Below are 72,089 nucleotides of genomic sequence, written 5' to 3'. Positions count from 1 at the left end.
GTATCTCCTGGGACTAGTGTTTGGCCCATACTTATATCCTGGTAAATGCTTGGAGTTAATAAATTTATCCAATGAGTTAATTCAAACACTCTGCTTTTGTAACCACTTCAAGGGCCTTTTATCCCTCACCTTCAGAAGCAAGGGGTAGAGAGGTAACACTTTCAACTTTTCTTTGTCTCTGTCTTCCATAGCAGTGCTTCTCAAAAATGGTTGTACACTAGAATCATCCGGTGGAGCTTTTAGAAAATCTTGATACTTAGGCTGCTCCCTACACTGATTAAAGCAAAATCTCTAGGGAAAAGACCCAGAACTAGATTTTTAAGACCGTAGTCACTTGGCAGATGAGGCTTATATAATATAAGCAATGCAATACTGATGCCTGGATCACACTCCCATAAATGCTGAAGTAATTGACCTTGGGTGTGACTGGAAGGCAGGGGTTTTAAAAGCTCCCCAGATAATTCTAATATGGAGCCAAGTTTGAGACCCACAGTCCTAGCAGTGTCCTTATTCTCTGGTTCATAGAACAGTTCTTTACGAACTGAAAATGCATGGCAGTAATGGAAAGTTACACCTTCAGTGTTGCATGGGAAGCAGGTGGGGAAATCTAAAATTTAGATCATATGGCCTCATTCTGCAGGCCAGGGAACTTGGTACTAATTTCATGTGTCTGACGCAGGAATATCACTTACACACCTGCCCCAAGTTTTTCCCTCTCACAAACTGAATCATAACCCTGGTTATAGTTCACAAGGATCCATAGCTTGGTAAATACAAAGTAGGCCACAGATGCTGAAGGGTGGTGACTTGGAAGCTGCTGACCGAAGCAGCCCATATCCTTCATTGCACTGTCCTCGGTGCTGACTTTGGTAAGGAAAGCAGTGCCTCTACGTCTTGTTGATTTCTCTGTTTTGACTTTAGGAATTAATGGTGTTTCTTTGCTTAACTTAGAAATTAATGATGTTTACACTGGTGAGGGAAAGTTAATGCTATTGCATTGTTATGAAACAGAGTAAGGATAAGAAATGTTTAGGTTAGTAATCAAGAACATATCTTCTGATGAGTTTGACTTGCCCCCTTTTAGCTAGTTTTATGCATGACTGCTTCCTAAGACTGCCCAGTGGGTTACAGATGACAGAAAGGAACCAAAAATTATGATCACTTTACTGAGGCATGGCAAAGCTGCACACGGCTGGAATGGAAGAGTGAAACAAACCCACGGTGGGATTTCTTTGTTCTCAGCATTCATTCTGGGCCCCCCTTTGTAATTTGCCTTTTGAGCACCTTAGAATCAGTTCTTTTTGTACCTAAATTTTTTCTTGTTACTCAGCTACTATGGTTTTACTGTTTGATGTCTCCCTAATTGTCATCCTTTCTGGACTCAAGCCTGATCTCTCTCAGGTACTTGATTTTGCAAAACCCAAAGCCTTCATCCTTGTTGCTGTTGGGCAAACACTTACAAAGCAGTATCATAACATAATCCCGTAATAACACAGTACTCTGTTTCAGATAATTAGAATATACATTTCTTGCCTAGTCCTTTACTCCTTCTAACCAGCCCGCTGTAATGACAGTCTTTATCATAGTGGAGTTCTGTTAGTCACGTCTCAGTGGTTTAACCAGCCAAATGTTTACTTCATACTCATGGACTATGTTGATTGTTGGTTGACTAGGTTCGGTTCCGATTTGTCTACTCCCAAACTCAAGGTATTAGAGCAGCCACTGTCAACAATATTGTCAGTATCTGTGCCAGAGGGGAAAATAATGTAGAAAGTTATAGACTAGCTCTGTCATCACTGGTCACATTTCACTGGCTAAAGCACGTTTTAAGATCATGCCTATTTCAAGGAGACAGAGAGGGACCTTCAAGGTGGCAGAGGAGTAAGACGTTGAGATCACCTTCCTCTCCACAAATACATCAGAAATACATCTACATGTGGAACAACTCCAACAGAACAACTACTGAATGCTGGCAGAAGACCTCAGACTTCCCCAGACAAGAAACTCCCCATGTACCTGGGTAGGGCAAAAGGAAAAATAGAGACAAAAGAATAGGGATGGGACCTGCACCAGTGGCAGGGAGCTGTGAAGGAGGAAATGTTTCCACACACTAGAAGCCCCTTCACTGGCGGACACGGGGGTGATGGGAGGGGGGAGCTTCGGAGCCGTGGAGGAGAGCGCAGCAACAGGGGTGCGGAGGGCAAAGCGGTGAGATTCCCACACAGAGGATCGGGGCCGACCGGCACTCACCAGCCCGAGAGGCTTGTCTGCTCACCCTCTGGGGCGGGTGGGGGCTGGGAGCTGAGGCTTGGGCTTTGGAGGTCAGATCCCAGGGAAAGGACTGGGGTCGGCTGTGTGAACACAGCCTGAAGGGGGCTAGTGCACCACAGCTAGCCGGGAGAGAGTCCAGGAAAAAGTCTGGAACTGCCTAAGAGGAAAGGGACCATTGTTTCGGGATGCGTGAGGAGAAGGGATTCAGAGCACCGCCTACACGAGCTCCAGAGATAGGCACGAGCTCCAGAGATAGGCACAAGCCACAGCTATCAGCGCAGACACTAGAGACGGGCATAAAATGCTAAGGCTGCTGCTGCAGCCACCAAGAAGCCTGTGTGCAAGCACAGGTCACTATCCACACCTCCCCTCCCGGGAGCCTGTGCAGCCTGCCACTGCCAGGGTCCTACGATCCAGGAGCAACTTCCCTGGGAGAACGCACGGCGCGCCTCAGGCTGGTGCAACGTCACGCCGGCCTCTGCCGCCGCAGGCTTGCCCTGCACTCCGTACCTCTCCCTCCCCCAGGCCTGAGTGAGCCAGAGCCCCCGAAGCAGCTGCTCCTTTAACCCCGTCCTGTCTGAGCGAAGAACAGACGCCCTCAGGCGACCTACACGCAGAGGCGGGGCCAAATACAAAACTGAACACCAGGAGCTGTGCGAACAAAGAAGAGAAAGGGAAATCTCTCCCAGCAGCCTCAGGAGCAGCGGATTAAATCTCCACAATCAACTTGATGTGCCCTGCATCTGTGGAATACCTGAGTAGACAACGAATAATCCCAATATTGAGACAGTGCACTTTGGGAGCAACTGTAGACTTGGGGTTTGCTTTCTGCATCTAATTTGTTTCTGGTTTTATGTTTATTTTAGTTTAGTACTTAGACATTATTATCATTGGTAGATTTGTTTATTGATTTGGTTGCTCTCCTCTGTTTTTTCTAATATATATATATATATATATATATATGTTTTCCTTTTTCTCTTTTGTGAGTGTGTATTTGTATGCTTCTTTGTGTGATTTTGTCAGTATAGCTTTGCTTTTACCATTTGACCTAGGGTTCTCTCTGTACCTTTTTTGTTTTTTTTTATTATAGCTTTTAGCGCTTGTTACCATTGGTGGATTTGTTTTTTGGTTTGGTTGCTCCCCTCTTTCTTTTCTTTTTAATACTTTATAATTTTTTTATTTTTAATACTTTTTATCTTTTATTTTAATTATTTTATTTTAGTTTAGTTTCTTTCTTCCTTCCTTCCTTCCTTCCTATCCCTACTCTTCTGAGCCGAGTGGTTGACAGGGTCTTGGTGCTCCAACCGGGTGTCAGGCCTAAGCCTCTGAGGTGCAAGAACTGAGTTCAGGACATTGGTCCACCGGAGACCTCCCGGCCCCATGTAATACCAAACAGCGAAAGCCCTCTCAGAGATCTCCATTTCCACACTAAGACCCAGCTCCACTCAATGACCAGCAAGCTACAGCGCTGGACACCCCATGCCAAACAACTAGCAAGACAGGACACAACCCCACCCATTAGCAGAGAGGCTGCCTAAAATCATAATAAGTTCACAGGCACCCAAAAACACACCACCGGATGCAGTCCTGCACACCAGAAAGGCAAGATCCAGCCTCATCCACCAGAACACAGGCACCAGTCATCTGCACCAGGAAGCCTGCACAACCCACTGAACCCACCTTACCCACTGGAGGCAGACACCAAAAACAATGGAAACTACACACCTGCAGCCTGTGAAAAGATCCCATAGTAAGTTAAGCAAAATGAGAAGACAGAGAAATACACAGCAGATGAAGGAGCAAAGTTAAAAACCCACCAGACTAAACAAATGAAGAGGAAATAGGCTGCCTATCTGAAAAAGCATTCAGAGTAATGATAGGAAAGATGATCCAAAATCTTGGAAATAGAATGGCGAAAATGCAAGAAACGTTTAACAAGGACCTAGAAGAACTAAAGAGCAAACAAATAATGATGAACAACATAATAAATGAAATTAAAAATTCTCTAGAAGGAATCAATAACAGAGGCAGAAGAACGGATAAGTGACTTGGAAGATAAAATAGTGGAAATAACTACCACAGAGCAGAATAAAGAAAAAAGAATGAAAAGAATTGAGGACAGCCTCAGAGACCTCTGGTACAGCATTAAATGCACCAACATTCGAATTATGGGGGTCCCAGAAGAAAAAGAGAAAAAAAAAGGGACTGAGAAAATATTTGAAAAGATTATAGTTGCAAACTTCCCTAATATGGGAAAGGAAATAGTCAATCAAGTCCAGTAAGCACAGAGAGTCCCATACAGGATAAATACAAGGAGAAACACGCCAAGACACATATTAATCAAACTATCAAAAATTAAATACAAAGAAAAAATATTAAAAGCAGCAAGGGAAAAGAAACAAATAACATACAAGGGAATCCCCGTAATGTTAATGGCTGATCTTTCAGCAGACACTCTGTAAGCCAGAAGGGAGTGGCAGAACATATTTAAAGTGATGAAAGGGAAAAACTACAACCAAGATTACTCTACACAGCAAGAAGCTCATTCAGATTTGACAGAGATATTAAAACCGTTACAGACAAGCAAAAGCTAAGAGAATTCAGCACCACCAAACCAGCTTTACAACAAATGCTAAAGGAACTTCTCTAGGCAGGAAACACAAGAGAAGGAAAAGACCTACAATAAAAACCCCAAACAGTTAAGAAATTGATAACAGGGACATACACATCAATAACTACCTTAAAGGTAAATGGATTAAATGCTCCAACATTTAATCCATAGACTGGCTAAATGGATACAAAAACAAGACCCATATATATGCTGTCTAAAAGGGACCCATTTCAGACCTAGGGACACATACAGACTGAAAGTGAGGGGATGGATAAAGATATTCCATGCAAATGGAAATCAAAAGAAAGCTGGAGTAGCAATTCACATTACAGACAAAATAGACTTTAAAATAAAGACTATTTCAAGAGACATAGAAGGACACTGCATAATGATCAAGAGATCAATCCAAGAAGAAGATACAACAATTGTAAGTATTTATGCACCCAACATAGGAGCACCTCAATAGATAATACAAATACTAACAACCATAAAAAGGGAAATCGACAGTAACACAATCATAGCAGGGGACTTTAACACCCCATTTCACCAATGGACAGATCATCAAAAATGAAAATAAATAAGGAAACACAAGCTTTAAATGATACATTAAACAAGATGGACTTAATTGATACTTGTATGGCATTCCATCCAACAACAACAGAATAAACTTTCTTCACAAGTGCTCATGTAACATTCTCCAGGATAGACTATATCTTGGGTCACAAATCAAGCCTTGGTAAATTTAAGAAAATTGAAATTGTATCAAGTATCTTTTCCAACCACAATGCTATGAGACTAGATATCAATTATAGGAAAATATCTGTTAAAAACTACAAACACATGGAGGTTAAACAATACACTGCTAAATAACCAAGAGATCACTGAAGAAATCAAAGAGAAAATCAAAAAGTTCCTAGAAACAAATGACAATGAAAACACGACGACCCAAAACCTATGGGATGAAGCAAAAGCAGTTGTAAGAGGGAAGTTTATAGCAATACAATCCTACCTCAAGAAACATCTCAAATAAACAACCTAATCTTACACCTAAAGCAATTAGAGAAAGATGAACAAGAAAACCCAAAGTTAGCAGAGGAAAGAAATCATAAAGATCAGATCAGAAATAAATTTAAAAGAAATGAAGGAAATTATAGCAAAGATAAATAAAACTAAAAGCTGGTTCTTTGAGAAGATAAATTGATAAACCGTTAGCCAGACTCATCAAGAAAAAAAGGAAGAAGACTGAAATCAATAGAATTCGAAATGAAAAAGGGGAGTAACAACTCACACTGCAGAAATAAAAAGGATCATGAGAGATTACTACAAGCAACTCTATGCCAATAAAATGGACAACCTGGAAGAAATGGACAGATTCTTAGAAAAGCAGAATCTTCCGAGACTGGACCAGGAAGAAATAGAAAATATAAACAGACCAATCACAAGCACTGAAATTTGAATGCACTGAAATTGAAACTGTTATTAAAAATCTTCCAACAAACAAAACTCCAGGACCAGATGGCCTCACAGGTGAATTCTATCAAACATTTAGAGAAGAGCTAACACCTATCCTCAAACTTCCAAAATACAGCAGAGTGAGGAACACTCCCATACTCATTCTATGAGGCCACCATCACCCTGATACCAGAACCAGACAAAGATGTAACAAAGAAAGAAAACTACAGGCTAATATCACTGATGAACATAGATGCAAAAATCCTCAACAAAATACTAGCAAACAGAATCCAACAGCACATTAAAGGAATCATACACCATGATCAAGTGGGGTTTATCCCAGGAATGCAAGGATTCTTCAATATATGCAAATCAATCTATGTGATACATCATATTAACAAACTGATGGATAAAAAACTATATGATCATCTCAGTAGATGCAGAAAAATCTTTTCATAAAATTCAACACCCATTTATGATAAAAACCATCCAGAAAGTAGGGCTAGAGGGAACTTACCTCAACATAATAAAGGCCATATATGAAAAACCCACAGCGAGCATCATTCTCAATGGTGAGAAACTGAAACCATTTCCACTAAGATCTGGAACAAGACAAGGTTGCCCACTCTCACCACTATTATTCAACATAGTTTTGGAAGTTTTAGCCACAGCAATCAGAGAAGAAAAAGAAATAAAGGAATCCAAATCAGAAAAGAAGAATTAAAACTGTCACTGTTTGCAGATGACATGATACTTTACAGAGAAGATCCTAAAGATGCTACCAGAAAACTACTAGAGCTAATCAATGAATTTGGTAGAGTAGCAGGATACAGAATTAATGCACAGAAATCTCTTGCATTCCTATACACTAATGATGAAAAATCTGAAAGTGAAATTAAGAAAACACTCCCATTTACAACTGCAACAAAGAGAATATCTAGGAAAAAACCTACCTAAGAAGACAAAAGACCTGTATGCAGAAAATTATAAGACAGTGATGAAAGAAATTAAAGGTGATCCAAAAGATAGAGAGATATACCATGTTCTTGGATCAGAAGAATCAACATTGTGAAAATGACTATACTACCCAAAGCAATCTACAGATTCCATGCAATCTCTATCAAACTACCACTGGCATTTTTGACAGAACTAGAACAAAAAATTTCACAATTTGTATGGAAACACAAAAGACCCAGAATAGCCAAAGCATTCCTGAGAAAGAAAAACGGAGCTGGAGGAATCAGGCTCCTGGATTTCAGACTATATTACAAACCTAGAGTAATCAAAACAGTATGGTACTGGCACAAAGACAGACATATAGATCAATGGAACAGGATAGAAAGCCCAGAGATAAACCCACACATGTATGGTCACCTTATCTTTGATAAAGGGGGCAAGAATATACAATGGAGAAAAGACAGTCTCTTCAATAAGTGGTGCTGGGAAAACTGGACAGGTCCATGTAAAAGAATGAAATTAGAACACTCTCTAATACTGTACAGAAAAATAAACTCAAAATGGATTAAAGACCTAAATATAAGGCCAGACACTATCAAACTTTTAGAGGAAAACAGGCAGAACACTCTATGACATAAATTACAGCAAGATCCTATGTGACCCATTTACTAGAGAAATGTAAATAAGAACAAAAATAAACAAATGGGACCTAAGGAAACTTAGAAGTTTTGCACAGCAAAGGAAACCATAAACAAGATGAAAGACAACCCTCAGAATGGGAGAAAATATTTGCAAATCAAGCAACTGACAAAGGATTAATCTCCAAAACATACAAGCAGCTCATGCAGCTCAATATCAACAAAACAAGCAACCCAATCCAAAAATGGGCAGAAAACATAAATAGACATTTCTCCGAACAAGATATACAGATTGGATGAAAGGATGCTTAACAGCACTAATCATTAGAGAAATGCAAATCAAAACTACAATGAGGTATCACCTCATGACAGTCAGAATGGCCATCATCAAAATATGTACAAACAATAAATGCTGGAGAGGGTGTGGAGAAAAGGGACCCCTCTTGCACTGTCGTTGGGAATGTAAATTGATACAGCCACTATGGAGAGCAGTATGAGGTCCTTAAAATTCTAAAAATAGAACTAGCATACGACCCAGCAATCCCACTACTGGACATATACCCTGAGAAAACCATAATTCAAAAAGAGTCATGTATCATAATATTCATTTCAGCTCTATTTACAATAGCCAGGACATGGAAGCAACCCAACTGTCCAACAAGAGATGAATGGATAAAGAAGATGTGGCACATATATACAATGGAATGTTACTCAGCCATAAAAAGAAACGAAATTGAGCTATTTGTAGTGAGGTGGATGGACCTAGAGTCTGTCATATAGAGTGAAGTAAGTCAGAAAGAGAAAAACAAATACCGTATGCTAACACATATATATGGAATCTAAAAGAAAAATAATTGGTTATGATGAACCTAGGGGCAGGTCAGGAATAAAGACGCAGATATAGAGAATGGACTTCAGGACACAGGGAGGGGAGAACGTAAGCTGGGACAAAGTGAGAGAGTGGCATGGATATATATACACTACCAAATGTAAAATAGATAGCTAGTGGGAAGCAGCCGCATGGCAGAGGGAGATCAGCTTGGTGCTTTGTGACCACCTAGAGGGGTGGGATGAGGAGTGTGGGAAGGAGACGCAAGAGGGAGGAGAAATGGTGATATATGTATATATATAGCTGATTCACTCTGTTATATAGCAGAAACTAATACACCATTGTAAAACAATTATACTCCAATAAAAATGTTAAAAAAAAAAAAAAAGGGTGGCAGAGACACGTAATCTTAGCTCTGCCCAGAAAGAAAAATGGGGACATTTGGAGAACACATGGGAAATCGTGTTTTGGGTATTAGGATAACAGTTTACCCAGAAAAAACACTAAGAATTACACATAAAAATAGCTAAAAAGACACATTAGCTAAAGACACATGTCTGAAAGCAGCACTCTAAAATGAGAGACCGTATCAGGCATTTCTAAAGATGAAGTGAGGGTTAACAAGGTGAGTGTGGATTTGACCTTGGAAAAGAGGCCTAAATATTTAGGGCCCACACTAGAAGTTTGTCTCTGTAATTAACACTTAAATTGAGAGCCAAAGAATAAAACTGTTGGATGCAATAAAAAGACAAGTTTGAAACCTACACTAATAGATGAAGTCATTGGGGTCCAGACAGGGGAAGTGTTTTTTCCCCCTAGTATTCCAAAATGAGTAAGAGGCAGAACTAAACATAGAGCCCAGTTCTGATTCTGGGTCCAGTGGTCTTTATGTCATATAGTAGTATTTGTCTTAATTTACTGATTCTAAGGAAAGTTTGAAAAAGTAGGTTCTCATGTTTTCCAACTATAATAGCTATGGACTCAGACTATGTAAACTTGAAAAAGGTTTTCTTCCAAGTGTTCTTTCTGACTCTGCTCTTTGGCTGAGGACACCATGCAATTTCTAATAGGACTTAGAATTCCTTGCTTATGGCTTCTAAGTATTAATTTGCAGTGTAGATTTTTTCCCTGCATTTTGTTTAATGGATGAATTAGGTTTGATCAACATTCTAGTAATGTCTTATAAAAGTATAAGTTTAGAGTACATAATCTGTCAGCTTGTGAGAAAATCATTTTCAGGCGAAATAAATTCACCCGTCAGAAGATAGGATTAGTCAGGCTTGACCTGCCAAGTTGAATCAGACAGTTCTATAGCATCAGATGTTCCCGGCATTGACTTTTTAATGAGAAACGGGTCTGTAAGATCTGTTTTACTCCTCTGTAAAATATTTTATGAATTTGAACAAAGCTTTCCATCATTTAGATACTGTCAGGAGCTAAAGATGGGTTAGGCTGAGTCCAAGTAAAAATTAGCTTTCGATGGCCTGGCCAGGGGGAACATGTCTAATTTGTTAACGTGCTGACCCTCTTTCTTCCCTAAGCCAAAAGGCTTAAAAGACCATACACTAGTAAATACCTTTTATAAAGAAAAGAAAAAGACCAAAGCAACCCAGCAGAAGCTCTTTGGAAAAAATCTCATAAAGTATGCAGTCCCTCCTGCTGGCAGGGGAGGGTTGGGAACAAAGCATCTGGGCCTCTTGGCTTTCATGTCACATCCACAGCTCCAGTCCTTAAATGCAGCTTCAGGGCTTGACAACTAGAGTTGACTAGTTAAGTGGGTCATAAGTTCCATCTTTAAATCACCCAGCTGTTCTCTTTTCTCAAGAATAAAACCAACGCAGCTGGTAGGTGGGAGTTTCCCACTGTGACCCAGGAAGCCAAGGTCTGGAGACAGGTGTGTAGGGGGAAAGTGCAGGGGGGGTGGGGAAGAGGGAGCAGCAAGGGGGAGGCAGGGGCCTAAACCTTCTCCTGGTCTACCGGAGCACTGTGCTGGGGCTGCGCGGACAGGGGTGGAGGTGCCCCAAGTCGTTATTTGGAAGGAAGCTTATTTCTTGCTGTGCTCTGCAGTCGGGGAGGAATGGAGGGACAGGGCATAATAGGATCATTGAATGTTGGAGCTGGAAGAGGTCCCATGAACTGAGTCTAATCACTTTGGAGATGATGAAGTGAAGGTCCACAGGGGGACCTGCTTGGCCCATGGACACAATTGGAGCCTAGTTATTCTAACTCCACTGAGATCTCTTCTTTGTCTAATAACTCGCAAGGCAGTATGGGACAGATGCATACGATCCAGACCCTGGCATTAAAGACCCTGCAAGATCACTGGGGAGACAGTATAATAAAAAACAACTTATAATAAATAATGTTGCTAGGCACAGAAGTCCTTATTGCTATACCACTGAATATGCTGAATGCACCTGAACAAGGTACTTAACCTCTCTGTTTCTTGGGTGCTACCTCTGTAAGAAGATATTAAATATTTACATACACACAAATATAGGTAGTAACTAATAGAATTAAATATAAAAATTTAATATTTAGAGAACTTATGCTCATGGCCCTGGGGATGGGGAGAGAAGGTCTATAATTTACTTTGGAACGTTCCCCAACAGGGCTGTTCACAGATCAGAGAGAACACTGAGGTTCTACTGTGGCATTTACCCTCTCCTGGCCCTCCCTCAAAACAGGGTCCTTCTCTGACCATCTGTCTTTGGGGTCTTACTTACCTCTGATGTATTCCTTTGTGATAGACCCCCATACTGCCTTTACCCAAGACCTTGGTGAAGGAGTGTGTTTCTCTCACTCTTTGAAGCACACAAGGTGACAACATAACTAGTCTAACAGAGTGATTGGTGTTAGAAGGTGAGGGTCAGAGAGGAAGTGGCTACTCTTCCTTGTCTTCCCCTTGGCAAGGTGACGAGTGATTTAGTGGGTACCAAAAAAATGAGACAAATTATAGTAACCGAGGACTATGTCTTGAGAACTCTGACAATCCTTTAAGGATCCCTGCATTAATTCAGTGAGTCCCCTTGTCTATATATAAACATTATGCAAACAGGTGTAGAATGGAGCCGGGAAACCTGGATTTTATTCTTCCCTCTGCCACAGCTGTGTGATCTTGGTGAGAACTTATATCTCTGATTCCCAGTTTCTTCATCTTTAAAAGGAGACAATTTTTCTTCTGTGTGACCTATAAGGTTGTTAAGGGAGTGTAATGAAATAATGTATGTGAAGGCACTGACTATAAAGAATATCACACCTGGGAGGAAAGGAACCCTCCTGCACTCATGGTGGAAATGTAGATTAGTGCAGCCACTATGGAAAACAGTATGGAGGTTTCTAAGAAACTAAAAGAACTACCATATGACCGCCAATTCCACTCCTGGGTGTATATCTGAAAAGAGAGAAAAACGCTAATTTGAAAAGATACATGCACCCCAGTGTTCATAGCAGCATTATTTACAATAGCCAGGACATGGAAGCAACCTAAGTGTCCAGTGACAGATGAATGGATAAAGAAGATGTGGCACCTATGTACAATGGAATATTACTCAGCCGTAAAAAGAAACGAAGTTGAGTTATTTGTAGTGAGGTGGATGGACCTAGAGTCTGTCATACAGAGTGAAGTCAGAAAGAGAAAGACAAATACTGTATGCTAATGCGTATATATGGAATCTAAAAAAAAAAAAAATGGTACTGATGAACCTAGTTGCAGGGCAGGAATAAAGACGTAGACATTGAGAATGTACTTGAGGACATGGAGTGGGAGGGGGAAGCTGGGGCGAAGTGAGAGTAGCATGGACATATATACACTACCGAATGTAAAATAGCTAGTGGGAAGCAGCCGCATAGCACAGGGAGATCAGCTCGGTGCTTTGTGACCACCTAGAGGGGTAGGATAGGGAGGGTGGGAGGGAGATGCAAGAGGGAGGGCATATGGGGACATATGTATGCATGTGGCTGATTCACTTTGTTGTACAACAGAATCTAACACAGTACTGTGAAGCAATTATACTCCAATAAAGATCTATTCAAGAAAGAAAAGAATACATTTCTATAATAATGTTTCACTCCAAATAAGGTGAATGCAGAAAGGAAACTAGTAGTTGAAATATTACTGCCTAGTTTCTTTCTGTTTTTTTTCTTTTTAAATTACAATGATATTTTATTTTAAATAGTCACAACATCTGACACTTCAAAAAAAGATACCACTAATAAATAACAAAAGTGGAAATATCAAAGTTACAACAGACAATGTTTAGCTGAGAATCACTTCAACAGAGTAAGACTCGAAAGATATCAGACAAACCAATACTTGTTTGGAATAAGGTGTGCAACTTTCTTACTGTATATAGGCTTACAGACAAGGCCCTGGTTCCACGTGATCAAGGTTACAGTCATAAAACCTAAAGTTTTAGCACAGTTGTGCTTCAGACTAAATTTTCAACAGTTGTGCTTGTCTACACAGGATGTCATGGACTGCCCCCTGCAAAAAATTACAACTTGAAAGACTTCTTTCAAGCATTACCAGTATCCAATATGTATACATTCTTAACATTTATGAAAAGAGAGCAAAATTAATAGGTGCTGGTATTCACATCTGACATCTCAGGTTTTATGACTGACAAGTCTAAATGCCCCTAGACTTTGAGGTGTACAAGGTATCAGTATTTTAAATTTAAGTAGAATGTGGGGAAAATTAGGATTAAATGGGCATTCATTTCTTGACTGTAGCGCCATTAGCCCTCAATTAGCTCTTTATAGGGAATGGTTAAGCCATCAAAAACTAAACCAATAGTTTTTATATTAAAATGCTTTTCCATACTAGTAACACTTTGAAGTCACTAAAAACTAAGTATTTACCTTGAAATGAACTGACAAACAGAACAAAAACAAATTATGAAAAATGCTAATCACCTAAATGGATCCACGTCCACCCTTTGTGTCTGCTTCATACATTCTACCCACCCACACAACTCCAAAAAAGGTTCAGGTTATTATGTCCCAAAGTAATCTATTCCTGAATTACTTTTAAAGAGACAAACTGCTCTGTAGTGTATAAGCTACTCAGGTCTACACATTCTAGAATGATGCACTTCCATTGTCCTAGCTCTCAAATTTGGAAATCTCCTCAGGTTCAGCCTCCTTTTAAAGCCTTTCTAAATAAACAGAATTTGTGATCCCTAGAGTCAAAGACAGTACAGGTTACATGACACCTCCTTTTTTTTTTGGATTAAATAAAAGCCACAGGATTCTGAGTGGCTAAAAACTAAATCTGAATTATGTGTGTCTGCATTGAGTAAACATGTTTTTAAGTTCATTCTGCTGGACTTCATTAACTACTTCAGGTTCTGCAGGGCTCTTCTGAACCCTTGCCATGGCAAAGCTTATCCCCTGGGTTAATCCAGCTTGGGTAATAGTAGCAACCTGGACCATGGAACTTCGAATCTTTGCAAAGGGAGAGACTGCTCTGCTGCTACAGCTCTCTAAAGGAGAAGGAGTTACATGAAGCCCTCTCTCAAGTTCAAGTGTGCCAGATTCGGAGCCGGGGGTCTTTTGAGATACAACTGAATGCACTGGTTCAACTGACAAAAGCTGTGGGCCTGTTGCAGAAAAAGACACATCTAATTGAGACGGTAGAGAAGGTATCTGTTCCATTGATTCAAATTGAGTGTCTTCGTTAGAAACTTGATTGGTCATGTGATTTCCTCCCTCACTAGCCTGAGAAACAGACCTGGTTTCTGACAGCTGGCTCATTTTGTTTTGTGCATCTTGGACAAATCTGTGGCAATAAATATCCATGGGCTTGGCAAAGCCAGTCAGTGTTGTTTATGTTGTCAGCCGAAGGACTTTTCTTCAGAGAAGACTCATAGCCTTTTCCAGGCCCACTTTCATGAGCAATAATAACCTCTGAAGGAACATGAATGCTAATATCAGTGTCGCTCATAGACTGGGATCGACTGCCTAATCGAGGTATTGAAGCAATACTACCACAGCTAGGAAGCACATAGTCTACTGGCCCTGCATTCTCTAGAGAGTTAGCTAGCTGCCTGTCTTCATCAGACTTGGAATTCATCAGAGTAAGGAATTCGTCAGAGTGGTATGAGTCATTATCTGAAGACATTTCCCCATCTGACTGCCTGGGCTTTCTTATCCATCATACTAGTGTTTTCCATGATTTCAAGACTCCCAAAGATTTACTTTAAGTTTGGTTTTAGAGAGTTAACTTTCATTTCAGGTTTTGTAAAGTTCCCTAGCTTTCGTAGATTGCCAATATTTATATTGGATTTGGTCTGTTTCACTTTTTGATTTAGAGATGAAAATTTGCTCATTAAATTTATTTTCCCCTGGGCCAAAGAGCCTTGGTTTTGAGATCTGATGCCAATGATGTTTTCATGAGGTTTACTGCTCCTCCTCTCAAGCTTTCTCTCTGTTATAGGTACATCTGATCCCATGGCTTGCTTGGTGATCTGCAGCATCTCTGCAGTATCTGCAGAAAAGATGTTGAAGGGTATCTTTTCCGTCCTCTACTGGATTGCACACTACAGCTCTCAGGGTGTGGAAATAGCCACTTGCTTCTTTAGATCTGTAGTGCAGTCGCATGCAGGAGAACTTTGCCTTACCAAAAAGAGTGGGTTCAGGACCTATTTCAGTTTTTTCCAGGTCTTCTGGACCTAGTCGTTGATACTGGTTTACTTTGTCAACTTCATCGTCATAATAGGCTACGTAGTGGGCAGAGGTAGAAAGCAGCAACAGCATGTCCACACCTCTGTGAGTAGCATCAATGAAGGTGCACTCTTAAAACTGTTGCTTGAGCCAAGCCATAAAAATTACCTCAGGACACGTATTTTAATGTGAAGTAAATTCTAAATCTACTAATTAGTGTTACTTTATCCTAGCTTCTATTTTGACACTAATATTTGCATGGGTCAAACATGATCTCAGTCAAAAGCATTTTGTCCAGAACGAAAAGCACTTGGCACGTAACAGGCAGTCGAGAAAAATGTCAGCCCTCCACCCCGCCCCGCATTTTTACCAAAGTATAAGCTGCAGTAAATAGTTAATTTCCCTCCCCGCCACCGTCCACCCCACTTAAACAGAAAAAATCCCCAAAAACAAAAAACCCACACTTTTGTTTTTTAAAACACGGACAAGAAAAAAAAGAAAACCTCTTTCAGGGCTTCCCGGCCACGCCTGCAGCTTGGAAGCAAGGGCTGCGCTCCTCGTTTTTCTCTTCCCGCCAGTCAGGCATCCCCTCCTTCCACGCGATGAACACGAACACCGCCAACACCGCACGCAGCCTCGCCCCCGCGACAATGGTCGCGTAAAAGCCACCGTCATCAGGGGACATTAACAGGAGGCTTTGGAAAAGCAGTAATTTACAGGACAAATACAACCTCACAGGAACTTTAACCATAAGTCCTACAACAGGGAGAAAAATCTTGAAAGTCTTCGCCAGGCTGCCTGCCTTCGGGCTGGGGCTCGGCAGCGTTGCCCGTGGTGTTCGCCGGCCGCTGGGTGGTCGGAGGAGGCCGGTGGGAGCGTGGCCTCGCGTCAGTCCGTCCGTCCGTCCGTCCGTCAGTACACCAGGCGAAGCTCAGTCAGAGGCGCCTGCAACAGAGCTGACGCCTAAAGCGACTGCGGAGACTGGGGGCAACTGCCTCTCTCTCTCTTTTTTTTTTAATTGAAGTATAGTTGATTTACAACGTTGTGTTTCAGGTGTACAACGTAGTGATTTAGTTACACACACACACAAATATATGCACACACACACATATATATATATATATTCTTTTTCAGATTCTTTTCCATTGTAGGTTATTAAAAGATATTGAATATAGTTCTCTGTGCTATGTATTTATTTTATTTATTTTATACATACATTTAGTTCATTTATTTTATTTGTGGTGGTGTGTATCCGTTAATCCCAAACTCCTAATTTATCTCTCCCCCATTTCCCTGTTGGTAACCACAAATTTGTTTTCTGTGTCTGTGAGTCTGTTTCTGTTTTGTAAGTAAGTTCACTTGTATCATTTTGTTTAGATTCCACATATAAGCAATTTCATATGAAATTTGTCTTTTTCTGTCTGACTTACTTCACTTAGTATTTTCATCTCTAGGTCCATCCGTGTTGCTGGAAATGGCATTATTTCATTCTTTTTTATGGCTGAGTAATATTCCATTGTATATATGTACCACATCTTTTTATCCATTTATCTGTCGATGGACATTTAGGTTGTTTCCATGTCTTGGCTATTGTAAATAGTGCTGCTATATACATTAGGGTGCATGTATCTTTTTGATTTAGAGGGGGTAGGGTTGCTGGATCGTATGGTAACTCTATTTTTAGTTCTTTTAAGGAACCTCCATACTGTTCTCCATAGTGGCTCGTGCCTAGCCTCTTTTAATAAAAATTAGCTGATATTTTTGAGCCCTTAGTATGTGTTAGTCACTGTTCTGAGAGTTTAACATGCAATCTCACTTCATCTTCACAAGGGCTTTTTGAGGAAGGTATAGTCTTAAGCTCCATTTTATAGATGGAAAACTAAGGAGTACAGATGTTATTTGCCCAGAGCCCCACATTTAGGGAGTGATGGGCTGGGGTTCAATCCAGGCAGTCAGCCAACAGAAACTATACTATTAACTAGAGATTTCTGGGAGTCCCTGAATGTAGGCATATGGGTAGTTCTGTACACCATGATGTGACTTGATGGGCTGAGTGAAGGCCACCTGCCCATAACTTTCTCCCTGTGCAAGTGTCGTGATGGTTCAAATCCACCATATTGGTTTCCTAGGGCTCCCATAACAAATTACCACAATCTTGGTAGCTTAAAACACATTTGTTCTTTCCTAGTTCTGGAGGATAGAATTTGGAAATCAGATGTCATTCGGGGCATACTTCCTCTGGAGGCTCCAGGGGACTGTCTTGTCTTTTCTACCTTCTGACGGCCTTTGGTGTTCTGTGAGTCACAACAGCGTCACTCAGTCTCTGCCTCCATCTTCATGTGACCTTCCTCTCTGTCTTCTTCTCTTCCTCTAAGGCACCAGTCACTGGATTCAGGGCCCACCCTAAATCTAGGATGGTTTTGTCTCAAAATCCTTAACTATTTACATCTGCAAAGACCTTATTTCCAAATAAGGTCACAGGACATTACACGCACCACTTAAGATATATTCTTTTAGATTTAGAATCACTCTGTCCAGAGTCCAATTTTAACAATCAAAAAGTAGGAAAGACTTTTTGTGAATGGATGCGTTTTGGGGTCATTTATTCCGGGGGTACAGCAAACCAGGAGTCTTGAAAGAAGACAGGAAGTGAAGATGAGACACACAAAAGGGCAGATGAGAGGGAAGGAATTGAACACAAGTTTCAGTTTATTTTGTAGTTTGGATAAAGGTTTTGCTGAGAGTATATTCTCCTGAGTGGCCTTCATAGAAGGGGATAGAAGACGCAGTCAACCACCCAGTGAAAACCTCCGTCTACCAGTTTTCTAACATGAGCTCTAAGTTGCACTGGGGCCTGCATAATTTTTTGAAACTATGTTCAGAAGTACAGACTGTAAATCTCACTTGCCGGAACAAAAACAATTTCTAATTGCATAGAAAGCAAATTGCCACCAGCAAGGCGAGTCCACTGCCCCCTCATTTTATGGAACATGTAAATTGTCTCTCTTACTCTTAAACCTCCAAAACGTCACTTTGCATCTGGCTCTCTCCATGAATATTTTTTGGAGCATTTTAGGAAAAGCACTGCTCAATGACTAAGAAAGGATTGTACTGAAAATGAGACCAAAACCATATCCCACTGAGATCTCAGTGACTGAAGGCCAGCCTTTTACGTCTCATTGCCTCGGTCTCTCCATGAGCCAGTTTACCTCCCAGGGATCCTGTGAGTATTACAGATACACATTTAGACAAAAGCAGGCAACCTCAATGCCAAGAACATGTAGGGAGCTCTGTGTAGTTGTGTGACTAACTGCATATATGTGCCACGGTGGGAGGTGTTACCATCTTTCTAAACAGGCAGGGGTTTGTACACGTCTAAGAAGCAGGTCTTGTGTAGCAAGATATCGCCAGTGCCCTCATCCTTATACTGTACAAGAAGAGGCTCCAGAGCTAGCACTTAAACGTGTTAAACTGGAAAGAGTACTGTACTGAGTTTGCAAGTGTTAAGAGCGTCTGGATTTTAAACTGATGAAGATGATGCCGAGTTAAATGACTTGCCCAAGGTCAATGATTGCATTATGCCATTTAGATTAAAATGGAAAGGCTTGTATTATAATGTTCATTCATCCAGCATTCATTCCATTATTCTACCTTCAAAATAAATCCTAAATCCAATCACTTCCTACCATCTGTACCACTACTGGCCTTTTCCAAAACATCATTCTTCTTGCCAGAGTTTTTGCAATAGCCTTTAGCAGTTCACACTCTTCCTATCCTTGTTCATCCCCCAGCCTCTAATCTGCATAGAAATCTGAGTTATCCCTTTAAGCTGTTAGGTTATGTGCTTCTATGCTCAGAACATTCAATGGCTTTTCGCCTTAGTGAGAGCAAAAGCCAAAGTTTATTAAATGATCTGCAGTGCCTTGCACGACCTGATTAGTCTCCTACCTTTCCCTGCTTTGTTCACTTCAGTCCAACCATACTCACTTCTTTTCTATTCTTTGAAAATGCCCCAAATGCCCTTATTTCAGAACCTATAATGTCTTTTTTTTAAAGGCAGCCTCAAGTCTTGCTCCATCGTCTCCTAAAAGTCTCGGGTCTTCCCTCACAGCACTTTATAAAGTAGCACCTCTCATACCCTTAATCTTCACCTACACTTACCCTAAATCATTGCTATCTATAGCATTTATCACTTCAGAATATAATATATATTGATTTACTTTTCATTGCCTGTATCTCTCTTAAAAATGTGAGCTTCATGAGATAGAGTCTAGGACTGTTTTTCCACCTCTGTATCCCCAGTGCCTAGAAAGGTGCTTACCATGTAGTGGAAATTTAATAACCCATTAGGCAATTGAATGACCCCCATTTCCTTGGACCTAATGGGAAATGACAGTACTGCCTTTGCTTTACTTTCCTTAGGGTTCTCTCTGGGTGTATGTGTGGGGTCATATAAAGTCCTAGAAATGAAAGAGCTTCATAAACTGTTAAAGTGCTATACACAAATATGAGATGTTATTATTTCTAGGCTATGGTCTCAGGTGATTCTAGAGCAGAACTTCGCCTTGAATTCAAGAGAGTGGGGTGGCATTCCCCTGGATAACTTTGGGATGCACTGTGAATTATAAGCTAATTTAAAATATTAGAATCTGTGGATTTGTAAAGAATATGAAAGTTAAAATAAGCCTAAATTTAAATTTGATATTTAAATTTGTTTCAGCCCATCCCTGACATCTAGCCTCTGCTTGAATGCTGCAAGTGGCTGGGGGTTACTCCGCTCTTCTTTAAGGCAGTCCTTTCTGGTGATGGATATTGCAGTTGCCAGAACATTCTTATCTGTGGTAAGTTGGTATCTGCTCATCTGTGACATCCACACAGTAGTTCCCTTCCCCCCAGTCCCTGCTGCTGAATCCATGTGGAAATCTTCTAGTCTGACCCTCCAAGGTTTCTCTCTCAGCCATCTGTGTCAGTTCAACTTAGGACATACCTCTTCCCCCACTAGAAATCTGAGGACTGCTGCTTTCTGAATACACTAGACCATTCTGACAAGAACGGCAATGATCATTGAAGCTACAGTTCAGGAAAAACGTGTGCCAGCTGCCTCCCACCAGGGCTCCTTGTGCTACTTTACTGCTTCCATGACAGGGACATACCAACTATCAGACATTCCCTCCGGGTCCCCATTTCGTCTGTCCTCAATTGCTCCCAGTTGTAACCACTTATTTTCTTGCTTACTTCTTTGCCCCGATGCTCTCCCAACCCTCCTCTCACTCTCTGCAGGGGGAGAAATTGTTCATCTCCTACCAAAGTGGCCTGATTCCCCCACTGATTTTCCTAGCTCTGAGAGTAACTGGCTCTGTGACCTTGAGCAAATCATGTCTTCTTTCTGTAACTGGCTATTCTCTCAGGTCTTCCCCAGATCTGCAATGTTAAATTTAAAATTCCGAGTGAATCCTTGTTCTAAAAATTAGAATGAAAAAATGCTTAGACTCAAACCTGGTTAAGAATTTAATTGAATCAATATTTGAGCACGCATCAGGGGCCATATGTGTATAGTTCTAGACACTAATGTGGGTACAGAACAATCCTGACCTGCTTTCAAACCAATTAGTGTGCCTAGAGAAATAGATCAGATGTGTGAAACAAGAACCATTAATTTTGGAATTAAATTCTACTTGGATAAATCAAAAAGGAAAAAGTGATAGAAAACTGTTGGCTGTCTGTCTTGGAAATTTGAATTTCATATTGATTCATTATGGCAAGGCTTACTGGTGAAAGGCACAGAATTTAGAATCAGAGTGCCTGGTTCTAAAACTTATTCCCCTTTTCACTAGATAAGTGGAAAAGGGCCACATTATTTGATTTCTCTATTGCTCAGTTTCTTTATCTGTAGATAGGTATAAGATTACTTTGTAGATTTGTTCTGAGGATACATGCAGTAATGTATACAGAGTCCTGGGCAAAAGCCTGCACATAGTGTGTGTTCATTGAGTGGTTGCTTTTTCTATTCTTGTTGGTGTCCTTAATCCCTTTATTTCTTAGAGTCTTGTTGTTTTTCCTGTGTTGTTTTTCTTGTGTTGTTTTTCCTTTGATATCTGTTCTCCTCCTTTACTAGTGTTTCTCGTGTTTCATACAATCCTTACGATCTCAGTGCTTGAAGTTCTAAGATACTTTCAGAGTATGAAAAAACTCAGCACATAATTTTCAACTTTGGAAGACTTGTGGTAAAGTTGGTGGAGTCATAAGCTTGGGGATGGAGGTGTAAGTCCTAGGATATGATTGTAGCTTAGGGTGATTTAAATTATATAAGTAGAAAAAAATCAGGTCCCTATAAAAGATATGTTATTATTTCTTTTTTCTTTGAATTAGTTTGTATTAAACAAGAACAGCAGGAACTTTTTTATATTTCAGGCAGAAGAATTGTGTTGGCTAAATATGGTCACGACTCTTTTGTGAGTGATCAGAGATTTTTCTCCTTTTATGATTGAAGACATATTACCAAAGAATATAAGGAGAATACCTTAATGCTAGATGCATGTTATTCAAGGTCCTGAGTATGGCATCAGAGTACTTTTGTTGAGGAAAGGAAAGGGTAACCATAACGTTCAAATTTAGGCACACATAATGGTCTTCTAGTCAATGGTGTTTACAGTAGAAATGAAATATTCTGTTTCTGGATGTTGGTCTTTCTTGCTTGAAGATTATACTGCTTTTACCCAGTTTCTAGCCTCTCTTTGTCTCTGGGTGAGGAGAAAGGTCTCATTGTTTAGTCAGTCTCCCTCCCTTACGCATCCACAATTGCATTAGGTGGTTGGATTGACAACGGCGCAAAACCTCCCTACAATAAGAATTCTACACTTCCACTCGTGTTTGGAGGCAGGGATCTCTTCCATGTACCCCTAAGCCCCTACTGATAATGATAATTATCAGTACTGCCGGCAAGATGTAGTTTTCAGCACCAAGGAGAGATCCTACAAAGTGAGTTATAATGAAAAAAAGCATTATTCTTATCTTGGGCAGTGTAGGTCTATACTATTGGAATCTACTTCCTGGGTCTATGTTGTTCTCACTTGTTTATTCACCAAAAATATTTCCTAAGTGCTTACTAAGTGCCAGGAATAATGCTAAACCCTAGGGATATGATGGTTAACATGGCATGTGCCATCTTGTCCCATGATGCTCTAGACCTCAAAGGACAAGCACTCTCAAACTAGCCTATAATCTTTTAGGGTCAGGTGGCAAACAGTCCCTTAAAAGTGGAGTCATTTCAATACTTAACAGCTACTTACTTGAAGTCTCACAGAAAGGATTTTTATATCTTTTGGCTACTTATCAGTATAACCATTAAGTCTCTTTTATGGTCAAAAAGCTATGATGATGAATATGAAGAAAAGTGAAGTAATAAAAACCCAAGCAGAGGCTACTGTACAGTGTCACTTCCACTATATTCTGTTGGCTTATGCAGCTCTCAGCTCTGCTCAGAAACAAGAGGAGGGGACAAAGGCTTTACATATTGATGATGTGATCTTGAGTGGAATGATCACACTATAGAACAGCATGTGGCATGGGGTATGCTGTGGCCATATTTTGAAGATATGTACTCTTCTAGTTCATTTTATCTTTCTGTAATTAGTCCTAATATATTTAATTTTACATATGGTAAAACTGAGTCTGAGGCTACTTAAGTATTTAACTTTCACATATGGAACTTCTCAGGGAAAAGTAAAAAAAATCCTGTATCTATCACAGATTTTCTTATGATACACAGAGATTCTGTTTTGGTCACTAATGCTAATTATATTGGGATCCAAAGACTCAGTAAATATTTGTTAAGTGACAGAATGAACAAAGGATTGAATGAATATAGATTGAGGTGCCTGAGTCTTCCTGGGTGTTGTAGACATATATAAAATATGGTTTTGATATTTAATGACAACATTCTAAATTTTATGGTTTGATTGTGTATTGATGAAAATCATATGAGCAATAAGGTCAGGATTAGTTGGTTACTAGACCTATCTTGTATCACCTTGGGAAAGGCAACTGTTAAATATTCAGGAATTTTGCCTTCTGGTGATTAAACAGTTGGTAAGGGAAAGTATGTGCACCACAAAATTGACAAATACTATCTATAAATATAAGCTTACTTTTTGTTTTCTTTTGAGTGGTACTAGTTTACCAGAATACCACTGGACCATGGTGCTTAAGAGTCTTTGCCTCATTGGGGTGACATGATTCCCACTCTATAGAAGTATAGACAGTGTAGTATAAATATACATGGTAAAGTATAACTGTATATATAGAAAATTACAAGTGTTGCTGTCATAAATTGGCATTTAAGGTGTTTGAAGACCTTATTCTTTAGATCAATGATGTGCTTCGTTTTAAACAAGTTAGTTACAATTGTGGTGAAGTTGGAAAAATATACAGTAAAGCAATAGTTATGTCCTGAAAACTCTCAGGAAGGATTGAATGTCCCTAAGAGGGGAAGAGAGGGATGTCAACTGAAGATGGTGTTGACATTTTGTGAATTCATCTAGAAATCTTGAAAGAAGATGAAGTGTCTCAGTATTCTATCTGCATTAGATCAAATACACATCTCTCAAGCTAGCTGTAGAGTCGTCATTCTTGGGGACAGGCCAATACCAAGCAAAGATGAGCAATATTTTGTTCAGGGTCTCAGGATACATCAAAATATCTTCTAGATATGCAATTATGTAGTAGTCTAAAAGGTCAAAGAATGCATTATTCATGAAATGCTGAAATACCTATATTGTATTATTGAAACTGAACATATTGTGATATATCTAAGGGGGGTATACTGTATACAAATCCCTGTCATCCTCTAAGTTCCCTCCATTTTCTGAAACAGATTATACATTTTAAAGGAATCTATTTAGGTATAAATTATAGCTATTAAAATTTTTTTAATAAGTTGTGTATTAGGCTATGTTGAATAGACTGAACATCCAGAAGTTGTTAGAAAAGATGAAGTTCTGCACTATTTTAACAAATAAATTTAGATCTCTGTAAGGAGATCAAGTCCACATATAACATTTTTGCCTATGAGGTCTCAGTATGCCCTGGTCTAGACTCGTAGCAGTAAATACATATCTTTCTATAGGTTACACATTTGGAGTACAATGTCAGTAGTGTGTGGTGTGCAGAATGTGGGTGGTAGGTTTCCTAGCCTATGGCGTAGAACATAATCTTGAAGACATGATACTTCTTGGGAAGGATTAGTGCAGTTTTCATAATTGTTACCTTGTGTACCCCACTAGAGTAGTTTTAACAATTGTTAACATCAATAATTAACATTTTGTTTTTCTCTCTCTCTTCTCCTCCATTTCCTCCATCTCTCCCTCTTCCCCACCCACGTACCATTTATTCTTTTGATGAATCATTTAAAAATATATTACAGACATTATGGTACTTTATCCCTAAATATGTCTGATACATGTCCTAAATATAGGGACATTACCCCAACTAGTTACATTACCATTATCGTACCTTAAGGAAATTAACAATAATGTCTCAACACCATCTAACATCCAGTCCATATTCAAATTCTCCGATTGTCCCCTCCCAAAAAAGTTTCAGATTTTTTTTTAGAAAACAAAATCTAATCAAGGCTCATAGTGGTGCCCCTGTTGAATATTACAGTTGAGAAAATAGGCTAAAAAAATTAAGGTCATGCAATCAATCATATGCTGTGAGTTGGATTTAAACTGACTGGCTCCAAGGCCCTTATTCACTTCATGCTGTTGGAGGAGACTCCCAGGGACTATGAGGGAGACAGAGACACAGAGAGAGACAGGCTGACTATACCTCGAGGTCACATCTTATTGGGTTATACTTTTACGTAAGCTTTCGGTGAGAGAAAATTAGGTGGCCGTGATCCTCTATTGGTTCAGACAGAATATAGGCTAGAGGTTTAGCCATGTTGAAAGAAGACAAGAAGAGAGTTTTGTTTTTGTTTCTCTTTTTTAAAAACAGCATGAGTGAGAATACCCAGTTAGCTGAAGTCTTTTGGAGACCTGAAGAAAATGCAAACGTTTGATTTGGGCACTTCAGGACTTTTTCAGTTCTCGCTGCTCCTTCTTAGACCTTAAATGGCCAGTGTAAGTCATTGCTGTGTAATCCTGAAGAAGGAATGTCAGTGTTTTCTATCTGGGGGGGCCCCTGTTTGTGTCTGACTCACCAGTGAGGTCCCACTGGATAATTTGGAGCTTTCACCAGCTTTGTGATGATGAATTTTTCTAATACTACAGAGTCCTGGTTGTTGATGTTTCTTTCTCCATAATTTGGGAGCCCTTAGTAGTACTTTGCAAATTTCCAATAATTAAGCTACTTTTCAGAGTTCTCTCATCTCTTAGGATACTTCTATTGTGCTTCTTTTGTTTAAATAAGTGATATGTGATCTTCTCAGTGATGTAGACTTGGCCCATCATTTGTGCCGAGGCAGTTACTTGGTTATATACAACAAGTTAAGGTGCCTTAGGGTCTGAGATCCATTTTAGAGCAGCTTAAACTCCCTTGGTGAAGCCATACTTCTGTCTACAGCTTTTCAAAGCACGTGAGTTAGTTTCTTGTGGAATTAAGCCTGCTACCAAGTCCCAAAGTCATGTTGTCTCAATATTCATCTCACAGTATATAACCTCAAACTTTCTCTAAAAGATAATCTTCATTCCTGAAACTGTCCATGAGGAATTATGGTGTTTCACAAATATTTTTACTTAAAGAATGTGAAGTTGTTAACAAGGACTACGTAAGAGACAATGCCTCCAGCACAGGTCTGTGCTATGTAACATTCTGATTTCTAAGCCCTAGCACCTCCCCTATGATTGGATGAAGACTCAGAAATCCCTTGTCCTGGAGAGATATTTGGGGCTAACAGAACTTTGGGTCCTGTTTCTCCTTTGTGAAGTGAGAATTTACTCTCTTCATCGTGATGGTGACACTGGTAGTCTGCTATACTTAATATCAGAGACACAAGCGAGAGAAATTTTTATTAGTAGTTCTCTTGCAGAGATGAATAGTATTTCCCTTAGGCCTGCTTCAACTAATACGTCAACCTCCCGAGATAATGCAGAAGTAAAATCATGTCATAATTCCTAAATAACAGGTATCTAATTTAGCATCTTCTTATACTAGATGCAGAAATATTAGGCTTTCTATTAGTTGGTATTATGGAGCTCCATGATAATGTTGACCCCTCTGAGGGCATATATGTCCCTAACTATTTGACAGTTGCATTGGTTTGTGTTGAAAAGAGGTGTCAGTACTCAGATAACTGCAGTGACGAAGGAGTTAACAGAACCAGAAGCCAACAAAGTGAGATGCTGGCAGCAGATGGTGTTGTCAAATAGAGGTATAATTGCATTTTTTAAAATCCCTTCAAAATAGTCTCTCAAGCCTACTTAGATGACATTTAGCAGGCTCTGGAAATCACTTAAATGGGTACAGAAATAAAAGAATTACAGAGGAAAATGTCACCATCTGAATTTGTCTTGAGTCTTATTGAGTCAAGACATCTGAGGCTCTTGTTAATACTTTGGAACTATTTACAGCCCATTCAATAGAATGTGTCATTGTTGCATTAAGTTTAGCTCATTTTGTGGGGAAGGTCTTTTGTGGCAGTCTAGAGAATGTAATGGATTTAGTGCACTAAAATATGAAGTCTATGGGAAAAGAAGTATAAATTATCTTAAACTCAAATACAGAAAAATCTCACTGGAGCTTTTAGAGAAAGGTAATTAATGCAATTGAAAACTACAGGAAAAATAGCCTCCTTTTGTTTTTTCATTTTATAGTTTGTCACTCTTATTGAATATGACACAGCAAGAATGAAATGTAAAGTGCTTTTATAGCATTTAGAAATATTGGCAATATTGATAAGGAATATAAGATTTTTTTGATTGGGTGAGGGTATAGTATATATGAAAGACCTGAGAAGTATACTCACAAAAATTTAGAGCTAGGACATGTGCAATTATTAAATTTGACTTTTTTATTTTACAGGTAAGGAAAGTAAAGCCCAAACATGAGCCTGAGCTAAAACTCTTATCTGGCTTCAAGGATATAAACCCTTTGCAATTATTCAAAGTTTAAAAGATTTTACGGGCAAATATATCTATATGAACCAGTTATCTTAGTACAACCATGAGTATAAGCCAACCCCAGCATTTTGCCCTAGCAAAATCCTAGCGGGGGCAGGGGTTGGTACTGATGAGGGCATAGGCTTGGTATCAAGCCCTGACTCTATTCCTTATTAACTTAAATAAAGTTACTTAACTTGTCTGGCCTTGTTTATTTTGGTCAAGTACACAGTTATTACCATGGTCCAAGAGCTGTCTTTCAATGGCAGAACTATGGTAAATGCTGAAGAAGACATGGTTTTACCTCCAAACTCTAGGAACCACCTTTTTGATTCTCCAGTTGTGGCTTGCAACAGTTTATATACAGAATTATAACTTGTCACAGTTTTTTTTTAAAATATCACTGGATCTGTTAGATCAGCAGTCCCTAAACTTTCTGGAACCAGGGACCAGTTTCATGGAAGACAATTTCTCCACAGACAGGGTGGGGAATGATTTCGGGATGACTCAAGTGCATTGCATTTATTGTGCACTTTATTTCTATTATTATTACATTGTAATATATAATGAAATAATTATACAACTCACCATAATGCAGAATCAGTGGGAGCCCTGAGCTTGTTTTCACTAGCCACTCACTGATAGGGTTTTGATATGAGTCGGCAAGCAACTGATTTATTATGGTCCCTGTGCAGCCAGATCTCTCTGCTAATGATAATCTGTATTTGCAGCCGCTCCCCAGCGCTAGCCTCACTGCCTCAGCTCCATCTCAGATCATCAGGCACTAGATTCTCATAGGGCGTGCGCAACCTAGATCTCTCGCATATGCAGTTCACAGTAGGGTGCGCGCTCTTATGACAATCTACTGCCCCGCTGATCTAACAGGAGGTGGAGCTCAGCGGGTAACGTGAGCCATGAGGAGTGGCTGTAAATACAGGTGAAGCTTTGCTCGCTCGCCTGCCACTCACCTCCTGCTGTGCGGCCTCGTTTCTAACAGGCCATGGACCAGTGCATATCCGTGACCCAGGGGTTGGGGACCCCTGTGTTAGATCAGAAGTAGCAAAGATACTTACATTAGAGACTGAACAAACTGAAGAACTTTTTGTTGTTTTATGACATTGGTTCCCAAACTCTGATCCCTGGACCAGCAGTGTCAATATCACATGAAAACTTTCAGACATGCACATTTTTGAGCCACACTCCAGACCTACTGAAACAGAAACCCTATGAGTAGGGAGCATCAGAAAATTTTAAACCAGAAATCTGTTTAAGCAAACTCTCCAGGTGATTCTGATGTGCGCTAAAGTTTGAAAATCACTGTTCCAGAGCACAAAGTTGTCAACTTTTTTATCATCTGGTACATGGGTCAGAAAAACATGTCCAGATGTGTTAAATTTTGCCATCATAATACAAATAGACATATTACAATTGTAGAGTGGGCAGGGAGTTACTTGTCTTTCTCTTTAGGGTGTATTTCTTGACATCAACCAGATCATTCCCCCAGAGTCTGCTGAAATGTCAGGCCACTGTACTTTTATTGAATCATCTCCTACCTGCTGGCATGTAGGTATTGTACCAAGTCACTTAGGAACTGTTAACTCCAGTTTACTTAGCATGTCTCAGCATGAACTTATCATTTTATTGGACAAAACTGATATCCTGTAGGGATGGAAAGATGACCAGGACACCCATAAACTAAAGTGTGGCCAGAACCAGATAGCTGACATAACCCTGAAAAATAGTGAAGCGTGCTACACCTTCTGTCTTTTCCGTGGGAAATCACCTATGGAACCTATGGTTACTTCTCAGGTCTGCCACCCATCACATTATCCAACCTATCTTGCCTTTAGAAGAAAAGTGATGGTACTTGGCCATCGCCACACAGGGATCCTAGCATTTCCTCTGTGTTTTCTTAGGTTTTTTTTCCCCATAGTTGATTTCTAATCTCATAATGTTGTAGTTGGAAAAGATGCTTGATATGATTTCAATTTTCTTAAATCTACCGAGGCTTAATTTGTAACCCAAGATGTCATCTATCCCGGAGAATGTTCCGTGTGCACTTGAGAAGAAAGTGTGATCTGCTTCTTTCGGATGGAATGTCCTAAAAATGTCAATTAAGTCTATTTGGTCTACTGCCTCGTTTAAGGCTCGTGTTTCCCTATTCATTTTCTGTCTGGATGACCTGCCTATTGGTGTAAGTGGGGTGTTAAAGTCCCCCATTATTATTGTGTTACTGTCAATTTCCCCTTTTATGGCTGTTAGCATTTGCCTTATATTTTGAAGTGCTCCTATGTTGGGTGCTAGCATCTCCTCTGAAATAAAGACACCAACATTAATTGTGATGACTTTTCCCAGCATCTCTGGCATATAGGAAATAATTTCCAAGATTCTTGTGATCTCCACAATAAAGTAATTTTCAATGCATTGTTGAAAAAAAATGTCTTCTGTGTCCTCTTAGGGAATCTAAGAGATGAGTGGCTTACACAGAATAAATTCACTCCAACATTTCTATGTCTCTGATTCTGCATTCTTTTTGTATATTGTATGTTAAGGAATTTATGGCATCTCAGCTTCATTTACCCTGGGCTACTACTGAATCCAGGTTTTGGTCAACCAACTGAGCAAATAATTAGAGGCACTCCCGGTTGTTTATGCCAACACATTGAATCCAGTGTCTGATAACTGCACCAGTATCGATGCATTCACCCTATTTCAAATCAACTTTCTACTCCTTTGTCTAGTGTCCTCAGAACCTATTCCTATACATGTTCTCCAGATTGTAAATTATCAATATTCTAGAAGTTTCTTTGACTAAACCTTTCCTTCAGGGTCTGATTTTTGTCATCTCTCTGAGTCATCCTAGTTGTTTGGAGCTCTTATGGGGCATTTGAGTAGAGCCTGATGAGAATTGCATCACTTCTGTAAGACAGATGCTACAACCTGGGTCATTACAGGATCTCCAAGCAAGGAAGAAACCACTGAAATGGCAGGGGAAAAGGTCTCCTGCCAGAGGAGTCATGGTAGGTGTGGAGTGTCAGGGTATTTTTCCATCTATATCTTCCCATATTCCCCCATCCCAAATTCTCTATATTTGCTTCTTTCTTACTATTTTAACTTCCCTAAAGAGACCTGATGAATTCATCTGACATTTTTCACTGACCTGCAGGATCAAACACTGAGTGATTTTTCAGCTGTCTTAACCCTGCAGCAATAAGAGATAAGAAATTATTTTAGTACATCCATAGAGAGTTCCTGATTTTTTTGGCCTGTGCCTTAAGCCAAGAACTTAGTATTTTGCACTTGTCATGCTATTTCTTTAAGTTGTCCAATACTGTTAGGAGCATACCCCCCAATTCTACAATCCCGGAATTTCTGAAGTTCTTCATTTAAAAAAAAATAGAGGCCAGAGAGTTCTCCCTAAGCCTTGCCTTCAATGGACACACCATTCCAAGTGACCACAGGAGATAACTTCAATTTCTGCACCGAGTATCATGAGCTGCCTCATTCACAAATCATCATTTCCCTGAGGCCGTATTTTCCCTTTTCCCTGAGGCCTTATTTCCTGTATCGATCAGGTTTCTTAACTGCAAGCACCATAAATCAATATATGCTAACTTAAGCCCCCCCCCAAAATTAACTAAAACATACTAGGCAATCCATAGCATCTCTAGAAGATTCGGGGAACCAGGCCACAATTATGAACAGTGTAAAAATTATTTTACGGCTCTTGACGTGCCACTTGCCCCATTGTATATAATATGAGTGACAGCTGTATTATGACAATCAGGTAATGGACAAGGATGCTAAATGTCTTTATGGAAGCTTTCAGCATGGCTGCTTTGTGTCTTGGGAGTTTAATTAAGATTGTCCTTTTGGGTTCACAGAGGCTAAGTTTGCTGCATTTCATGGCACTGTGCTATTTATTGCTTCAACAAATATGCTTTTGCTATTACTTATCTGTTTCTTCTTTAGACTATCATAAGGAACTGAGGGAAAACACACCAGAGAGTACTCACTGCTTGCTCTCAGACTCTGTATAATCCAAAGGGCAGAGAAAGAGAGACATAGGCTTTTATTGAGCATGCCTTATGAACTTGGGGGGCATTACACACATTCTCTTATTTACTCCTCTCAGTAGCCCTGTTGGATCTCCACTTGATAGGAAATGGAGTCTCAAAGGGTATGTAATTAACTTGTCCAAGGTCATACAGTTAGGAAAGGGTAAAACCCAAATCATGCCAAACCTGGCTCACGATTTGAGGGTTAGATCTCAAGAGTCTGAAGATCTAGTGTAGAGGAAATAGTGTGGGATATGAGAATTTGGCCCCAAATCAAAAGATTCTGACCTTAGCTTCAGAGGAAACTAAAAGAGGAAACTTTTAGTGGAAGGAAACTTGTGGAAACTTCAAAGAGGATATTGGCAGAAAAGCTGAGTAGATTGTCTTTAAATTGTCAAGACTAGAGTGAGTCTGTGCCTGAAATACTGGCTGCCCCTCTTACCACTGAACTTCCTAAAAGATGAAGAGAACCCATTGCTCAGGAAAAAGACCAGGTAGGCAGTTTGGACACATCGTCTCGTGAAATGAGCCAGCCACAGGATCATGTCCTCACCGGTACCCACGGGACCTGTCCAGCACAGAATGGCTCATAAAAACTAACCACCTCCTTGACTATTTCCAGATCCAACTTACTAGTGGGTTGATTGATCTGGCTTATGTTGATTCGTTCAAGGACTGAGCCTGCATGTGACTGAAAGCCCAGTAGCCCACTGGGATTTATCCTGAAAAATCCAGGGACTGGTAGAGGGCAGCAAGAACCACTTCTCATCAAAGAAACACAGGTGCTCTGGTCAGAAGTAGACACTGGCACTAGATGGATTGGAGTAGTTTGTGGGGTAAGCGCTGTGGAGTGGTTGTGACGACGGTGGTGAGTGGTCACCATTGTATTGGTGGTCATGGCAGGCGCAGGGCTGGCATATGAGAGATCTTACCAGTGTGATAACTGTGATGCTCTTAGAAAATCCCTAGAGAAAATTTCCTTAGGTAAGGCACCAGAGTGACTCAGCATTTACTAGGTAGAAATACCTCTTTTGGACTTCATAGCTACAGTTATGAGGCCACATTTCTTTCCAGTACAATTACGGGTGAAAAAAGCCTGCTGGCTGTCCATAATAAATCAACTGAAGAGCTTTAAAATTCTTACATTTTGCCATCCTTCTGTATCTTCCAAACAAACTTTTGTACCTTATAGGAAATAAAGTAAAACTCCTTATTGCCTTATATTCCCGAATTTTAGCTATACATGCCTATAAATATATATTACATACATACATGCATTGGTTTATATTCATATTTACACGTGCATATTTAATCATAGGACTTCAACTTTATTTTTTTTAATTTATTGAAATATAGTTGATTTACAATGTTGTGTTAGTTTCAGGTGTAAAGTCATTCAGTCATACACATACATATACATATATAGGTTTTTCTTCAGATTATTTTCCCTTATAGGTTATTACAAAATATTGAATATAGTTCCCTTTGCTATACAGTAGGTCCTTGTTGGCTATCTATTTTATATACAGTAGTGTGTATATTTTAATCCCAAACTCCTAATTTATCCCTCCCCACCCTTTTCCCTTGGGTAACCATAAGTTTGTTTTCTAAGTAAGTCTGTGAGTCTTTTTCTATTTTGTAAATAAGTTAATTTGTATCATTTTTTAAAATTAATTTATTTTATTTTATTTATTTTTGGCTGTGTTATGTCTCTGCTGCTGCGCACGGGCTTTCTCTAGTTGTGGCAAGTGGGGGCTACTCTTCGTTGCGGAGCAGGGATTCTCATTGCGGTGGCTTCTGTTGTTGCAGAGCATGGGCTCTAGGTGCATGGGCTTTGGTAGTTGTGGCTTGTGGGCTCAGTAATTGTGGCTCATGGGCTCTAGAGTGGAGGCTCAGTAGTTGTGGTACACGGGCTTAGTTGCTTTGCGGCATGTGGGATCTTCCCAGACCAGAGCTCAAACCTGTGTCCCCTGCATTGGCAGGCGGATTCCTCACCACTACACTACCAGGGAAGCTCCATATTATTATTTTTTTTAGATTCCACATATAAGCAATACCATATGAAATTTGTCTTTTTCTGTCTGACTTACTTCACTTAGTATTTTCATCTCTAGGTCCATCCGTGTTGCTGGAAATGGCATTATTTCACTCCTTTTTATGGCTGAGTAATATTCCATCGTATATATGTACGACATCTTCTTTATCCATTCATCTGTCGATGGACACTTAGGTTACTTCCATGTCCTGGCTGTTGTAAATAGTGCTGCTATGAACACTGGGCTGCATATATCTTTTCAAATTAGAGCTTTCTCTGGATATATGCCCAGGAGTGGGATTGCTGGATCATAGGGTAACTCTGTTTTTAGTTTTTTAAGGAACCTCCATAGTTGTCGCACCAATTTACATTCCCACCAACAGCGTAGGAGGGTTCATTTTTCTCCACACCTTCTCCAGCATTTATTATTTATAGACTTTCTGATGATGGCCATTCTGACTGGTGTGAGGTGATACCGCATTTTAGTAGGACTTCAACTTTACACCTAGATTGTGGATTCTTGGTCTAGGGTGCTGTTGCACTTGCCTTCTAATTTGCCTATGAAACATTGTATAGTATTTAGTGCAGTGTGTGTATCTTCTCAGAGGCATTATTTGTACTTTTTGCCTATGTGACAGGCATATGAAATTTTAAAGAGAGCATTCTTAGTCTCCCCTACTCTGGGGAATCTAATGATATAGTGTCATTTTCTGTTTTGAGATTGGAAGGGAATTGGGAAGCATTGTGGTTTAGAGCTTGAATCTTGGCTTTGCCATTTAGTAGTTGTGAAATCTTGGGTAAGAAATGCAACCACGTGGCTCAGTCGCTTCATCAGTAAGATGGGATTAATGATTCTTCCTCCTTCAGGTTGTTGAGAAGAATAAATGAGCATAGATGTTACCTAGCATGGTGTCTGGCATGTAGTGAATATTATAATACAGTGTCTGAACTGGAAGGAATCTTAGAATTAACAATGTAGACCAACCTCCTCCTACAGATGAACAGTATGAGGTCCAGAGGGATAAAATAACTTATCCAGAATTTTTACCTAACTAGTGATAGAGTTTGAACTACAAAGATTCCCATGCAATTCCAAGGAAAAGTCAATGTCTTATTGTCAGGGAGCAGATGAATCATGCAGTGGGGTAAAATGGAAAATACTTCTTTTTCCATTTCCAGAGTTGGAAGAAAATTCTGTTATATTAGCATGGCTTCCCAAATCAGAAACCCCCTTTTGGATATTGGAATATATATTTATTGCTTGACATCTGAGCTCTTTTTCTAGAATTTCCAGTTAGCAAGCAACTTAGGAATTTTAGAAAGCCTGAGTTGACTTTTTTAAAAGACACATTTATTGAGATATAATTTGCATACCATAAAATTTACTTCATTTAAGTGTATGATTCAAAGATTTTTAGTAAATATATTAAGTTGTGCTACTATCAGCATAATCCAGTTTTAGGACATTTTCATTAACCCATTAAGATCCCTTGTACCTGTTTGTGGTTTACATTTTTCACCCCCAGCCCCAGACAACCACTAATATATTTTCTGTCTCTATAGATTTGCTTTTCTGAGCATTTCGTATAAATGGATTTATGTAATACATGGCCTTTTTTGTCTGGTTTCTTTCATTTGGCATAATGTTTTTGAGGTCGTCCATGTTATAATGTGTACCGTGTTTTGCTTCTCTTCATTGCCGAATCTGTGTCGACTTTAAATATAGGTTCTATTGATAAAATAGGGAAGTCGGCCGGGGGGCAAGAAATCATTTCAGCCTCTCCAAATTTGTCACCGGATAAGCCCAATTCTACAGTTACCCAAGGAGCAGCTTCCCACAGGGAATTCACCAAGGTTGAGCCCTCTGGCCCTCTTCCCAAGCTGCGGGGAAGAAATGTTTACATCCTTGTCTCTGATGATTGTGCCACTAAATGGTTGGAAAATTGCCCAAGTAGGAGGTGGCAGCTCAGATTCCAGCGGGTTAATAACAGCCTTGAAGTACACATGAGTGAGCGGACAGCGATGCACCTGCCATTGAGCTTGGGAGTTTGGGGAAGGGCATGAATCCTCACAGGGAGACCATAAAATGGGTTGTGTAAGTGTCACAGCTGGGAGTGATCCTGGCAGGGGGCAGGTGTATTTCCTGGCTTTTCTGGTTGTGAGACCAAAGTAGGATTGGGTTGGGGTTCAGCACACAGGTTTAGAAGTCAGACAGAATGGGTTGACTGTGTGAGTTTGGGCAGACGGTGAGGCCTCTTGGAGCCTTTGTTTTCCTCATTTGTAATGGAATATATGGTCCATACATTATAGAGCTGTGAGAGTTAAATGAGATGGTTGCAGGCAAAATGCTGAGTAAGATTTTAGCGCCTAGAAATTATTTAGTAGACATTGGCTCTTAATTTTTATCTCTTTGACACTAAAAAGTCAAATCTATTCCAGTGTTTGGTTGGCTCCCTTTCTAAATGTCTTGAAACTAAAATTAATTATCTGGAATTAAGAAAGTCATAAACTTCTAAAATAATAAAAAGATTCAAGGGATTAACAGAAACAGTTGTACCTTAGAATTAATAAATTAGTTGGCTTCTTTATTCCCCTCCATTTCCTTGCTTTCACTCAACTTCCCTCCTTCCTTCCCTCCTCCTTTCCTGATAATATAACTGAAATCATAAGTATAATTCCAACCGCTAATATTTATGGTATCCATTTTAGATCATAAAGCATTTTTTAAAATAACTTCACCACATCTGGTGCTCACAGAAGTTCTGGAGAGAGCCATCATTCTCATCCCTGTTTTAGCGTTGGGGAGAATGTGATCTGTCCAAAGTCACACTGCTCATAAATGGTGGATCCCACCAGCATTATTAGATACTAGGAATTAGATATTGTATTCATTTCCTAGGGCTACTGTAACAAGTTACTACAAACCAGGTGGCTTAAAACAACAGAAATGTATTCTCTCATATTTCTTGGAGGCTGGAGGTCTACAATCAAGGCGTTCACAGGGTTGATTCCTCCTAGAGGCTCTGAGGGAGAATCTGTTTGATGTCTTTCTCCCAGCTTCTGGCAGTTGCTAGCCATCCTTGGTGGTCCTGGGCTCTAGCTCTGTCCTTCCAGTCTCTGCCTCTGTCTTTATGAGGCATTCTTCCCTGTGTGTGTGTGTCTTCTGTGTTACTGTGTCTGAGTGACTCTCTTCTTCCTCTTAATAAAAACACCCATCTTTAGATTTAGGGTCCACCTAATCCAGATGCCTCATCTTAACTAATTATATCTGCACAGCCTTTATTTCCAAAGAAGGATACATTCTGAGATTCCATGTGGAAGGAATTTTTTGTCGGGAGTAGGGGAGAGACACTATTCAATTCCCTACAGACCTGGAAACACAATTCTTAGTCTAACGTGAGAGATGGGCATTTAAATAATTATCATGGATGTAAAGATTCATCAGTAGGTTAGAGACTGAGAACGGCAAGGAGGAGATTCTGGGTAGAGGTCACGCTGGAGCAATGGGTTTGTTGAGTAGCTGCCTCCTTCAGGCCCCACAGAGAAACTGACAGGGAAGGTGCAAACACCAGATGTGTTTCAAGAAATAAAGGACCTTACATGTTTCCCAGAGGAGTAGAAAATAGTGGAGTCTTTTGGAAGCTCTCAGTAACTTGGCTTATAAACCATTGAGAGATGACCTACTTTGATTTTTGTTCATTTACTCGAGCTGGGTGGAGTCTGGAAGAAAGGAGCTCAGCTGGTCTACCCAGCAGAGAGGAGAAGAGAGGGGAGGGAGTAATGGACAGGGTGGGAAGGGGAGGACACACTACCCCCTGAGACACCAGGGTTTGTACTTGGACTCCTTGAAGGAGAACAAAATTTGATCTTCCAAAACTTTCAACGGAGAAGGTGGAGCTGTCTGAAGGAGTGAAGGGCATATGATCAAGTCCCAAACAGGCATCTAATATAGAGGTAAAACTCCAATAAAATATCATCTAAAGAAGGGTGTTTGAAACTGATAAGCCAAGAATAATAACTGTTGCATTTTACAGGATTGGTTGGCAGGAAAACCTTAAAGAGTGAAGGGGCTGAGTTCATGGAGGGGGAACCGGGGAGTCAGATTCCGGCTCCAATGTTGGATGGGAAACTCTGGGAATAAAATGTGTACAGACAGCTTTATGGAGTGATGTCATGCTGGGTCAATGCTTTAGGCCTGTGAGAAGAGCACAAAGTGTTCATGGATCCCATGGAATCTGAGAGATCAGAGACTGCATCTGCCATGGTCATTGCTGTGTTCCCAGTGCAAGAGAGTATCAGAATTTAGCAAGTGCTCAGTGAACATTTTAAGCACAGGAGTTGAAGGGGCAATTCGGAGATTCCAGCATAGTTTGGGAGCAGGGCAGAAGAGAGCAGAGTGAGTGAGTGTCAGCTAGGCCTCTACGACAGGCAGATTTAAAGATGCTACTCGTCTGGGTCTAAATTCCTAATGAGCATCCTCAAATCTGCTACGTGTGCTCTGAACAGAGGCTAGCCTGGTTCATCCTCGCTGACCATGACAAAATTCTAGAACTGCTCTATTTCACTTGTTCTCAGCATACAGCTCGATCTGCACTTGACACTCTCAGATGCCAACTCTCTCCTCTTTTTTCTAGGTCTACATGGTGCCTTTGAATTAGACTCAACATTTTGTTCCCAGCTGGAACTTTGTCTCCCTCTACTTTGTTCCAGTCATGGATACCTGGAGTCTTGAACCCATTTACCGTGAGTACCACACTGGGTACTGTCTTTACCTGGCTACCCCTGGGCAGATAAGGCCTGGAGAATAATGAGATGCACATGCAGTCCCATATAATAGAGGAATAGACAAAGGACCCTGTTCTGAAAGGAAGAGGGGAGAGGAACCTATTGAGCTTTGGGGAAATTCGTCTTTATGTTCGAGCACAGCATTGATAGCAGGGTTTTTATGCATTGTTTTCTTCATATTGAAATAATGAGGTATCACCCGTCCCCACAATGTAACCCTTGAAAGTACCACAAGACTTGAGTTTTATGAAAAATAGGATGGCTACATTGCAGTTCATTCATTCATTCAGTAATCGATTCTTCAATGTCTACCATGTGCCACGTGCTAGGCTTCACACAGGGAAATAGAGAAGAGGACACAGAATTTGTACTTCTTCTCCCCCACAGATTCAATAGATAGTAGGGGCTCCTGAACTGTGTACACTTAACTAAAATACAGGACAGAAAAATGGAAGGAGGGGCAGAAAGATGACACTGAGCACGGGATTCCAAAACTGAGGCCGAAGCCAGCTGCAATGTGGCTTCCCTAGCCAGCTGACCCAAAGGGTGGCTGGACAGGGAAGCCGGTTCTCTTGTCTAGAATTCTAGATCAAAGGCTGCATTCTGCCTGGCCTGGGAGCGCGGCTCACAGTGGGATTGCCTGCCTGTACCTCCAGACAACTGCTCTCCAAACTTGCCCAGGTGATTGACAGAAGCACACAGTTGACTGTTCTGTAATTAACCCTGCCCATGGCTCCCCAGGTCACCCTCCTGGCAATCAGCTTCATCGACTGTTGCTCAGCAGGATAACCCCCCTGCTCTATGCTCTTTCAGTACGGGAGGTCTTATTTATAAACTGATGTGTCCCTGAAGAGATTTCTTCCATCCAAAAGCAAGGAGGGGTATAAGGGCCTTTTGCAGATTTTCCACCACTGAAACCACAGAACGAGAGTGGAGAGAGACATTAACCTACATAGTTTGTCTCCTGGGGCCCAGCTGGGGTATTTTCTTCTGTATGTTCGTCCATTCTGTGTTTGCTGAGCCCCAAGACGTCAAGCCCCAGAGCTCTTTCTGTCTCCAGTGTTTCTTCCTGCCCATTTACTTTTTCTTTTGGCCCTTTGGCATTGAATTCATTTCTACATCACACGTGGAATAACGATTTGCTCCCCACTTAAGAAGGTGAACTAAGACCCAGTGCTTGGTCCCAGATTGTTCCCATTATTTGCCGTGAGGCAGACATGCCTTTTTCTTTCCTAAACCCCGCAACACTCACAGGTAGATTTTTATTACAGTATTTGCATATGTGTCCTTTTTTTTATCTTTTAATAAACGATAAACATGATGTAATAAAAATAACCTTTGAGTCAGAAATCTCAAGTCTAGCCATAAGACTTAGTATTTATTAGCTGTGTTGACCTCTCTGATTCTCATTTCCCTTACGTAGAGATGACAGGGCTGCTCTGAGGATTCAACTAAAACAGCACAACGCAGCAGCAAAATATATGCTCAGGAAATGTCTGTTCCCCATTCCTTCCTCTTCGTCCTCCCTAGAGAGAGAAATGACATTTGTCCATGTCCTTTCCCTTTCAATACCTTCATCTAAGCCTTCCACATGAAAGGCACGGAGTAAAAAAGTCCTTGTTGTCTAAAACAAGTAAATTGAATGAGTGAATGAATGAATGAATGAATGAATGAAACTATGTCTCCCCTTTTCAGAAGCAGGGCGAAAGGAGGAGCATAGTCAGACTTAGGAACAAGGGCAGAAAGCAGAGCCAAAGAGGGCTTTCCATTGTGCAGTCTTTTTTTAAATTGAAATACAGTTGATTTACAATGCTGTACACTTGAAACTAACACAGCAAAATGATTCATATATATATATAATACACTTTTTCAGATTCTTTGCCATTATAGGTTATGACAAGATGTCAAATATAGTTCCCTGTGCTATACAGGAGGACCTTGTTGTTTATCTATTTTATATATAGTAGTGTGTATCTGTTAATCCCAAACTTCTAATTTATCCCTCTTCCCCTTTCCCCTTTGGTTTGTTTTTTATGTCTGTGAGTCAGTTTCTGTTTTGTAACTAAGTTAATTTTTATCATTTTTTTAGATTCCACATATAAGTAATGTCATGATATTTGTCTTTGACTTATTTCACTTCGTATGATGATCTCTAGGTCTATCCATGTTGCTGCAAATGGCATTATTTCATTTCATTTTTTTAATGACTGAGTAATATCCCAGTGTGTGTGTGTGTGTGTGTGTGTTTGTGTGTGTGTGTGTGTATACATACCACATCATCTTTATCCATTCATCTGTCAGTGGGTACTTATGTTGTTTCCATGTCTTGGCTGTTATAAATAGTGCTACTATGAACATTGGGGTGCATGTATCTTTGTGAATTAGTTTTCATCTTTACCAGATATATGCCTAGGAGTGGGATTGCTGGATCATATGGTAGCTCTATTTTTAGTTTCTTAAAGAACCTGCATACTGTTCTCTATAGTGGCTGCACCAATTTACATTCCACTGTGGAGTCTTGAAGGACACCACTGCACGTGAGCACATGAACCCAGGAGAGAGCTAGGTCTGGAATGGTGAGTGAGGCTGTCCATCTGGTTACACGAGGGCCACTTCCAGACCCTTCTGAGACAAGGTCTGTTGAACAGTGAAATAGGCCTTTTGTCTGACTTTGGGTCCTTGTCTAGGGGTCCAGCTCCTTCTGGCTACTTGGTGGGTGCCCAGCCTTTCCTACTGGTGAGCCTCAGTGTTCTGGGCTCACACCACACCCTTCTTCCAGTACATCCTTAAACTCAGGCAAAAGGGGCACATGCCCAGGCCCCTGTACTTAAGAGAGCTCCACAAATAACCACGAAATAAAAAATTTTTAAAATACTTTGTTACTGCTACCATTCAAAATCTAGCAACACCCATAATTCTAAACAGCTATTCGTTGACTATCACTGTTCAAGCCCAGCGGAAAATTTTCTCCTCGTCTCTTGCACAGTATCTTCAAAACAAAAGGTTACTACGAAGGAATAGTTGAAGGTTTATTGGTTGTGATGTGGCTGGTGTCATAGATTCTGTTTTGGGATGCAGGAAGGATTTTGAGCAGAGGTGGTAAGTAAAAGACATTAGTTTGTCAAATCTTTCAGCATGAATGCAATAAATTCTTGAATAATGAACCATCATCTTCCAGGAGTCCCAAGTGTCCATTTTCTTACTTCTCTTCATGTTCTAATCTGTAGTTTCAGAAGTAGTCAAGGATTAACACAATATCCTTGACAGTTAAACATGATGGGAAAAGGAACACTTTACAGTTTTGGATAATTTCTATTTTAAAGTTGTTTTAAGGTAGTTTAGATATAATGAGCATGAAGCATAATACTGATTTTTACATTACTCTATGGGCTTAGATATTGCTTTAATTCATAGTGAAAATCCTGGTATAAGTCATAGTGAATTGTGTATTGAAATTAAAATATAATATTTTTGCCATATGATTTGTTCTTATGTATACAAAATTTAAACATGGTATGTACAATTCATTATTCATTTCTGAATCTAAATATTGCTTTGAAATTGACAATTCCATTTACCAAGTACAAGAGCAGAGTTAGTACTTGCATGACCCTGATAGTGAGCGCCTCCTTAAATTTTGCACCCTACGTGCCTCACCCTAATTCTTGCTCTGCTGTAAAGGACTAGCTAGTGAATATTGCCTGTTTTGCGGGCCATACAATCCCGTCAAAACTATTCAACTCTGCCCATGTAGGGTGAAAGCACTCATATACAACATACAAATGGACATGGCCGTGTTCCAACAAAATTTTATTTACAAAAGCATGCAACTGACCTGACTTGGCCCATGGGTTATAGTTTGCTGATTTTTGGTTTAAACAACAAAACATTTCTTTTTCATGCCACTTACCCATTTTGGGTCACTAGTTTCTTCCCCACATTGCTTTCTGAAATCCAGGTGGATGGAGCTGTGGTCATCTTGAATATTGGTTATTGCTGTGCCAGGGGGAAGGAAAGGGGTTTTCACTTGCCTTAGCAATTGAGTACTCAGAACCAGAAGGGGCACGTGCCTTATTTCAGCTCATAATTCATTGGCTAGACTTAGTTGTGGACCTTCATCCTCCCACAAAGCGGTCGTGAGAGCTATGACAAAGTTTCAAATTGGGTATTTTGAGAGGACAGACAAGGGAGAGAGAAAATCTAATTAGTGAGTATAGGGAAGGAGTCACAGAAGTTACATTTGTTCTGGGCTTCCAAGCATAGGTATGTTTCACAAATCCACTTTGAAATTAATACAGACAATAGAATTTACTTGTTGTATGTGTTTCACATAGAGTTAATATGGTGTACACTCTGATGTATGTGTATACATATGTGTATGTATTTCTATGTTTTTATTTACAAACTATACATGTATTTATATCTTATATCTTTATGTTATTTGTAGACAGTCTATAGTTGGGGCCAGCGTTTTTATTCATTCTGAAAAAAATCTGTCTTTTAACTATATTTCAGCATTTATTGATATAGATGATAGATCATCTTGCAGTTTGTTTTCTATTTGTTCCACCTGATTTTGCTGTTCCTTTTTCTCTTTTTCTGCCTGCTTATGGATTAACTGATTATTTTTTATAATTCTCTTATCTTTGATACTATCCCATTACTTAAACCTGTTGGAAAACTTTTAGTGATTTTCCTGGAGTATACTGCATATGTTTTCTTTTTAAATTAAATTAAATTTATTTTTTATAGAGCAGGTTCTTATTAGTTATCCATTTTATACATATTAGTGTATATGTGTCAATCCCCATCTCCCAACTCATCCCACCACCACCACCACCCCCGCCACTTTTCCCCCTTGGTGTCCATACGTTTGTTCTCTACATCAGTGACTCTATTTCTGCCCTGCAGACTGGTTCATCTGTACCATTTTTCTAGGTTCCATATATATGCGTTAATATATGATATTTGTTTTTCTCTTTCTGACATACTTCACTCTGTATGACAGTCCACATCTCCATCCACATCTCTACAAATGACCCAATTTCGTTCCTTTTTATGGCTGAGTAATATTCCATTGTAGATATGTACCACATCTTCTTTATCCATTCGTCTGTTGATGGGCATTTAGGTTGCTTCCATGACCTGGCTATTGTAAATAGTGCTGCAGTGAACATTGGGGTGCAGGTGTCTTTTTGAATTATGGTTTTCTCTGGGTATATGTCCAGTAGTGGGATTGCTGGGTCATATGGTAATTCTATTTTTACTTTTCTAAGGAACTATACCACATGTGTTTTTATTATTTACAGCCTATCTTCAAATAATGTTATAAGTTATTTTACTTCCAATTGCTCACTTTCTTAATTTTTGCTTTTTTTGTCATACATTTCATTTTTATATACTCCATATATCCAAAGTACATTGCTATTATTTTTTGCCATAATTATCTTTAGAATGATTAAAAATGAGAAAAACGGGTTTTTATATTTACCGCTTTTGAGACATTTACAATAATTTTATTATTTTTTAACAGATCCCTGTCTCTGTAATGCAGATCTCCAGGTAATAAACTCTCTAAAAAAAATTTGTCTAAAATGAGTTTATTCATTTTTTAAAGATATTTTCACTGAGTTTGGAATTCTTTCCTCACCATAAAGAAGTTATGCCATTGTCTTGTGTGTAATTTTTGACAAGTCTGCTATAATTTTTATATTTCTTTCATGCTTGAAATTCTGGCTGCCTCCAAAAATGTTACCTTTGATTTTTAGTACTTGGAATAGGAAGCATTTTAAGCTTTTTCCTGTTCGATATTTATCTCATTTGTGGTTCTCTGAGATTCTAGAAAATGTTTAGCTATGATTCCTTCAAGTATTTCTTCATTTTCTTTCTCTTCTCTTGGAATTACACTTGTGTTTGGTGTTGCCCCTCAGCACTTAGATGCTGTGTTCTGGATTTTTCCCCTACTCTGTTTTCTCTTTTTTAGTTTGTAGTTTCTATTCACCTATCGTCAAGTTCACTGATTCTCTCCTTGGTTTTGTTGAGTTCACTGATGAGCCTGTGGGAAGCTTCTTAATATCTATTAACATGTTTTTTTATGCCTAGCATTCTCATTTTACTCTTTTCTTTTTTTTTTTTTAATCTTTATTGGAGTATAATTGCAATACAATGGTGTGTTAATTTCTGCTTCATAACAAAGTGAATCAGTTATACATATACATATGTTCCCATATCTCTTCCCTCTTGTGTCTCCCTCCCTCTCACCCTCACTATCCCACCTCTCCAGGCGGTCACAAAGCACCGAGCTGATCTCCCTGTGCTATGCGGCTGCTTCCCACTAGCTATCTACCTTACGCTTGGTAGTGTATATAGTCCATGCCTCTCTCTCGCTTTGTCAGAGCTTACCCTTCCTGCTCCCCATATCCTCAAGTCCATTCTCTAGTGGGTCTGTGTCTTTATTCCTGTCTTACCCCTAGGTTCTTCATGACATTTTTTTCTCTTAAATTCCATATATATGTGTTAGCATATGGTATTTGTCTTTCTCTTTCTGACTTACTTCACTCTGTATGACAGACTCTAGGTCTATCCACCTCATTACAAATAACTCAATTTCGTTTCTTTTTATGGCTGAGTAATATTCCATTGTATATATGTGCCACATCTTCTTTATCCATTCATCCGATGATGGACACTTAGGTAGTTTCCATCTCTTGGCTACTGTAAATAGAGCTGCAATCAACATTTTGCTACATGACTCTTTTTGAATTATGGTTTTCTCAGGGTATATGCCCAGTAGTGGGATTGCTGGGTCATATGGTAGTTCTATTTGTAGTTTTTTAAGGAACCTCCATACTGTTCTACATAGTGGCTCTACCAATTCACATTCCCACCAGCAGTGCAAGAGTGCTCCCTTTTCTCCACACCCTCTCCAGCATTTATTCTTTCTAGATATTTTGATGATGGCCATTCTGACTGGTGTGAGATGATATCTCATTGTAGTTTTGATTTGTATTTCTCTAATGATTAATGATGTTGAGCATTCTTTCATGTGTTTGTTTGCAGTCTGTATATCTTCTTTGGAGAAATGTCTATTTAGGTCTTCTGCCCATTTTTGGATTGGGTTATTTGTTTTTTTGATATTGAGCTGCATGAGCTGCTTATAAATTTTGGAGATTAATCCTTTGTCAGTTGCTTCATTTGCAAATATTTTCTCCCATTCTGAGGGTTGTCTTTTCATATTGCTTATGGTTTCCTTAGCTGTGCAAAGGCTTTTAAGTTTCATTAGGTCCCATTTGTTTATTTTTATTTCCATTTCTCTAGGAGGTGGGTAAAAAGGATCTTGCTGTGATTTATGTCATAGAGTGTTCTGCCTATGTTTTCCTCTAAGAGTTTGATAGTTTCTGGCCTTTCATTTAGGTCTTTAATCCATTTTGAGCTTATTTTTGTGTATGGTGTTAGGGAGTGTTCTAATTTCATTCTTTTACATGTAGCTGTCCAGTTTCCCCAGCACCACTTATTGAAGAGGCTGTCTTTTTCTCCATTGTATATTCTTGCCTCCTTTATCAAAGATAAGGTGACCATATGTATGTGGGTTTATCTCGGGGCTTTCTATCCTGTTCCATTGATCTATATGTCTGTTTCTGTGCCAGTGCCATACTATCTTGATTACTGTACATTTGTAGTATAGTCTGAAGTCAGGGAGCCTGATTCCTCCAGGTACGTTTTTCTTTGTCAAGATTGCTTTGGCTATTCGGGGTCTTTTGTGTTTCCATACAAATTGTGAAATTTTTTGTTCTAGTTCTGTCAAAAATGCCAGTGGTAGTTTGATAGGGATTGCATTGAATCTGTAGATTGCTTTGGGTAGTTTAGTCATTTTCACAATGTTGATTCTTCCAATCCAAGAACATGGTATATCTCTCCATCTATTTGTATCATCTTTAATTACTTTCATCAGTGTCTTATAATTTTCTGCATACAGGTCTTTTGTCTCCTTAGGTAGGTTTACTCCTAGTTATTTTATTCTTTTTGTTGCAATGGTAAATGGGAGTGTTTTCTTGATTTCATGTTCAGATTTTTCATCATTAGTGTATAGGAATGCCAGAGATTTCTGTGCATTAATTTTGTATCCTGCTACTTTACTAAATTCATTGATTAGTTCTAGTAGTTTTCTGGTAGCATCTTTAGGATTCTCTATGCATAGTATCATGTCATCTGCAAACAGTGACAGCTTTACTTCTTCTTTTCTGATTTGGATTCCTTTTATTTCCTTTTCTTCTCTGATTGCTGTGGCTAAAACTTCCAAAACTATGTTGAATAAGAGTGGTGAGAGTGTGCAACCTTGTCTTGTTCCTGAGCTTAGTGGAAATGCTTTCAGTTTTTCACCATTCAGGACGATGTTGGCTGTGGGTTTGTCATATATGGCCTTTATTATGTTGAGGAAAGTTCCCTCTATGCCTACTTTCTGCAGGGCTTTTATCATAAATGGGTGTTGAACTTTGTCGAAAGCTTTCTCTGCAACTGTTGAGATGATCATATGGTTTTTCTCCTTCAATTTGTTAATATGGTGTATCACGTTGATTGATTTGCATATATTGAAGAATCCTTGCATTCCTGGCATAAACCCCACTTGATCCTGGTGTATGATCCTTTTAATGTGCTGTTGGATTCTGTTTGCTAGTATTTTGTTGAGGATTTTTGCATCTATGTTCATCAGTGATATTGGCCTGTAGTTTTCTTTCTTTGTGACATCCTTGTCTGCTTTTGGTATCAAGGTGATGGTGGCCTCGTAGAATGAGTTTGGGAGTGTTCCTCCCTCTGCTATATTTTGGAAGAGTGTGAGAAGAATAGGTGTTAGCTCTTCTCTAAATATTTGATAGAATTCGCCTGTGAAGCCATCTGGTCCTGGGCTTTTGTTTGTTGGAAGATTTTTAATCACAGTTTCAATTTCAGTGCTTGTGATTGGTCTGTTCATATTTTCTATTTCTTCCTGATTCAGTCTCGGCAGGTTGTGCATTTCTAAGAATTTGTCCATTTCTTCCAGGTTGTCCATTTTATTGGCATAGAATTGCTTGTAGTAATCTCTCATGATCTTTTGTATTTCTGCAGTGTCAGTTGTTACTTCTCCTTTTTCATTTCTAATTCTATTGATTTGAGTCTTCTTCCTTTTTTTCTTGATGAGTCTGGCTAATGGTTTATCAATTTTGTTTATCTTCTCAAAGAACCAGCTTTTAGTTTTATTGATCTTTACTATCGTTTCCTTCATTTCTTTTTCATTTATTTCTGATCTGATGTTTATGATTTCTTTCCTTCTGCTAACTTTGGGGTATTTTTGTTCTTCTTTCTCTAATTACTTGAGGTGCAAGGTTAGGTTGTTTATTTGAGATGTTTCCTGTTTCTTAAGGTAGGATTGTATTGCTATAAACTTCCCTCTTAGAACTGCTTTTGCTGCATCCCATAGGTTTTGGATTGTCATGTCTCCATTGTCATTTGTTTCCAGGTATTTTTTTTATTTCCTCTTTCATTTCTTCAGTGATCACTTCGTTATTAAGTAGTGTATTGTTTAGCCTCCATGTGTTTGTATTTTTTACAGATCTTTTCCTGTAATTGATATCTAGTCTCATAGCGTTGTGGTCAGAAAAGATACTTGATACAATTTCAATTTTCTTAAATTTACCAAGGCTTGATTTGTGACCCAAGATATGATCTATCCTGGAGAATGTTCCATGAGCAGTTGAAAAAATGTGTATTCTGTTGTTTATGTATGGAATGTCCTATAAATATCAATTAAGTCCATCTTGTTTAATGTATCATTTAAAGCTTGTGTTTCCTTATTTATTTTCATTTTGGATGATCTGTCCATTGGTGAAATGGGGTGTTAAAGTCCCCTACTATGAATGTGTTACTGTCAATTTCCTGTTTTATGGCTGTTAGTATTTGCCTTATGTATTGAGGTGCTCCTATGTTGGGTGCATAAATATTTACAATTGTTATATCTTCTTCTTGGATTGATCACTTGATCATTATGTAGTGTCCTTCTTTGTCTGTTCTAATAGTCTTTATTTTAAAGTCTATTTTGTCTGATGTGAGAATTGCTACTCCAGCTTTCTTTTGGTTTCCATTTGCATGGAATATCTTTTTCCATCCCCTTACTTTCAGTCTCTATGTGTCTCTAGGTCTGAAGTGGGTCCCTTGTAGACAGCATATATATGGGTCTTGTTTTTGTATCCATGCAGCCAATCTGTGTCTTTTGGTGGGAGCATTTAGTCCATTTACATTTAAGGTAATTATCGATGTGTATATTCCTATTCCCATTTTCTTAATTGTTTTGGGTTCGTTATTGTAGGTCTTTTCCTTCTCTTGTGTTTCTTGCCTAGAGAAGTTCCTTTAGCATTTGTTGCAAAGCTGGTTCGGTGGTGCTGAACTCTCTCAGCTTTTCCTTGTCTCTAAAGGTTTTAATTTCTCCATCAAAGCTGAATGAGATCCTTGCGGGGTAGAGTAATCTTGGTTGCAGGTTTTTCTCCTTAATCACTTTCAATATGTCCTGCCACTCCCTTCTGGCTTGCAGAGTTTCTGCTGGAAGATCAGCTGTTAACCTTATGGGGATTCCCTTGTGTGTTATTTGTTGTTTTTCCCTTGCTGCTTTTAATATGTTTTCTTTGTATGTAATTTTTGACAGTTTGATTAATATGTGTCTTGGTGTATTTCTCCTTGGATTTATTTTATGGGACTCTCTGTGCTTCCTGGACTTGATTAGCTATTTCCTTTCCCATATTAGGGAAGTTTTCAACTATAATCTCTTCAAATATTTTCTCAGTTCCTTTATTTTTCTCTTCTTCTTCTGGAACCCCTATAATTCGAATGTTGGTGCGTTTAATGTTGTCCCAGAGGTCTCTGATACTGTCCTCAGTTCTTTTCATTCTTTTCTCTTTATTCTGCTCTGCAGTAGTTATTTCCACTATTTTATCTTCCAGGTCACTTATACGTTCTTCTGCCTTAGTTATTCTGCTATTGATCCCATCTAGAGTATTTTTAATTTCATTTATTGTGTTGTTCATCCTTGCTTGTTTCATCTTTAGTTCTTCTAGGTCTTGTTAAATGTTTCTTGCTTTTTGTCTATTCTATTTCCAAGATTTTAGATCATCTTTACTATCATTATTCTGAATTCTTTTTCAGGTAGACCACCTATTTCCTCTTCATTTGTTAGGTGTGGTGGGTTTTTATCTTGCTCTTTCAACTGCTGTGTGTTTTTCTGTCTTCTCATTTTGCTTATCTTACTGTGCTTGAGGTCTCCTTTTTGCAGGCTGCAGGTTCGTAGTTCCTGTTGTTTTAGGTGTCTGTCCCCAGTGGCTAAGGTTGGTTCAGTGGGTCGTGTAGGCTTCCTGGTGGAGGGGACTAGTGCCTGTGTTCTGGTGGATGAGGCTGGATCTTGTCTTTCTGGTGGGCAGGTCCACGTCTGTTGGTGTGTTTTGGGGTATCTGTGGACTTATTATGATTTAAGGCAGCCTCTCTGCTAATGGGTGGGGTTGTGTTCCTGTCTTGCTAGTTGGTTGGCATAGGATGTCCAGCACTGTAGCTTGCTGGTCGTTGAGTGAAGCTGGCTGCTGGTGCTGAGATGGAGATCTCTGGGAGATTTTCGCCATTTGATATTACGTGGAGCTGGGAGGTCTCTTGTGGTCCAGTGTCCTGATGTTGGCTCTCCCACCACAGAGGCACAGCACTAACTCCTGGCTGCAGCACCAAGAGCCTTTCATCCACATGGCTCCTCAATTTGGGATGATTCGTTGTCTATTCATATATTCCACAGATGCAGGGCACATCAAGTTGATTGTGGAGCTTTATTCCACTGCTTCTGAGGCTGCTGGGAGACATTTCCCCTTCTCTTCTTTGTTCTCACAGCTCCCGGGGCTCAGCTTTGGATTTGGCCCCACCTCTGCGTGTAGGTCACGGGAGGGCGTCTCTTCTTCGCTCAGACAGGACTGGGTTAAAGGTGCAGCTGCTTCGGGGACTCTGGCTCACTCAGGCCGGGGTGGGGGAGAGAGGGGCACGGAGTGCGGGGCGGGCCTGCGGCGGCAGAGGCCAGCATGACGTTGCACCAGCCTGAGGCGCGCCGTGCGTTCTCCCGGGGCAGTTGTACCTGGGTCCTGGGACCCTGGCGCTGGCGGGCTACACAGGCTCCCCGGAAGGGGGGTGTGGATAGTGACCTGTGTTCGCACACAGGCTTCTTGGCGGCGGCAGCAGCAGCCTTAGCGTCTCATGCCCGTCTCTGGGGTCCGCGCTGTTAGCCGCGGCTCGCGCCTGTCTCTGGAGCTCCTTTAGGCAGTGCGCTTAATCCCCTCTCCTCGCGCACCAGGAAACAGAAGGAAGAAAAAGTCTCTTGCCTCTTCGGCAGGTCCAGACTTTTCCCCGGACTCCCCCCTGGCTAGACGTGGTGCACTAACCCCCTTCAGGCTGTGTTCATGCCTCCAACCCCAGTCCTCTCCCTGCGCTCCGACCGAAGCCGAAGCGGAGCCTCAGCTCCCCGTGAGCAGACGAGCCTCTCGGGATGTTGAGTGCCGGTCGGCGCCGATCCTCTGTGTGGGAATCCCTCCGCTTTGCCCTCTGCACCCATTGCTGTGCACTCCTCCGCGGTCCCGAAGCTTCCCCCTCCGCCACCCGCCATCTCCGCCCGCGAAGGGGCTCCTAGTGTGTGGAAACCTTTCCTCCTTCACGGCTCCCTCCCACTGGTGCAGGTCCCGTCCCTGTTCTTTTGTCTGTGTTCATTGTTTTTATCTTTTGCCCTACCCAGGTACGTGGGGAGTTTCTTGCCTTTTGAGAGGTCTGAGGTCTTCTGCCAGCGTTCAGTAGGTGTTCTGTAGGAGTTGTTCCACGTGTAGATGTATTTCTGGTGTATCTGTGGGGAGGAAGGTGATCTCCGCGTCTTACTCTTCTGCCATCTTCCTCATTGTACTCTTTATTATAGTTTCTGTTTCTGTTAAAGTTTCCCATTTCCTCATGCATGATATCCACTTTTTCCCCTAACGTATTAATTATATTTAACTATGGTAATAATTGTTTTTTAATTCCATGTTTAATAGTTCAACATATGATCATCTGTGATTCAGATTCTTTTTATTTCCTTTTGATAGTGGGCTGTTTGCACTTGCTTTTTGTATGTCTTGTTTTTTTTGAGCAAATGTTAGATATTGTGTATAAGAATAGAGATGGAGGTAAGAATATACATGTCCTCTATTGGGCACATCTCTTTTTCTGCTACGCTACTATTGTAGGATGTTGACTCAATTTAGTCAGTAGTTGAGGTGGATTTGGATTTTGTTGTTGTTATTCTTACCCTCCATGCACATTGACTTCAAGTTTCTTAATACTTTTTACTTAGGATAGAGTTTGGTTTGCTGGAGGTTTTTCCTCAGCGTTCCTCCTGATCATCAAATTTGGCCTCCCCTATACACTTTCTTCCTCAAAAAAATCTCTCTATGTTCCTGACCTTCCTCTGCCAGTAGAGTGCTGTTGGTTGTTACTTTGTACTTGATAGCCTGGTAGTTAGGGCACGGAATCCTCCTGGTAATCTTGGTGCAGCCTCAGACTCAATCAGGCCCAGTGTGCGAGTCTTAGGAATATGTTTGTCTCAGTGATCCTGCCTCTCCCCAAGAAGTAGGCCACCCATGATCTGAACCCAGGATGGTTTCTCACTTGTCTCCAATACATTCTGTTCTTCACAGGCAGCTGCAAGGGATCTTCAACTGTGTCCTGGGGCCATAGTCTTTGGTGACTTTCCCCAGCAGCTTAAAGCTTTTTTTTCTGAAGGGAAAAGTATACAAGCAGGGCTTTTCTGACTTTCCCCTCCTTGAGGCTCACAGTGAGGCTAAGATTTTCCCACATTGCCTTCAGTCTTTTGCATGAGCCTTCATGGAGGCCTGGGAAGAAAAGCCTGAGACGGACAGTTCATGTTGTGTTTGTGGCTCCCTGCAACCAGGGTTTCTATACCCTCATGCTATTTCACATTCAGCATCTAGCAATTCATTAAAAATTTGAGCCAAATTCTTTGTGTCCACTTGTATGGTGGCCCCATCTTCCTCTTATGCTCTGCCACAGATAAACCAGTGCTTGACTTTATAATATTTTGGCTAACTGCCTGCGCTACAACCCAAGCTCCCTGACGTACTCAAAAAATGTTTGTAACTTTACAGATTAAATGGCTTTTTCTATTTGTTATGGTGGGAATAATGTTCTTCCTGACTTTCTATATCCTAGTCAGAAATCTGTTTTGGAATGACGTCTACTTTCTATGATGGTCGTGTTCTGCTTTGCACACTTCGGACAATATTGGTTGAGAATGAGAATCTCGTAGGATCATTCTCATAGAATCATTTTCTAAGGCTTGACTACAGTATCTAGTTTATAACAAACTGAGTTATGATTATGCTGTGAATTTATATGAAATTACTTTGTCAAATTATTTCTAAGCACATTTGATTGAGTATTCTTTTGTGGTTAAAACCAGAACCTCATCCTTAGATAGCTAATGACTTAGGTCATGATCCTGTCTGTCATTTTCTAGCTTAGTGATCTGTGAGCAAGTCACTGGACCTCTTTGTTCCTCAACTTCTCTGTAAAATGAGGATGCTGAGCTAGTGATTTCTGTGGTCCACAATCTACTCTAAGGTCAATGATGCTATATTAATCCCCCTTTATCCACATAATTGTTGTACAGGTATTCTGATTTAACAAAGAAACAATTCAAGAAGAAGCCAATGTTATATACTTTGGCGCTGAATTCTGAGTACAGCAAAGTACTGAATTGTGGAGCTTGAGTTTGTTCTTGAAAGAGAGTGATGGTAGACCAAAAGAAGAAATAGATGGTATATTTTCAGCATGTAGAATTCTAATCCAAAATTGCGTTGTCTCTGTCTCTTGCAGAGGGCCTAATTTAGCCACTCTTTAATAGGCTGGATAAGTCACATGCTATTGAGTATATAACTCAAATTATTTTAATAATCATCGTGTGTATGTGTATGAGAAAGGGGAGAGGAAGAGAGAGGGAGAAGCAGACAGACAGAGACACACACACACACACAGGTACGGGCTGTTAAAGAGCTGTGGATTTGGTATGTCTGAGCATCTAAAGAGTTGGAATAAGATCTGAGGTCTCACGGACTTGAGGATATGGGGAGGGGGAGGGGTGAGCTTTGACAGGGCGAGAGAGAGTCATGGACATATACACACTAACAAACGTAGTAAGGTAGATAGCTAGGGGGAAGCAGCCGCAAGGCACAGGGATATTAGCTCGGTGCTTTGTGACAGCCTGGAGGGGTGGGATAGGGAGAGTGGGAGGGAGGGAGACACAAGAGGGAAGACATATGGGAACATATGTATATGTATAACTGATTCACTTTGTTATAAAGCAGAAACAAACACACCATTGTAAAGCAATTATACCCCAATAAAGATGTTTAAAAAAAAAAAAAAAAAAGATCTGAGGTCTCTCACCTTTAACATCAGCGTCTGTTACTGTGTCATGTTCCCTATGTAGGAGTTGCTACTCCCATCACAGAGTTGCTTTAAAGAGTGAGTGCCCTTTGGCTCAAGAACTTTTTAAATGTTAGAGTACATGTTCTCTAAAGCTATCTTTACTGGAGGGCAGGAAATTCAGCACAAAGTTTGGAATCACATTTCATAGAATACAGACCTTAGAAGTATAGTCGCCTCTTTTTTTTAATCCAATGGTTCTGAATAAGAGAGGGCATCTCACTAGCTACATAGAAAGTATAAGAAAGGATTCTTGACCAATGTTAATCCCATTTCGGAACACCTGTAATACTTATATATTACTCAAGTGGTTTAATTGATAAATTAGTATAAATTGACTTAAGGTATAAATAAATTTTTCATATTTCTACCTCTTAAATGCGCAGCAAATGAATGTTAGGAACATAAACACTCGGCAAATATGTTTTAAAGCTTAATTTTGTTGAGACTTTTAACCTTCTTGACAATTACAGCAGTATCTTCTTTATTTTAAAATAAATGTCTGTTGACCAACGATTGTTCCAAGCATTTTTCTAGACACTGGAGAACTAAATGAAATGGACAAATTCCCTGTCTGCAAGGAGCTGAAGACATGTGATAAATAAACAAAAACATTCAAATGGTGAGAGAGTCTATGAAAAAAAAAAAACAACAGGATGAGGGAGTCTAGGCAGTCACTCGAGAGGGGTGTGCCTTATTTTTATACAAGGAAGTCTTCTCTGAATAAGTAATATTTGAACAGAGAGCTGATGAAAATAAAGGAGCGAGCCATGAAGATCTCTGCAAGATAGTTCCCATGGTAATATTGTACAATTGCACATATAATATGATAAAATATTACATTGGATTGAATTCATGAATATTAATAGGCTAGAAAAGGTTGAGGTTATTGTGCTATCTCTGTTTGCTCTTGATTAGGAATTTGAGATAATTTGTGAAGAAACCCGCTTTTCCTGTTTCCCAGATTCAGAGACAATAGACATTGAGAATTTGTTTCTTAGGAGGCTGATCGTACTAATACGACTCCCAGTGAGCAAGCCTTTTCTTTCAGAAGGTTGAGATTATCTGAGAGGTGAAAATATAGCTCCTGACACACTGAATTCAAATGGAAAAAGTAGTAGAATGAAAGAAAAGGGCACAGTCCCGGATAGTGTATGAGGTGGGTAGTATCAAGTGGAAAGTAGAGTAAGCAGAAGACTTGCTTTAAAGATCCCAAACAAGAAAACAAATTCAAACAGAGACAGTGGGCTCCAAGGTGTGACAGCTAATTTACCAGGAAAACAAGGATTCAGGAACATGGGAGTTACATTTTAAAGCCGTTGAAGAGAACCCATCAGTGGGAAGGGGGTAATAAAATCAAAGGTGTAGACAGACCTAGGTCTCCTTGGCCCATAGAAGGTCAAGCACTGATGCCAGTCCCCTGAGTGAGGAGGGATTTTTCCTAGTTTAATTGCACATACAGTAATACAAGCTCTTTTAGTTATGAATGTTTTATTTATGTTCATACTACATTAATTGTCATTTCATTAAGGAAATACAGAGTAATCAGTAGGAGCACTGACTTTGGAGTCAGACTTTTTGGTTTTGAAGCCTGGCTCTGCCCCATCTAGTTATGTGACCTCAGCTCAAGCTTCCCTATCTCTCTATGTCTCACTTTCCCCATCTGTAAAATAGGATCATAATAGCACACATCTCCTTGGGTTATCGTGAGGATTAAATTAATTAAAATATCCAATGCATTTAGATAATATTGGTGTTGTTTATATTCATCCCTTTTGATTATGCTTCAATTTAGGAAGCTAAGCATAATATTGTTTAGCACGATACCTGGGTGTGCAAGGACCTTGCTATCCTTGTTCACTACTTTGACATCTAGGCTGAGAATGACAATTTGCTTGAATCTACCTGTATGTAATGACTGGATGCAAAAGGGGCTGAGGTATAACCATTTTTTTGAAACTTAAAGAGGGATGACAACAATTGCACAATTACAGTTTCACCATTAATCACTAAAATATGTCAGCAGTCTCAGGCTACCTGAAGATTAGAATGATAAAGGTGTTACTTAAAATAACAGAAGCTCTATCAGGAGAGGTACTGTGTCTATCCTGATTGCTCTTGTAGCTCAGCATCAAGTTCAGTGTAGAAGCTCAGCAAAGACTTGTTAAAAGAATAAATACATGTGTATTTTCACCAGCGTACCCAAACTTAGAAACCCAAGGGTCACCATTAACAGTTAGGCCTGGCCCAACTGATGTCAGAATGACCTTCAGATCCAGATTCAAAATATAAGACAGAACCAGTCACATTTAGAACAAGAAAATCTCTAATGCTGGAGTGCTGTCACCTGACTTTCATCATTAACCTTATTCAACGCGCTTGGATTATTATAATCAAATGGTCATTTTTTTAAAAAGTAAGTTGCCCCTCAAATATAAGAACTGGTCCACTGGTCCATTAGTTTAAACACATTTAAACTAATGTGTTTGGAGTGCTGAAGGGCCTCTTCTAAACTAGGTCTCAGACAGCTGCAATTTTAACACTGGGGACGTGGGAACAGACTTCCAAAGCAGCCATTTGAAAGGGTGAAGGTGCGGACACTCCTTTGGATGTGCAATTTCTAGAATGTTTGTTAGGAGGTCATTCATGCTATCGTTATGCCTTTCACATTGCATCTGTGAAAGAATTTTAGTCTAAAATAGAACCAGAGGATATGAAATAGAAAATTTCATGCACGTGCCCTCAGGAGAACAAAACTCAAGGACTGAGAGACTGACTTACAGAAAACTGATAATATTGGAATTTTCTTAGACAATAGGAAGCTAGTCAGGGGTTGCCTCATTTCAACCTTGGGAAATTTCACTTATGGTTTCCAGAGGCATGCACAAGGAATGACCCAGGTTGGGTTGGTCCCAGAAAATAAGCTGAATTGAACTTTGTATGTAGCAGACTGTTTTTGTCTGCTCAGGGAATTTTCAAAGCTGGTCTCTATTTGTTTTGATGTTAACAGACTAAACTCTCTACTCTCTACCTGCCCTGCCCATAAATACAGCCTACTCCAAACCCTCAACGGACCTGCCTGTAGCTTGCTACAGTTGGCATGTCCTGAATTGCAATTCCATTGCTATTCCCAGATAAACTCATCTTTCTGACAATTTTGAGCTTACCTCATTTTACCTTTTCATTGAGTTGATACATTTCTGAGAAGAACAAATGAAAAAAGGTGTGAATTTAGAGTGAATGAGTGAATCACTGCAAAGCTCTGAAAATCTCTGGAACTCTTGAGAAAGTATGTGTGAATATTGGTAAATTGAACTTTTTTTCAGTGGGTACATTATCCAGCTGGAATTATCTTTTAAAATCCATCCTATGCATTATGTGAGAGAGAACAATTTTACTTCCGGTTGAGTTTCCTGTTTGATGATTTAAATGATTTATGAATGAAGGCTCTATGTTCAGACATATTGGCCCTTGGCAGGTTGGTGGTCCGATCCATTCTCAGGAATTAGATGATGAATTCAATTTTCAGGCCAAAAAGAAATTACCATTTAGCATCAACTAATATGACAATTTAAAAATGGAATTGACCTCAAAATGTTTAGTCTAGTGTTCAGTATGGACAAAGATACAGTAGTTATTCTCTAGAGCCAATGGTCCACTTTGAGTGCAGCAGACTCACCTGGACGTCTGACTCAGTAGGTATGGGTAGGGCTGGAGAATTTGCATTTCTAACAGGTTCCCAGGTGCTGCTCGTTCAGAGATCACACTGTGAGCAGCACTGCTCTTTAAAACAAGAAAAAGAAAAAAAGAAAAAGCTATATTTTAGTTGAGCTTAACGTTATCAAACAGATATAAATTATATCAACATTTTTCAGGCAGGAAATTTGAACTGGGGTTACATTTACATATAGACTAAGGGGTATGGAATATGTAATATTCACATCCCAAATCTTGAATATCAGGTAGCAAAATTAACAATTATACCCCCAAACTCTTGCTTAATAACCAGAAATTCCTGTTGATTGAACATAAAGATAGAGTACATTTCAAATGAGGCCTTCTGGACATTTCAAGTTATTGGTAAAGAAGAGTTCACTTTTAATAAAATAAATGAGCAGTAGTAAACATAAGCAATGAAATCATGCTTAAATCATGATAATTTGCCTGTGCACTGAGAGAATTTAAAAGACTTCTAGGCTAGTCCTTGTGTCTAGAAATCCACAAACTAATGAAAGGAACGTGTTCCAAACACATAGAACAAACAGCAACAGTAAGAAGCAATGCATTATTGGGTCCATAATGGGTGGTACTGAGAGTCTGCTTTACAGAATTATACAGAGGGAGGCAGATACTGGGGGCTCAAGTGGCCAGGCTTCATGGAGGACCTGACATGGGCTTTCACCCAGTACTACTCACCAGTGATGCCAAGTAAAACCAAGTATTGAGAAGACCCTGCCTATGCAATTTCTTCTGCCTCAACATTTCCTGTGAGGAACGTTCCCAAAGCAATGAAGCAAGTTAATTAAGATCCCAGCTGCTGCCACAATTTCTGAGCAGACGACTAGCACCGCACAAGATTTTGGAGTAACTAGCTGGTGTTTGTTCCTGCCTGCAAAAGCTGTGTTTGTACACCTGGGGCAGAGTCCAAAAGGACTGTAAGAAATTAATTAGATCAGTTTGCCAAGCCCTTGTCATCTGGGCCCAGGACCAGGGAACAGGATAAACGCAATGAATACAAATCTGTACCCATATGTAAAAAGATGATGGTTATGATTAGGACTAATATAATGATCCATTTTCACTTTATCAAAGCTTTGATGAATAAATTATTAGCTACAAATAGAACACGGGTCAGGAATTTTATGATGGAATGCGAGAGATGGGAAATGTTTATCCAGGTATCAGTGGTTCTCTAGCCATAGCCCAGTGTCTCAATAATCACTTGTGATGTTTACAAGCAATAGAGATTCCAGGCTCTCATCCCTGAGTCTGATTCAGAGTATATGGAATGTGTCCTGGAAAACTGTTATCTTTTAATCAGTTCACCTAGTGATTTGGTTTCACAGCCATGTTTGGAAAACATTGGTCAAAATACGCACACAAGATGCGTATGCAACACTATGCCACGCACGGAAAGTGCTGAGAAGACTTGTAGGCTAGTTTTTGTCTAGAAGCCCACAACCTGGTGAAATGAACATGATCCAGACATATCGGGTGATCAGCAACAGTCTTAAGCAATACGTTACTGGGGCTATATTGGGTGCTACTGAGTCTGTTTCAGGGCAGGGAGAGAGGAGCAGACCATTAAGCTGGAGGTGACCAATTCATTTCCTGGATATCACAGTCAAAGTGGATTGGGGGTCTTTAACTTTTGCTGCAGCACGGCATAGCGGAAGAGTTACCAGGCTTAGTCTTCTTGGTAGGAATTTTAAATACTCAGAGTGCCTAGGGGAGTGTCTGACACAGAGAGGGAGCTCAGTACAGATGTAAACAATCATTTGCAAAGCCAGCCTAGTCAGTCATCCAGCATCGCCAGGAGACCCGATGACGTCAGCTCATACAAGTGATGTGCACAGTTCAAATGCTTTATCAAAACACAGACGGGGTTGTCACTGATATCGTCATTTATATTTTACTTTTTAGCTAATTAGTTCTCTCTGGCCACCACAAATGGCATACTCAATTGGCGTCATTGTGCTATAAGCTGGTATACAGAGAGACTAATACACTGTTATCAGTTTAACATAAAATTCTATATCCTGTGTGACCAGACAGCGAGAAGTTCCCCACTGAAATGTAATGAATCAGATGCCTCTTACCTGCACCTTAGCCGCTGCTGTGGACCCAGAGCCGAAGAGGTGAGAGCACATCATCATGGGGTCACTCTGTCCTCTCTGCTCACACCTCTTTACTGCACCTACCTCACCAGATACTTGTAATGAAGTTACAGCTGTAATCTGTACCTTCCTTCATGTAATCTGTGGCTCAGTGTTGGAGGCATACATACTCTGAGTGTGCGGGTGGGAGGCACCCTGAGGGCACAGCACATCTATTACCCTGGAGCATGCGAAACAGGGAAACAAATGATAACAGCAAAATGTTAATGCCGCAAATGAGCTGCAAATGATGATGTAGCACTTGGAGCATTCCAGCTCATCTTGTGATGAGGCCGGGCCTATTGTTACCTTGATATATAAATGTGCCTTAGAGAAGTCTTGCAGGGATGTTTGTCTCTCAGTGATAGAAAGAACTCATTAGCATATGGAGCGTTCTCTGGTGACAATTACCTGAGGATGCATGTGGACCACCTTTGTGCAGACATTGCAGTGTAACTGTGCTTACGGGGGTATTTTGACAAATAAGGGGAACCTATTATTTTTATCCATGTACAATATAGCAAATCAATTGGACAATTAGTAGTAATAACTTGAATGTACGTAACGAGGCATCTTGCATCCCAAAGTACTATACCAACAAAATAAGGGCACTAATGGTCCACTAGCGAGAGATGGAGCCATTCTCTTCACTATTTCCAGGTGGCAGAAAGAGAATGGCATAACCAGATGCAAGGGAAGAATTCACCAATGGAGAATGAGCTAGAAGCCATAACTGGCTCCATACGTGGCTGCTTGATTGCTACCAAGAAAGGAAACCCCATGTTCCATTTGTTGATCACAGAAAGCAATTGACATCACTAGATAGATTAGATATAACTTTAATTATAGCAAGATAATGGAGCTGAAGCTAATACCAGACTCAATTTCTGTGCCTCTATATTTAAAATGGAATATTTATGGATTTGGGGGGCTGGATAGGAAGGAGGAGACCGCGAGGATCAGAGAGAGAGGGTCTTCATTTTCATACTAAAACGTCTTTCTCCTCACAAGGGAGCCTAATCAGACATCTTGGTTGCACGTCACCATGTGATTGTCAGCACTCCCATGCTGTGATTGGAATAGCTCTTCCGGTCCCCGTGTTCTTGAGTAGGCCCTGTCTCATGCCTCCTTCCATCCTGCTGCAGCACATAAACACAGAACTGTTAACAAAGGCAATTAGTATACATCCCCATTCTGGACAGACGCTCCTAAGTGTTAGCGTTGAAATATATAACTCATAGCACTCTGGACTTTGATAAGTTTCGAGAAGATAATTTTCAAATGATTGAATAACATGGTAATATCTTCTTTCACTATAGATTTATTCATATAAAGTACCTGAGTATTATAAATAGTCGGCTAGTTTTCCCTAAGCAGGGGAGGAATAAAAAACCATCATTAGCACCCTCTTGATAGCACAGGAATAAAGTCCTTTATACTCATACTGTGCCAGAGCATATGGGGGAAAGAGAGCTAGACTTCTGAAGATCCTTATCTTAGGCAAAGACTCTTCTTTGATAGACTCTTTCCTAGAGGACCTCTAGGAAATAATTACTATCCTCAACTTTAGGCATAAATTTCTTTATTTGCGTTCTATGACTTCCTTATTCTATATAAATGTTATCTGACTCTGGTTGATGTTACATTTTCTAAACTATCCATTTGACACTTTTTTGAATTTTATTTATTTTTTTATACAGCAGGTCCTTATTAGTTATCTATTTTATACATATTAGTGTATATATGTCAATCCCAATCTCCCAATTCATCCCATCCATTTGGCACTTTTTTTTTGCCCATCTAAAAATTATAAATTTTCTCCCTGCTTTAAAAAAAATCTGCTCAATGTATATTAACTTTTGCAGGTTTATTGAAATAATTTTTCTAAAATATTGCTTCTACAATGTCATTTACCCATTATAAAGATTCTCAGGATTTTCTATTGCCTCCCAAATAGAATCCAGATATGCCTTTCTGGATTCCAAAATCTTCTCCAGACTGATGCCAATTCCTCTTCCTAGAATTTTGTTGCCAGTATCTCTGAGGACACACACATCATTCTAATTAGACTGATTCATTATCATCCCCAGAAATCTCCACTTGCATTCTGGTCTTTGTCTCTTTAGCTCCTATTGCTGTCCACCATTTAGAATATCCACCTCCTTCTAATCCAGTTATCGTAAATAAATCTCATGTAGCTTTTAAGATGCCACTAAGCACATATCCTCTGATCTGCAGGAGGTAGGGTACACTTGGTCAGGGCATGAGGCCGAGTAGCCAGGGAGCAAAAAGCCCCAACTGGTGTGGAGGTTTTTAGCATTCTCATGGTGCTTGGGAGATAAAAAGTAGAGTTCAGAACCCATCATAAATGGAAACTCTAGGAAACCATCACGATTGTCATATGAGTATGTGCCTGAAGTAGGGACAATCCAGAAGTAGGCTGAGCTTTGCAGGGTGCAGATTGGCCTTGAGTTAAGTCAATATAGATTCAACGGAGGTAATACTGCCAGAAGAGAGAATGAGTCCTATTTGAAGGAAAACAAACTTTTTCAGAGCTTCTATAAATTTTCATACATAAACAGGATTCAATCAATAATTACGAGGCATAAAAAAAATGACTGCAAGAGAAGACATAGACAGTAGAATCAGACCGACAAGTGACCTAGCTGTTGGAGTTATCAGACACAGTCTTTAAAATTAGTATAAGTAATGTATTCAATAAAATAGATGGAAAGATCTTGATTTTACCCAACTTTATAAAAAAGGAATCAAAACTGAAATGCTAGAAGAGAAAAGCTTAATAATGGACATTAGGATTCCAATAGCTTGGTTTAACAGCAGGTTGGGTACAGTTAAGAGATTAGTAAATAGGAAGATAGGTCAGTAAAATTGCCCAGAGAGAAAAAAAAGGATGCAGAATATAGACAAAGAAGTAAAAGACATAGGGATCTGTTGAAAATATACAGAGAATTAGGTTTTCTGAAGGAAAAGAGAAAGACAATGGGAAAAAATAACAATTGAGGGAATACTATTTGAGAAAATCCACACCTAAGGAAAAATACCAAGCCACATATTCCAGAATCTCTGTGAACACCAAGCAAGATAAATTTTAAAAGGACACATAGATACATTGCTATCTAGTTGCTAATAACCAAAATAAAATATAAAATCCTAAAAACAGCCAGAAGGGGAAAAAGAACCTAAATTTTAAATGAAAAGTAACAAGTGTGACAGCTAAATTCTCAATAGAAATGAAGACTATATAATGACACATTTAAAGTAATTTTTGTTTTGGGGGGGCACTGCACGGCTTGCAGGATCTTAGTTCCCCAACCAGACATTGAACCCAGGTCATGGCAGTGAAAGCACCGAGTCCTAACCACTGGACTGCCAGAGAACTCCCTAAAATAATTTTTAAAGTGTTGAAGGAAAATGACCAATAATAATAATTATTCTTAAGGATTACAGTGTATGTAGAATTAAAATACAGGACAATAAAAACACAAGGCTAGAATGTGGTTAATGGGGTTAAATTGTTTTTAAAGGATTTTGCATTGTCTGTTTAGTGACAACTCAGACAATGTGGCCTATGTACCATTATTATAACTTCTTAGTAGAATTTCCTACAAGATAGCAGGCTCTAATAAGTCAAGGATATATGTTGTCATCTTCAATGTAGCCACCAAAAGAATAGTTAAGAAATGTTTGACTAAGAAGAAAATAGAGGAAAAATTATAATAATGAAAATACTTGTTAAAGAAAACAAAAAAGGAAAACCTAACAAAGAACAGATGAGACAAATTTTTAAAAATAGATATATAGATTTAAACCCAAATATATCAGTAATTTCATTAAATGTAAATAGACTATTTAAGAAAAAACAATCAGACTAGATTAAAAATAAAAGCAAAAAACCCCCCCTCTAAGCTGCTTAAAAGAGACACATGTTGAATAAAAGAACCCAAAAGTAATAGTTAAAAGATGATAAAAAAGATACACCATGTAAACATCATCTGAATGAAAGCTGAGTATAGCTATGTTTATATGGGGAAAAGTAAATTTTCAGCATTATTAGATATAAAGAGTGACATTTCATAATAAAATGCTTAATCCAACAGGAAAACTTAACAATCCTGAATTTGTGTGCTCCTAATAACTCAAAGACATAAAGCAAAAAAATGAAATTGAACCACACTGTCAATTGTCAAGGTATAATAAAAACATTTTAAACCATAAGAATTCAGAACGTTTATCTCTTATAGACCCTTGCCTTGAAAGATAGTATGTACTAAACAAACGAGGAACTTATCCAAGCAAACAGATGGCCTCGGATTTAGAAAAAAGCATCCAATGGTAACAGCAGTGAACAGGCCTAGAGATGAACCACCCAGATTAGAGTAGAAGGACAACGGCCTCAGTTGAATCTGTATTGAGTTAACTCAAGGCCAATCTGCACCCTGCAAAGCTCAGCCTACTTCTGGATTGTCCCTATTTCAAGCACATACTCATATGAGAATTCTGATGGTTTCCTAGAGTTTCCATTTATGATGGGTTCTGAACTCTACTTTTTATCTCCCAAGCACCATGAGAATGCTAAAAACCTCCACACCAGTTGGGGCCTTTTGCTCCCTGGCTACTTGGCCTCATGCCCTGACCACGTGTACCCTACCTCCTGCAGATCAGAGGATATGTGCTTAGTGGCATCTTAAAAGCTACATGAGATTTATATACGATAACTGGATTAGAAGGAGGTGGATATTCTAAATGGTGGACAGCAATAGGAGCTAAAGAGACAGAGACCAGAATGCAAGTGGAGGTTTCTGGGGATGATAATGAATCAGTCTAATTAGACTGACAAATGGGGACACTGATAGAATACCTTGATACAATATCTGTCAGGGAGCTCAAAACATTATTATTTCAAAGACATTGGAGAAAGATAAAAAGACAACAAGGAACTTGCTGTTACAAAAGAAAACATCAAATAAGAAAGGAAATGTAATATATTCATGGTCATCTTATTTCACTCTGCAGTAAATAAAAATGACAGTTATGCTAATAAAAACCCTTTTATGATGTCAACTGAAAATGACATATCTCCATTACGAGGATGGGGCAAGATGAGGTATATTGCATAAGAGATGTAAATTAGACATCTATTTTAATAAGACAAAGAGAATATTTGCAATTTAGTCAGCAATAAATAGTATGACATGAGTATTATTTGGCATTACAGAGGTAACTGTGGGAAGGAAGAAACCTGAACAAGGCATAGTGTTTGCCTCTGGGGAGCAGGACTGAGTGAGCATGGGTTAATTCAGGAGACAGTCATTTTTCATTTATTCGTTATTATGTTTAATTATTACTTTGAGATAAAAATTAAATTAAAATATTTTAAGCAGAAAAAGTAACATGCTATTAGAGGAAATCCAAGGAAAAAAATGATAAAATAAAAATTACCCTAATTCTGCCTCCCAGATTGTCCAGTTTTTGGTATATTCCCTCATGTCATTTATAAAACACACACACAACTAGTTTAAACAAAATTGAAATGATACTGCATTGCAACTTTTTATGCCCCCAATCTTATTATGGACATTTCCCTTTTCTATCTTATAAATCAAAAACGTACAGCTTAACATCTTCCCAGTTTTCTAGCATCTAACTGTTGAGATTTTATTTAACCATTAGCCATTGGTTGAGTATCTAAGGTGTTTCTAAATTCAGGAGGATTATAAATAATGTTGCAATAAATATCCTTTTACACAAACATTACATATTCCTTTTCCATAATCAGAGGTTATATATATAATGTAGCAGTAAGTGTCCTTTCCTCGTAAAAAATACTCATTATTTCCTTATGATAAATACTTAAAAATAGAACTCCTTAGTCAAGTACATAAATCATTTTAAACTTCTTGTTACATATCCTTGCAAAATTGCTTTCTATGAAGGTTGAATGAATAATGATACTTTTAGAGGACAAAGTCGAGTGACACAGAGAATATGTGATAGAAAGGAAGGAGTAGGTCGGGGTGGGCTGGAGTGGGCAGGAAAGGTCCTGTGCATGAGCTTTGACCCTGCCTGTTTGGGGATCATATACTGTACCACTTACCAGTGATGCAAAGTAGAACCAAGAAATGAGGAAGAAGTACATTTCCCTGCCATTCCTGCTTCACATGTCTTATGAAGAGTGCTTCCTAAGAATTGAAGCAGGTTAATTAAGATGCTAAGAAGGCTGGCACAATCTGTGTGCCAGTCACCATCACTCAAGACATCGGTGTGACAATGGGCCTGCCTGCAAAGGGCCGTGTCTTCGCAACTGGCACCGAGTCCAGCAGGACAGAAGGGGAAAGACAGGGATCGGTTCAGTTTGCTGTAGCTTTGTCACCTGGTGCAGCCCAAAGGCTGTATGAGTATGATTATTATTAATATAACTCTTCATTGCTTTATCATAGCTTTGATTTTTAGAAGTCTGTTAACCACAAATAGGATACAAATCGTAAGATTTATGATGGAGCATAAAAGATGGATCGTAAACAATGGTCCATACGCTAGTAGCCTCAGAATTACCTGGGGAGTTTTTAAAACGCTTGCATCCCAGGCCCATTCAAAGAGATTCTGATACTCTTGGTGTGGAGCAGGGCCTGGAAGTGTGTGGTTTTAACAAGCTCTCCAGGGCATTCATTTAGATGCACAACCAGGTTTGAAATGACAGATCTTGATCAGGGAGAGAGTATACCAGAGTGCCTGTTTTACTTTACTTTTACTGATGCTGGAATATATTGGGTTGGCCAAAAAGTTGTTCAGGTTTTTCTGTAAGATGTTTTATATATATATATATATATATATATATATATATATATATATATATACTGGTTAATTCAGAATCCCAAGTGACTCTCAAAGAACAAGATTAAATTTTACAGTTGAGACAGAATCCAGCCCTTATTTATTAAGGGTCTACTTCTGCTTCCTACAGCTCCATTCATCTGCATGGTCTGTGCTTTCACCACCCCCCCTCAGCTCTGTCCCACCAAGTTCCTTTGCCAGTTTTGATCAAATCATATGCGAGATCGGAGGGGACTTCACTGAGGTCTTATGTCCGTAAGTCTGGCTTCCCTGTAGTGAGCAGCTGTCTGTCCATCCAGTCTTAGCCTGCTGTGTGGGACAGTCTCTATGATTGGTTTCATCTCTTTATTTCTGCTTAATTCTTTGGTTCCCGTGTGCTGGATTTGGAGACCTGCCTTGAACGCCAGCCCAGTTGACTGGGATCTTGTCAACATGCCTAACACTTGACATTCCCGGTAATTTGGCAGCTGGATGCTATCTCCCTTAGTGCCAGCCACTGACAGAGGTCTTGTTCCAAATTAAATGGACCACCCAAAACTCAGAGGCTGCCACCCACCTGACTTTCTGCATCAACTTTGCCTGGTGACTCCTGGTGTCCAGCAGATGGGATCCTCAGTAACATCAGGGAAGCTTGGATCTAACACCACTCTTTGAACCGTGATGTAAATTGACTTTTATTCCTGGGGACGAGGCAACTCTAAAGCCAGCCAGTGCTCTTCGCTGTCCCCACCCCTGTTCTACACATCTCAAGGCTTACGTGCCTTGCTACCCACAATATGAAACTAATGCATTAAGTCTCTGGTTTGTCTAAATTAGCTTTACTGACACCAAATTTAACCTCAGTATGATTTAATATTTCTGCAGGGTCTATATTATTTTCAGAAAACCATATAAACTTATCAAATAAAGAGTTGGGGGTTTATAATTCAGTGCAATATATCTGGAAGGCAGCGGGTGACAAACCAATGTTATACTGAACTCCCTTCTTAAAGTTCATGTTAAAAATGCCGCAAAGACTGATGAAACTCGAAAAGATAAGTCGAAGGAGAGGATACATACCTGCTCTTGGTATGAGGGTAAAAATGAAGAAAAGAGGTGCTCAATGTTTGATTTTTTTTTTTTCAGGCTTCTAAGGGGAAAAACCTCTTAGGGAACTTTTCTTGTGGAGTCATTTTTGTGAAAAATAATGGTACATGGAAACGTGTTGAAAAGAGTGGAGGGAAAAGAGAGGAAATAATTTGCTACTGTAAAGCTCACTGTTGATCAGAGAAAGCATCCCTGCAGATTTAACCCAGAACCGTCCGTTAGCACGGGCCCTCAGGAGTCACAGCACCTAGTCAACCCAATATTATGCTGAATTGAGAACTACATTATTTTCCACACCTGAATTTCTAATTTGAGACAAAAAGATTCACTTGATGCAAAAAAAAATTAAAAGTATCTAATCTCTCCTTAATGAATCATTTTTGTGTTTCCTTAAGGTGAGTCAACAATTGACTACAGAATTTGCCAAGTTTATCTTCAAGCCAGGTTCTTCCTATTTAGGTTTTTAATTAGGTCCACTCCTCCCCCGACTCATCCACTCTCGCCACCTTCTCCTGCCCCCATCTCATATCCCAGTGTCCATGAGCTTTACCTCCTTTATCCCCATTTACTTATTCATTTGATTAATACTTACCAAACGTTCTTGTCTACTTTCTCTCACCATCTAAGAACCGGGCACTACCCTCTCTTGGGTGATGCCTCTCCTGCCTGGGGCCCTGCTGCAAAGAACTACCTAAATCTCAAACAAAAGCCACAAACTCAAGAGAGGGGTATCATTGAGATAAAGGAATTAAACTCTAATGCTTCCGTTGGAAGTGTTAAACAGCAAGTCAGGCTTCGGTAGTCAGAAAAGCTCTACTGATCCCATCAATTCATTTCATGTAGCAGGTAGCTAGCTCCTCTTGCCGTGAAGGTCTGCAGAGCTGTGGACTAGGCTCTCTGGTAAATGGGATACCAGCCAATCAGCTCTCACTATCCTGCATAACTGTAGTAGACTGTGCTAGACCTGGACCCAGGCTACCACTTTGACATGATACGGTCAGTCCAAAGTGTTGGAGTAATAGATTTAGGCAGTGAATGTTGTAGAAGTCAGTTGGATAGTATCTTGATTATGGAGTAACCGCTGACTGATGTGGATGTCTGATGGTGAATTGGCTGTCTGATGGTGAAATACGTGACCCATCATGCTGAGTTCTACAACATTAGGTTTTCTAACCACAGTATTTGTTTCCACCTCTGCGTAACAACTCAGAGAAAGGAGTTCTTAATTATTTTAAAACTTCTGAGGCATAAACTGTATAAAAAGAGGTGTAAAGAAAAGTTGGGCGATGAGGTTTAAACAGGCTTTCATCATTGTTGGGAGAAAGTATCTGGAGTCCAAACTCTAATGCTTAGGCTTTTTAAAATGATTAAAAGAATAATTTGCTAAAAAATAACAATAAAGATAATATCTATGCATACTTTGATATTTTTTTCTCTTTATGGCATATGTTTTGCTGTCACTCATACTGTTTAGTCTCTTTTCAAATGTTAGTCTGTCAAATGGGAGGAAAGTAAACTTCTCAATTAGGCAGCATCCAAAGTTAATACTTTGCAAAATTTGCTGATTCTGAATAAGATGAGATAGTGATTTGAGGAAAACACAGATAATATTGGTGGGGAAAAATATCTTCAGAGAAAAATTGCATTTGGCTAAAATGCAAACTTTGAAGATTCAGAAGGAAAAAGAATAGCTGTGAAGAAAAAAGGTCAAACATCAATGATACCTTTTTTAAAATTTGTATACATTTATTTGAAAAATTCACTCTTTTTGGTATTGAGTTCTAGGAATTTTGATAAATACATAGGGTTGTGTAACTGCCTCAAAGTCAAGATACAACAATACCCCTCATCCGACCCAAATTCCGTCCTAGCTTCTCTTTTGTGGTTAAAAAAAAAAAAAAAAGTCCCACAGTCTGACCCTTGGTAACTGCTTCTCTGTTTTCCACCGCTATCAATTATGTATTGATAGTATCATAATACATAAAACAACCATTAAAACTTAGTCCTACACTTAAATAAAATATTTTAAACATTGAATTTTACTTTAGACGAATATATTTTTGCAGAGACGTGTTGTAGGGTGAGAAATGAAGAGAACTTTCGAGCATAAAACACCTGATATTCTAAGGAAGAAGTTGAGTAAGAAAAACGTAAATCTGTGGAAAAAAAGAAAATCATTTGAGTGTTAAAGCTTGCTCGTGTCAACTTACAATGTAAAACTTCAGATGCCAACTTAAAGATGGGACTGAGTGTACAGCAATGCAAAATTATTTTTGAGGGAAAGTGAAAAAAATATTGAAAACCAGTCAACCAAAATATTGGTCCTTCTATGGAGAATTATTTTCTCATGATAATCATTTCTGTCCACTACCCTTTGCTCCCCCAATATCCCCTCCAAACTAAGATAAGTCCTTCTGTTTTCCTCCTATATCCCCCAGTTCTCCTTCTCATTACTTTAAATCACTTGTAATTATATATTTAATAATTAATGTCTCTCTTCCACAGGTGTTCAAATATATTCCTTTACAGATCCAATCTCTGTATTCTATTTAGGACCAACTCTGAGGTCCTTGCGGGCAAGGACCACATTTTTATATTCCCAGGCCTTGGTACTGTTTCTAGCATATAATGATTTCCAAAAAGTGGTTCATTAAATGATGAATGACGTCACGGGAGGAGAATGTTATGAATCAGTTAAGAAGTTGAGGAGATCCTTTTGGGCATCATGGTAGAGTTAGCTAATTGTCCACCAAAATCTCATGCTTACCCTTCCATAATCTGGAATTTTTATGAGGAGGCAGTGACCCCTCCTGGACTACATTTCCCAGTTCCATTGCCAAAGGGATGTGGACAGGAGGATGCTGTAGTTTCTGGGCCTGCTTTTGGTTTTAATGAAGACATTGTGCCTTCTCTAGTCTCTTTCCCCTTCCACTGACTGGATGCACAGAGGTCTCTGAGGCCCCAGGGGACTGTATATTCCCAGGACAGAAATAGCATGGGTCTCTGAATTACTACCTGGAGGAAAGCTGCTTACTGACCTGTCACTCCCACATACAACACACACTGACATATGCATCAAATAAACTTTGGATGTGTTAAGCCATTGAAAATTGGGGGCTGGTTGTTATAGCAGCCAGCCTGACCACAAAAGCCTAGTGTTTTTACTGTGTAAGGGGAGACTAGATCCACGTCTGTTTAAAACAAAAACAAAAACAAAAAAAAACCAGCAACAACAATAAAAGCAATAAAGGAGCATTGGTGTTGCCAAGTCCCCAGTCACCATCACCTCTTTCCATTGCCACTTTCTCTTCTTTTGAATTTGAACTCTGCAGTTACGGTTCTGCAGCATGGGGGAGGGGGTTAGGGGTTTTCTTTTCTGTTTCTTTTTCTTTTTCTCCGCTTTGTGTTAGGATACTCTGATCTGACTTTTGACATGAACACAAAGTGCTAGATGGTCTTGTTGACTTTTTGCAAGTGGGATGGGGGAAATACAGCAAGTCTTGTTAAATTCCTTTACAACAATGGCTGATTTTTTTTATTTTGAAAGAACCTTCTTTTCCAATGTATGCTTTTTACCTTTTGCCCAGTTTCCTTATCACTTGCTGTAGATGGTTTATTTTGCATTCATGTAGATTATGCTGCAAGTCTGTTTCATCTAGTAAACTGGAAATTAGTGCTTTAAAAAAACATTAACTTTATTAAATTTATAAGATTTAGTCGCTTAGGAACTTGACACTTCAACCAGCAGGTTCTATCAAAAGAGTAGATTAAAGTTCAATGAAAAGCAAAACCAAAAATAAGAATACAACAAAACAGCCAGCCTAGTCTAAAAAGTGGGACTCCAAACCGTAGTGTTTCTGAGTGAAAATAAGAGAGGAAACACCGAGATAGCCTTTAAATCTGTTAAAAAGATGTAGACAGTAAAAGGGAGGACTTTGTGGTACAAAAGTAGGGAGCAAGAGACACAAGGCAATATTGTTAAAAGCCTGAGATTAAATAATCTGAAGGTCACATCTTGGGCAATGAAAACATGCTTCCAGGCTTGGGGGAGCATGGCTAAAAGCAACTTTGAAAGTCTCCTTCCTTCCTTCCTTCCTTCCTTCCTTCCTTCCTTCCTTCCTTCCTTCCTTCCTTCCTTCCTTCCTTCCACTTGGAATTGAGTAAAGGAAAAAGTGCAATTGGGACATTTAAAAGCTGAGAGCATCTTTCTGGCTCAAAAGAATGACCCATTCCACATACTCTGAAAAACTAGCCAGGGGAATGGAATGATTTCCATACTGTGGCATATTCATCCTGTTGGTTAAGAAACAATCATCTACAATGGGCAGAGTGCTGTGGGGAGTGACACAGATTATC

General features: G+C 39.6%; 1 protein-coding gene across 1 annotated transcript; it reads right to left on the bottom strand.

Moving 5' to 3' along the window:
- Positions 1–14,038: 14,038 nt before the first annotated feature.
- LOC114892607 (phosphatidylinositide phosphatase SAC2-like) lies at positions 14,039–59,795 on the bottom strand. The gene is given in 7 exon segments (XM_029217740.1): positions 14,039–14,584; positions 14,586–14,895; positions 14,897–15,255; positions 15,257–15,555; positions 15,953–16,119; positions 57,599–57,702; positions 59,739–59,795. Coding segments are annotated over 7 exon segments (1,842 nt in total).
- Between the last annotated feature and the right edge of the window lie 12,294 nt (positions 59,796–72,089).

This window comes from Monodon monoceros, unplaced genomic scaffold, assembly GCF_005190385.1.
Source record: "Monodon monoceros isolate NGI ecotype Baffin Bay Population unplaced genomic scaffold, NGI_Narwhal_1 Super_Scaffold_1, whole genome shotgun sequence".
In the NCBI taxonomy this organism is placed as follows: domain Eukaryota; kingdom Metazoa; phylum Chordata; class Mammalia; order Artiodactyla; family Monodontidae; genus Monodon; species Monodon monoceros.
The sequence above is the reverse complement of the archived record's forward strand: the minus strand, read 5'-3'. Positions and strand labels throughout refer to the sequence as shown.